At 41.0% G+C, this 60,948-nt stretch overlaps 2 protein-coding genes and 1 long non-coding RNA gene across 3 annotated transcripts; 2 read left to right on the top strand and 1 right to left on the bottom strand.

Annotated features, from left to right (window-relative positions):
• Window positions 1-10,663: 10,663 nt before the first annotated feature.
• Window positions 10,664-29,672, bottom strand: LOC103177687 (transmembrane serine protease 11E). Its single transcript, XM_007891979.2, has 11 exons — window positions 29,529-29,672; window positions 26,213-26,337; window positions 24,748-24,815; window positions 22,940-23,115; window positions 21,636-21,674; window positions 19,612-19,689; window positions 16,694-16,747; window positions 14,353-14,518; window positions 13,067-13,335; window positions 11,780-11,916; window positions 10,664-11,043 (listed from the first exon to the last, which is right to left on the bottom strand). Exons 1-11 carry the CDS (start codon window positions 29,626-29,628, stop codon window positions 10,882-10,884), a joined length of 1,374 nt encoding a protein of 457 aa, XP_007890170.1. The 5' UTR covers window positions 29,629-29,672; the 3' UTR covers window positions 10,664-10,881.
• Window positions 29,673-39,625: 9,953 nt separating this feature from the next.
• LOC103177738 lies at window positions 39,626-49,696 on the top strand. Its single transcript, XR_006085323.1, has 4 exons — window positions 39,626-39,654; window positions 40,227-40,359; window positions 42,844-42,992; window positions 49,637-49,696. It is a non-coding gene; the product is annotated as an uncharacterized LOC103177738 (long non-coding RNA).
• A 209-nt stretch (window positions 49,697-49,905) lies between these two features.
• Window positions 49,906-54,952, top strand: LOC121848042 (transmembrane protease serine 11C-like). Its single transcript, XM_042345179.1, has 4 exons — window positions 49,906-49,937; window positions 50,937-51,202; window positions 52,029-52,165; window positions 53,498-54,952. The coding sequence occupies exons 1-4, from the start codon at window positions 49,906-49,908 to the stop codon at window positions 53,657-53,659; spliced, it is 597 nt and encodes a 198-aa protein (XP_042201113.1). The 3' UTR covers window positions 53,660-54,952.
• Window positions 54,953-60,948: the final 5,996 nt, after the last annotated feature.

Raw genomic sequence — 60,948 nt, 5'->3', positions numbered from 1 at the left:
ATTAAATAGTAGTCAATCAAAATGGGTAACTGCAACAAATTATGAGAAGGTTTCAGTCACTGTAGGCAAAGAAGTGACGGATACAGAACAAAGCAAGAAGGCCAAACAGTGCAAACTTACAGAAGATTTGAGATCTGCAGATGAATCCATGGGAAGATTAGCAACAGGGTGACAAATTGAGACTAGATTATTGGCGCCTGAAACTGGTGCCGAGACCCTGGAAGCAATTGCATCGAGAGAATGAATTTGGTTAGCAATTGACATGGATCCAAGCGTAAAATTTGTGGTGGCATTTCTTGAATTCATAAAGAGGGTGTACAGCTGCAATTTCTTATACCCATGAGGGATCTGAACTCCAAGAGCTGTCAGTTCTGCCTTGAGCTTTGCAGTGGACCAGTTGCTCGGCTCAGATTCTCTATTGAAATGTGTTTGTTCAGAGGAACGAGAATATGGATGTACACGGTGTAGCATGGGATGGGACAATGTAACCTCCTGTCCCTCTTCTGATGGTGTCTCAGGAGGAGCATCTAAAGTGGAACGTGCAGCAGACACAAGAGCACGCTTGCGTCCTTTACGAGTCTTCATGGCTGCAGGCAGCTGGAGACTCTGTGAAGGAAGAGAGAAACTGAAAGAAATCCAACAAAAGAGCAGTGGATAAAAGCAAAAGCAAAAATAAAAAAGAAAGACTTTTGATGCTTAGCAAAATGAAGTAGAAAATCCAAACTAGAATTTTGCTAGAAGTAACAAGGTACGCACTGAAATGACTGGAAAGGTGAAGAGAATGATCTGGGGTTGAAATCAGGAAAACAAGGTCGACGTTTAAGTTCCCACTCTTGAGGAGATCTGGACAGAGCCCCTGTGACATCAGGAACCGACTGACATAATGCATTGCATTAATGACACCACAATGGCCTCTAACCTATGACTCTTCGATGTTCTTATTAATAATAATAATAATCCTTGCATTTGATATAGCGCCTCATTATGTTGCTGCAACATCTCAAAGTGCTTCACAGATTTTACTGAAAAGTGGAGTGATTGTGTATTTTGTGGGCGAAACTCGGCAGCCAATTGTGCATAGCAGTGTCCCACAAACAGTTGTGGATTGAGTGACCAAATTATTATTTTATTTGAAGGGATTATTACACCCAGAAAGTGATCCGCTTTTTCTTGCATTTTTTCTTAATGTGGTAAATGTTGGATCGCAAAGCGCAATGTTACACCTCACCATTCATAATGGTCCTATGTGCTTGGCATTTCAGTTCCACCAATACTACTTTTTCTTCATTTACTATGTCCCAAGAAGCTCAGTAGGAACTGGAATTGTCATCTCAGATTTTGCAGAGTCTGAAAGCTCGACTGCTGATGGAGGCACAGATAGGCAGCAAACCCAGGTTAGCTGAGCAGAATGGGTGAGCAGAGGAATGGGGTAGGAGGAGATCAGAGTGATATAAAGTTGCTAGAACTTAAAGGCACTTATAAGTGAAGTGAAGAGTCAAATTAAGTTGAATTTTTTTTGAGTGAATTGGATTTAGGGAGAAGCATTGGTCTGGATATATTTTAAGGAAATGTAAGGAAGTTTCAAAATACTGAGGAGGGAGGAAAAAAGATAATAAGGGGAAGATAAAGGAAAAAAAAGTTTAAAAAAACAGAGAAAAATAAAATGGCAAGCCAGAGAAGTGGGAGCTAGTTCTAGAGTGGCAGCCAACACACAGGGAGGGTTAGCGTCTGAGATCAGGCACATCCCACCATAGCTTCTGTTTCTCTCTCTGGTAAATGGGGTTAGTCCATGGGGTCAGATGAAGCCATGCTCACTTTTGAAGAGCTCTGTGTCCCCTAACTGTGGTATCACTTTCTCTGCAGCCTTCGCTGATCCTTGGACTGGGATGAAGCGATGCCCTGTCGCGATTAGGTACAGCCATGTTCAGTTTAATCTGAGTGCAGTACTCCACCTGTCTTGACATTTCAATGGCTTGATAACTTCATCTACAAGCATTTGCAGGCTTTTGTGCAATATTTATTCATGTCTTCCTATCCTTTCATATTGTAGTTCATCATTTTCACCTCTCCTGCCCTGCTTTACCTACTACATCTCTATTGGAACATTTTGCCTGCCAGTTTGCACTCTCTGAACTTAACATAGCAGCTACTGTGTGATCAGCAAGATACCACAAAGCTATAAGATGGAGGGGTGGTTGGGTCAATCATTGTATTATTGGAGGCAAATGGATGGTAAGTTGTGGTATCTTGCTGTGATTAACTAGCTGTTGTGTTTGCATACAAAACCAGTCAGCATACAGCATACTGTAGGGCCCTTTGAGATGTTTTGATATTATAAACATTCCATCAAAAGTGCTTATTAGTATAATTATAAGGATATTACACAAACCTGCAGGCAATTGCTTGACAACATTCTTTGAAGGTGCTTTTGAGTTAATGACATGTCATGTCTCCCCTCTTAGTTTGTAAAGTGACTCATTTGATTTGTTATGAAACAAATTGAACTGGAAGCCATCATTTTGAAAGATCACAGCTTCTGCTAAATCTCTGCATCTCTTTGTTCAAGATAAGGTTGTGTCTTGTTGAGTTTTCCATTAGATTCTTGTTTCTTGGAAAGACTCTAATTAAATAATAATGCTATTACTCTCATTGGGAGCAGAGTTAAGATATTAATTACTTATTTCACAATAAATATTAAATGTACTACATCTACTATTCAGCACCTTGGGACATCCTCCCAATGTGAAAGGTGCTATGCAAATGTAATTTTTGTTGTTATTTAACAGATGTACTAGGAAGAGCGGATACAAAGAAAGATCGAATAAGTTACACAAAGCATGGTGAAAATGTGGAACTCAATGCTGGAAGCTATGGTTGAAGCAGAAAACTTCAATGCATTTAAGAAGCATACTTGAGGGAGAAGGATATAGAGTGGGTATGGGTGGGGAATATGGGAAAGGGATTAGGTGGGTGGTGGCCCATGTGTATAAATACTGGCACGGATTAATTTGGCAAAATGGCCTGCTTAGGTGCTGTACAATTTATGTAATTTTATGATTGAAATTAAGTGCAACCCTGAAACACAGTGTAGTGCATGATAAACTTGTGAGTTGTTGATGACTTGAATTCATACTATAAAATATCCCTTATTTTGCCATTCAATTTACATTCTTACTCATGGGGCCACAAATCTGGTGTGGAAAATGCCATACTGGTGCAGTCAGGGATTAGTCTTCTGAGACTGAAGTTTGAAGATACATTATAGGCAGAGTAGATCCAACCACCTTGACTTGAGATGCTTTGAAGAGCACTGCAGTAAAATAAAGTAGAATGCAGTTCAATATTCTGTTTGCCTTATACCAAAGGCAAAATACTGCAGATGCCGGAAATCTGAAATAAAAAGAGAAGTGGCTGGGTCAACCAGTATCTACGGAGAGAGGAAAGTGAGTTAACGGTTCAGGTCGATGACCTTTCATCAGAACTCTGAGGGAGGGATTGAGAGAGAGAGTTCAAGAGTTTCGGGGCATTGTGGCTGAAGGCACAGCTACCGATGGTGAAACGGAGGGTACGAGGAATAAATTGAAGGCAGGACCCAGCCGAACGGAGGCAGTGTGTGGTGGAGTGGGGGGTAAGCAGGCCGGATAGGTTGGGAGGTGCGAGGAAATGAAGGGAAGTGTGAGGGAATCGAGTGATGGTTCCACCAGTTGGATGTGCAGAGCTTGAGCAGTATCTTCGTGCCTCTCTGCCAACGAATCAAGGTGGATTCCAAGCCCTGGATGTACAAATCCCTGACTGTCCAACACCTTAAAACATTCTTCCGATGTGAAAGACGCTATACAAATGTAATTTGTTGTTATTGTTGTTGATGTTGGATATATGAATGTATGTGCACGAACTTGGACTGCAAGTAACGCCTTCCAGCAACTGTTGGCCAAGCCTCAGAGTTTCCGCATCAGCTAACTGATGGATATCTGCCTTCATTACGATGAGAGGACCTTTACAGGATGTTGTAACATGTTAGTCACCTTGATGTTCTCGAGATCCAAGTCCACTGCATTGATATTAAAGAATGTGCTATAGCGCGTTATCAATTGAAATGCCTTGGCTTTATCTCTCCTTTTGACTTACTTTTTCACCACACCTATTATTGTACAGATTTAATTGAGTGACTGGATTCTTATGTAACATTAAAGCTATCACCAAATTCTGAAAATGGGTATTTCTTTCTGCATGACTTAGCTTATTTGTGATTTGATGATCAACTGCTGGGAAAGGAAGTATCGCAAAAATTTCTTCCTTTCTATTTTCAGTTTGGTTCTCCACCCTTTCTGGTAAATCTTTAGTCACCTTTCAAAACCTGACAATAGTGAAGAGTTTATTTATAGGTCTATTGTCAGCAAAATTTCCCGACAGTGTGTGTACTGCCACACCTTCCCCACTTGAAATCACTAGAAATGTTTTGAATGCCTCATAGATCATTTCCACATGCGAGTTTCTGCCCATTTTACATACAGTCAATTCAATTTAAAATATATTCTGTGAAGCATTGTGAGACATCTCAAAGAAGTGATAAGGTGCTACTTCAAATGCAACGATTATTATCACTGTATTATTATTGAATATAAGGAGATTGATAAAGCATGAAATGTGAAAAAAAGCCATTCAACCCACTTGTCATATCATAAACATATGCTTTCCTAATTCTGAGCCCAAAGATTAAGTCGTAAAACTTGCATTTCACCATTGGATCCTCTCAGGATTTCAAGTCATCCTTCAATGGACCCTATCTTTTACTGTTTAGAATTGCCCCAATAAATGTGTGTAATAAATTGTTTGAGTTGAGTTTAGAAATATTTTGCCCATTATTGGTACAATGTGACTGGAATACTTTAAAAAATAATAATAATAATAATTTTGTCACTCAATCCACGACTGTTTGGGATCTGCTGTGCACAATTTCACCCACAAAATATACAGTCAATTCACTTTACAATGTATTCTGGCTGCTGCATTCACCTACAAAATACAAAGTTATTACACTTCACAGTAAAATCCTGGGATATGAAACATCTTGACCATTCTACATCAAATGCAAGGATTATTATTTATTATAAAATGTATTTTATGTGATTCATTCTGAATCCATCATAACCTAATTTTAAGGAGCTGTTGGATTGCAAAATAACAAACAAATGTTATGACTCACCCTTTATGCCAGGAAATAGAACACCAGCTCCTCAGACCAGTCATTCTCTGCTCTAGACTGAGAGGTGCTCAGTACGTGTATGGAATGTATATGCTGAGGCATTTTCAGTTCAGATGAGTGAAAAATTAGTTTTCAAAGAAATGCCTAGGGAGAAATGCCTATGTCTACATTTAACGTAGCATTCTAGAGTAATACATTTTGTGTTCCATTAGGATGACATTTGTAACAATGAAAGAAGGGAGAGTTATGCAATTTCCCACAATCCCTGGAAGGTACAGTGTAATAGTATAGTCCAAGGTAATCACCAATTAAAATTATTTTTTTTCTGATTTAATTGGGCTTTTTCAACGTCACAAAACAGGAAACCACTAAAATTAGTTTGTTCTAGAATTTTGGTCGATTGTAACACATCTTGATGAAAGGAATTCAAAGTTGGCTGCCCTAGATCCTGGTGTGCCAGCAAACAATTCTGATTAACAGGTGATTTGACTCTGAGCAAAATAAAGGACCAGGAAAAAATTTGCAGAGTTTTAAAATGTGCTTTGCGTGATTGATTGTTATTGCAAAGAACACATTCTGAAATGTTACACGATTGTTTTCCTTATTCCAATTTGTAACAAATACCTTGAACAAAATATTCAAGTCTTAATGATCGTACCCCACAACCAACACAGCTGAAACCCTTATCCTTCAGTTCCTCCCAGAATGTTGGTTGCCGGTTCACACACTGGTACCCCCATGTGGCTCATGGTAGTCTGGTGTTCATCCTCCTGCTTCTGATTGTGGCATTTTTGACGTTAATCTTCTATCTGAAGAAAGGAGATTGCACCAGTGACAACACATCAAATTATTCCAAGGTCAGTAAAAATGATCCTCCTGTCAGTTTTTTTTACCCAGAGTTTTCAACTGCATTAACATCACACAGAGGATGGAGATGACAGCACAAGGCCCACCCCAGTCTTTGCCAGGCGCCACTTGCTTCCTGTTACAGAATGGATTGATTTCAAGATTCTCACATTCATGTATAAATTACATTATTCCCTGGCACCTCCCTTCCTTTCTGAGCTGCTTACTCCCCACTCCACTACCCACTGTATTTGCTCAGCTTGCTCCAGCCTCCTGCACATCCCTTGTCACCTCCGCTCCACTATCATTGGTCATGCTTTCAGCCACTATTCCCCAAAACTGTGGAACTCTTTTCCTCAATCCCTCCACCTTGCCTCCACCTTTCCCATTTTCAAATTGCACTTGAAGACCTTCCTCTTCAACTGTGCTTATGTTACAGCACTCGTCTTCCTGGCCTGGTGTAAAGCTTCACCACTGTTAAGCGGGCATGAATGAAAAAGTATTCAATCAAGAAAATTAAGGTTATTTTGTTGGCCAAAAAGGATGTCCGCTACTGCTCAAGAAGGAATGCAAAGGAGAGCAATGATGATTCTCCCTGTTTTTGAGGGAAGAGCTGTTAGGAATGATAAGACAAACTGGGGCTCTTCAACCTCAAAAAAGATGCCTTACTTAGCATATAAGATGCACACTTTTATTTTGTGTTCCTTTGCAGACCCAGTTGTCAGGAGTCAAGGCTTGGGAACCTCAGGTTGTGCATTGGAATTCTGCTAGAGTCTAACCATCTAAAACCACATAGCTTGTGATTGAGAACATTGCCTGGCAAGCTTTCTCGCTTATTGGTTTGAAATGCTGTACACTGTCCAGCGCATTGGGTTGTCCTCCCGACATGAAAGGTCCTATACAAATGTAATCTTGTTGTTGTTGTATTGTCAAGATGGGACCACCCTATTGTTAGGACTTTGGCTTGCAGGGTTAAAGGAGCTGAGTTTGAAGATTCCCTGCCTCCAGTTACTGGTCTGCCTTTCCAAGAACTGCCGATGACCCAGCCTGGCTGTGCTCTCATCAGCAGTGTTCTGGAATACTATGACTCGTCTTGCTCAGGAATTGGATTACCGAGACATCTGACAAGTGTGGGTTTGAGCACTCACTAGCTAAAACTATTTTTTGGGGTCAGCCAGGTGGATAATAGGTACCAGGAGCTCCTTGTGAGCTTAAGACTATAAAACTAATCTGCAAATCATCAGTTTTAATATTAAAAAAATGCTATTTATAAAAGGCAAGAATAACATCCCTTTTTATTTAGATTGAATGTCACGTGTTTGGATAAATTTGACACAGGAGTCAAAGCTACATTGGGAAATGCTGCTTCATTGAGGGGCATCACAGTTTGAAGCCATTCTTACTGCACTGATCATTGTTATCTCACTGAGCGGTGACACTGGTTAAAGCCAAGGCTGCACTAATTAATGTTATCTCATTGTGTGGTGAGACTCAAAGCTTAATACCAATAAATGGTTGAGAGCTTGCCCACCAATGGGCAAAGGACGTGAAGGAGGCCTGGGCTGACAGAGTAATGGGGATAATAAGGTGTGGAGTATTGCAAGAGAGCGCAGAGGGGCAAGGTAAGGGAGAAATTTGAAGTTGAAGAGGATGATATTAAACCTTCAAACCCTGAACTATCCAGGACTTTGGAGCATCCTCCTAAAATCGAAGGTGCTGTACAAATTTGTTATTTAAGTTTGTTCGCTGGGGGAGACGGATATTGTGGAACTGACAGAGTTGATGGGCCCATGGAGTCTGGTGCGGAAGAAATGTATGGCACAGTAGAAGCTTGTGGAAGCTAGAGCTGGGGAGACTTGAAGCAAGGTATGTGAGGGGTTGAGGACGAGAATTTGAGCTGCACTGTGAGCAAGGTAGTGAACGCAGGTGGCCGATGTTGCGGAAATAGAGGAAAGCAGATTTAGTCAGAGGCTGCATGACAGGTTCATAGGAAAGTTAAGAGTGAAACAAAATGCAGAGGTTCCAAACTAGTTCTATGAACTGGAGCGAGTAACCAGGAGGACGATACTGTGGGTATCTAAGGTGAAAAGGAACTGACGGGAACTGAAGCAACCAAGTGTTTCTGTATGTGTGTGTGTGTTTGTGTGAAATATGTTACCCTTTAAAACCTGTTCAATGTACTCGGACGTGAACTGAAAAAAAAGAGCTTTATGTGGACATGTTTATACTTGGTGCTGTGCTGGAGGGCAACTTAATAGCTTTTTCCTCGTCAAATGCTTATCAGGCAATTTCCCAATAATAAAAACACAGTGAACATTTTCCTGTTTTGCAATCAATGTACAATAGACCTGTTTGTCTCCCTGAGCCAGATGAGTAAGCTTTGTAAACATTCTTGCTTCACACAGGTATCGTCATGAACAATAGAAAATGTCAGTTCATATGCCTTCTCATACCAAAGTGAGTGTTTAGTTGGACTGATATTCCACTTAGTTTTATCCTGGAGAACTATTGTGTCTTAAAATGTAATACAGCACAAAATTCTGCAATTGAATTCTTAATTTCTGTCTTAAGTTGGATAATAATAAAATCCTTGCATTTGATATAGCATCTTTCACGTCTTTTAGACATCTCAAAACACTTCACAGAATATACTGTAAAGTAAATTGATTATATCTGTAGGCGAAACACGGCGGCCAATTGCGCACAGCAGTGTCCCACAAACAATCATGGATGTGATTGACCTAATCATTTTTTTTTTAGGGATTATTATCCCCGGAAAAGCCATCCAACAATCGACTAACAACCGGGTTCCTGCTTACTGCTAGGTAAACAGAGGCATGTGGAGTAAGGAAACTTGCCCAACATTTCACCCTGCCGGGAATAGAAACCAGGTCTCTTGCTTGCGAGGCGAGTGCTCTAATCCTGTAGCTCAGTGGTTAGAGCACTCGCTTTGCAAGTGAGAGACCTGAGTTCAATTCCAGACAGGGCGAAACCTTGGGCAAGTTTCCTTACTCCACACATCTAATAATAATCCCTCCAAAACCAAAAACAATAATAAATTGGTCATTTTCAATCTACGACTGTTTGTGGGACATTGCTATGCGCAATTGGCTGCCGCGTTCGCCCACAAATATACAGTCAATTCACTTTACAGTGTGTTCTGTGAAGCGCTTTGGGAGACGTCCTCCCGACGTGAAAAGCGCTATATCAAATGCAAGGATTATTATATTATAATCACTGAGCTACAGTGGAGGGTTAAACAAAATGCAGAGGTTCTCAGAAAGACCCGACTTCCAAATTAAAATTGAACACAAGATTTTCCACAATTTAGTTTGATTTTACAGGTTGAGACAAGGTGGAATTACCACATGAAGTGCAAAAATCACACCCTGATTGTGCATGTTCTGTACTGCAGTCTCTATAGACCTTGATGTGTTGAATGGAAGCAGTAATAAATATGATCAAATTGAAGTGTGTTTGACTTTTTTATTTGACCGTATGAAAAAAAATCAAGAACAAGATTTTGTTTTGTGGCATGATATCTCATACTGAGATCAGATATAAACAATCCCCCATAGGAGGAGATATCTCTTACAAACCAATGTCCAGCTTTCAATCTTTAACCACTTTACATGTCCAAGTTCATCCTTTACAGGTCTTGTTCCTCGTCTTCCTGAATTAGATTGATTTCTAAAGTTATCCAAAGCAAAGTCACTGATTTTAAAACTGAAGACCCAAACTTAAGTGGCTTTGCCAATTTTTTCTTACATTTTAAGAATGCATCGAATTATTGAAAATGTAGTTTTAATTTGGGGAAAAGTGGGGAAACTTCGCCACTCCCTCTCTTTTTCAAGAACTGCACAAAAATCAACTTGCACATTAAGACTATTAACAGAGCTTCGTGCTGGGATATTGCATGTCAGTGAATCATTGTTGGTAAATTTACAAGATAATACACGATTGATTCGGTACAATACAATTTACACTTATATAGAAACTTTTACATCAGCAGGATGTCCTGAATCATTCGACAGTTCTGCATTGGCACCGGAGCTGAGGTGGGAGGTAAAGATATAACCAATGATATAAGGAAGGAATTTGTGAATTGTGTTTAACACTCAAAGGTTATGAAGGCCATCCTTCAATTGTTTTACACTCTTTTATTTCAAACTGTAGCTGCTGCGATATCTTTCACCTTTATTTTTGTTTGATTCTTATTACAAATACAGTAAACCTCACATAATATGTATCAGTTGGGGCCATACATTTAATATGACTTATGTATGACATACATATGAGTTATGTCAACCTTGCAATAGCCATATATATATTATCATATATGACTACTGCAAAGTTATGTATAAGTCAGATTTGATATGACTAAAACATAACAATTACAGTTCACAAGGACTGTACTGGCTGTTGACATTGCCAGTGTGCCTATATATGTTTTCTGCACATGAGGGACAGTACTGTGCGGTACAGTCTTTCCCACATGGAAAGAATTTTGTGACCGAATTGAGGGTCCTCCCAACCGCCAGCTCCTGCCACTGCCCTGAGAGGGGTGGTTCATTGGGAAGAGAGGGAGTGAGCGGCCTGAAATCTTTCTCTTTCCTCTCTTGCTCTTTCCTCTGTCAGAATCCCCCACCACCCCCGACAACCCTCAATCAAACATGTAATGGTAGAAAACATTTGTGTGGGAAAACACTAAGCACAAGAGTTTTCCTGATGATGCAGAAATTGGAAAATCAGTGAGACCCTAATTTTTTGGCACAATCATGCCCTGATGTTTTTCAATTCTCCACATCCCAGTCACAGGTCATTGTTTTCTACACACCAGTCTCATTCAGCACCCAAATTCGGAGGGATGTGACACGAGAGTACACTCCAGTTACATTGGGTAAAGCACACTCTTTACCAAAGCTTACAATTCCAGCCTGAAGCCATGTCCCATCGGACTGCTGGCAGATAAGTGGACCTCCGGAATCACCCTGTGAAAAAAACAAAGCATAATCAACATTACATGGTGATTATTGATGTTACCCAGTCAGTACAATACCAGCAGGAACCTTCCTATGTTCATGACAATTTTTATCAAGTAGCCTCCTTTAAAGGTGAAGCATGGCATTGGATGCTGAATAAAGACTACAAATCTGTTAAACAGGTTTGAGTATAAATGTGGAGTATAAACACCAGCATGGAATGGTTGAGTTGAGTGGGTTGTTTCCATGCTGTGCATTCTTTGTAAACGAGAGGTGAGGGAATGAAACTCAGAACCCAGTAAATCCAGTAAGAGAAATTGTGCCATGTTATGTCATTTAAATACAGCCCTGCTACATTGAAGACCAGTGTACAGTGTGGGAATCTATCATTGTCATAATAATAAATATCTTTCTATTATCAATACAACGGTTGTCACTGCTCTGCTGACCTTTCCTCAGCTGTTCCTAATGTCCTCTAAATTAGCTACCATACACATTCTCTCAATGTCCTGTATCCTCACCGTCCTGAAACAAAAACCTATTGCACCTTCTTCTATTTAACAAAACAAGGAACACTCTAAAACTACTGGAAATATTATCTCAATATGTGCCACTTACTCCTAGCCTCCTTATATCAAGTTGCCACAGCACTATGGCTTGTCATCTTAGCTACATTTGGACTAATTGATGAAATTCACTTGCTGAACAAATGTGAAAATGCGAGTGATTTGGGATGAAAGTTTACCTGACAAGAATCAACTCCTCCTTCCAAGATGCCAGCACACATCATTCTGTTGGTAATAGAGTTTTTATACAAACGTCTGCACAAGGAGTTTCTGATGATTTTTATATTGGCTTTTTGAAGGATCGTTGGAAGATCACCTGTACAAAAAAGACTGAAATTGAAGTTTCCCTCTAGTTTTTAACAACAATCACACTCAGTGATGATCATCTTTTACATGTTTTACCTATAAGGAATTCTCCAGCCTCCAAACACCATTGCTGGTCTATGTTAATAATAATCCTTGCATTTGTTATATAGTGCCTTATCATGTCGTTCAGATAATAATAATAATAATAATAATAATAATAATAATAATAATAATAATAATAATAATCCTTGCATTTGATATAGAGCTTTTCACGTCGGGAGGACGTCCCAAAGCGCTTCACAGAACACACTGTAAAGTGAATTGACTGTATATTTGTGGGCGAACGCGGCAGCCAATTGCGCACAGCAGTGTCTCACAAACAGTGGTGGATTGAGTAACCACATTCGTTTTGAGATATTATTACCCCCAGAAAGCGATCTGCCAATCGAATAACAACTCAGTTCCTACTTACTGTTAGGTTAACAGAGAGTGTGGAGTAAGGAAACTTGTCTAAAATTGAACCTGGGTCTTCTCGCTTGCGAGGTGAGTGCTCTAACCACAATGTTAGTTGTGTTTGTTGTGTAACATCATTCATGTCGAGAGAAGGTCTCAAAATTTTGGGAGGTTTGGCCTATACCTACAGATCTGCAAATTTTAAGTTCAAATATTAAGCTCAGATCCCCTTCCGAGTCTATTACAGATTTAAACTCTGTAAAGGGAGTGCCATATTTGGCTACTGCTGTAGCATGTCTCCATACTCTTTTTCAGATGCACAGTGTTGAGAAGCGAGACCAATTGGTTTAGAAGTGCTGGATGCTGAGGGCAGCTGCACTGAATGAAAAGAAAGTGTTATTTTAACAATAGAAGAAGACTGCTCAACAATATAAAGTAATATGCACAAATTGGCTGTTGCGTTCATATACAAAACACGCAGTCACTACACTTTACAGTAAATCTTGTGCTTTGAGATGCCCTCCCGGTGTGAAAGATATAAATCCTTGCAAAATTATGAATGATTATTGTTATTACTATGGTTATTCACTGTCCCTGGATCAAGAACCAGATGCAAACCTGTCGCCTCCCACTTGTGTACCATAGCTCAAACTACTCACAATAGATCCCAGTTACTTTATCTTAAGCCTAACAATTCACACACTAACCTAGATATGAAAGAGTTCCCCATCCTGTGACGGTGCAGGTCTGACCATCAGAGAAGATGTGGGTCGTTGATGGAAGACACACTGGCCGTATGAAGTTAGTGAACGAGAGAGGAGAGGAAAGCTCCAGCACTGCAACGTCATAATCAAATTGCTGTAATGTCTTGCCGAAATTGGGATGAGTAACAATCCTTTTGATGGCTCTTGATGTACCTTTTCCTATAATAGTTGACCCCATGTAAGCTGTCCACTGCGATTGATTGGCCCAGACACTTTAAAAACAGATGTGAATTGTTAATCACTTCAAACTGGATAATTCTAGCAAGTATGTGTTCAAACTAACAAAATTGAAATGATGTTAACAATTCAAAAGAATTTTCTTTATTTTCCATGCTATTGCTAATAGTTTTCATAGAGTACAAGAACCTTAACAAAGGCACAACTCAATCTCAAATTGTGGGGTGAAAACATCACTATAGAAATATTAGACTCTAATTTGCTGCAATTAAACAAGTTCCTGACTCTATTCCTACAGAAGCTGGGTTCTTTTGACCGAGTGTCATTTAATGGGTTAGTTAATAATAATAATCCTTGCACTTGCTAAAGCGCCTTATCACGTCTTCGAGAAGTCTCAAAATGCTTCATAGAATATACTGTAAAGTGAATTAACTGTATATTTTGTGGGCATGTGCAAGATTGACAGGCAACAAGCATTTCATTATTTCTCCCCCAAACTGTACGATGTGCCTCTGGACAGGCAATGCAAAATGCTCAACATTATGCCTTTGATGGCTTGTCTATCCTGGTCAATGCTGAGCTGGTTTTCCTTGTGTTTTATACCGAGTGTAACCTTACCAGCATAAGAGGAAGCAAAAACTTGAAGATGAGTAGGTAGGACTCATGACAGCAATTATTCATAACAGACACATAAGATATTGGCCCAGCACTTAAAGAATCTAGGTTGACCTGTTTGTTAAGTGTAATTTTCTGGATTGGGGCATAACAGCTCAACACACACGGACAGTATTTCCTCCCCGTCCCCATCCTCCCACCCCCACCCAGTGCCATCCAGAGGAACATCATTGCAAAACAGTTCTTTTTGACTCAGTACTTTGAGCCTTCCCCCTGTTGGACCATCATCCAAAAATGATCCTAATTTTGTTCCCTATAAGACAGTAAATTGAGGTTGTATCAGTAACACATGCCATGAGGATCTCATATCTCTGTGACAAGAGGTATTTGTTTTTATGAAGTTTAAGGAATACACAAAAGGAAAGTGGAATATTTACCCCTGGAAACAGTGAGCTGCAGAGAGGAGCCACCTGTCAGAGATGATAGAAGCCCCACACACGTGTGACCTCCTGACCTGAAGGCTCACTTGCCAGGGCCATTCACCCTGCACCGAGTCTGTTCCGCCAACAATCCTACTGATTATTTCAGGCTGAGTGCCACAAGCTGTGGATAAAGCACAAATGTGTTTAGTGCCAGATATCCTATGTTAATTGAAAGGAACATAAAATACGAAAAGATCTTTTGGTCCAAGTTGGCTCCTTCATCAAACTAAACTGAAGACCTTTCTTTTCGACCGCGCCTTTGGTCACCTTCCTCCCCCTCCCTCTGGCTCGGTCCCGGGATCCATTACTGTAAAGTGCTCTAAGACTCCGTCCGGCGTGGAGGGTGCTATATAAACCCAAGTTGTTGTTGTTGTAATCTTAGCTCATTGTATCCTATCAACAAGAATTCAAAGGGCACATGTGACATGAAGTGATACCCACAGGGGCTTTGTGTTTGTACAAGGTATTATGGGCCCAAAGTTCCATTCTAATTAAATTTCTGTCAGTGTAAGTATTCTAAATTATCAAAGTAAAAACCTTGGAGTGGAGTCAGAACAACATTATATTTTTATCTAAATTCCATCGTTGCTGTTTTAACATCAATGCTAATTTACTGCCCATGTCCTGGTGTAAACATGTTCGAAGGTACTGTCAAAGGGCCTATCATGGCAGACTGGATGGCCATGGAGGAGGGAGATGCATTATTTTAAGTAAAGGAATTAGATAACTACCGTGCATTCCTCTGGGAAGAGTGTACACACTTTATACCAGTGAATGGAAATTTCGATAAATATGCGAAATGCTCAGTGCTATGGTTTGAAGACTTTTAACCTTACTGATATTTGTCAGACACAAGCTAACCAAAAATAGAACTAAAATTAGTTTTATATAAAGAACCATTGAATTCAACAGTAAGGAAATAATGAGGAATCTTTATCAAATGTTAGGCGTGCAGTTTTGAATGGATATTGGAGCTATCAAGATGAAAGTAAATTCATAAGAACAATGCCAGAAATGACGGGATATATCTATAAAGAGAAGCTGAAGATCAGGACTGTTCTCATTGGAATAGTGAAGGTTGAGGAATGATATACTAGAGGTGTTTAAATTAATGACAGGTATTGCGAGGATAAATGGTGAGGAACTATTTCTACTTATTGGTGATTCAAGGACAAGGGAGCATGGATTCAACATTAATAATAAGAATCCTTGCATTTCCTACAGTTCCTTATCACATCTTAGAGACATCTCAAAATGCTTCACAGAAAGTAAATTGAATGTATATTTTGTGGGTGAATCACGGCAGTTAATTGTGCACAGCAGTGTCCCACAAACAGTTGCAGATTGAGTGCCAAAACTATTTTTTTTTTGGAGGGCTTATTACCCCTGGAAAAGCGATCTGCCGATCAACTGAGAACTGGATTTACTTACTGCTAAGTAAACAGAGGTATGTAGAGTAAGGAAACTTGCCTGAGGTTTTGCCACCCCAGGAATCGAACCCAGGTCCTCTCGCTTGTGAGGCAAGTGCTCTAATCAATACACTACAGGATTTCACATATGCTATAGAACTCCATTATAATTAGAGTATGAAATAGGGAAAAAATTCTCTCAGACAATTATCAGAATTAGGAATGAATTGCCAGGGGTGGCATTTTAGCAGAGTTATATGAGGCCATTAAGGACGGAATTTAATAAGCACATGGAGGAGAAGTATTACATGGAACGGACAAAGAGCAGGGAATTTTAAATTGAATTGATAGATTAATTGGAGGAGCGAAGACCAACACTAATAAAATAGATCGTAAGATCTCCTGATCTATTATATTGTTTAACAGAAATCTGGCAGTCAGTGTTCTTAAACTACCCATCCACATATCAGGACATTGATAGCACAAGCTCTTTTCAGTTTTACATTTCTCGAAGATTGGACTTTGAATATGAAGCTAAAATTCAAAATATAGATCAACCGAGTTTTCATCCCCATATTTTTCAACATGTGCTTTTCCAATATTGTGGCAGGATAATTGAGATTGGTGTGTAATTTCACAATTGATCCCAAAACAAAACCAGATGGATTATGTTTTGGACCATGTTAGTTCTGACCTGTTTAGTTGTGATGCTTAATCTGGCACAAAGGTTGGATTTTAGGATGGTGGTGGGGGGTAATGGGGGAGGGTGGGGTTAACACAGAATAGTGTTGATGTTTCATAAATTATTCAATTTGTAATTCAGATTCTGTATGAACAGTTCTGAATTGCCAAGGAGAGTGGAGGTATAGGTTATAGGTTTAACTTACACTTGCTTGATGTAATTATGTTTCTGGGAGTTGTGGTGTTTATCACAGGAACATCTGGAAGAAAGAGATATGGAGGGAATTTGTTACAAGTGGAATGAAAACACAGAGCAGAAAGAAACAAGAAATTGTTGTATCTCTTGGTAATATCAACAACTTTTAAAATGATATGAACTGATTATTTGTTGAATGTAACAGTCGTTTTGAGACTTGAACAACTTGAACCTAAATTGGGTCTACAGTAGGACAGCAGCTATCAGAACAACCACTATCTATATGCCCAAAATGTATTACCAGGAAAATGTATTGTTGTGTGCATGCACGAAGGTCCCCAGACCTACAATTTAGCCACATGACATGCAGTAAGTGATTCATTCAGAAATTTGTTACAGGCACCTTGTGAAGTTAAAGGCAGAGACAGAATAATAATCCCTCCAAAAAACAAAACAATAATAAATTGGTCATTTTCAATCCATGACTGTTTGTGGGACATTGCTGTGCGCAATTGGCTGCCGCGTTCGCCCACAAATATACAGTCAATTCACTTTACAGTATATTCTGTGAAGCGCTTTGGGACGTCTAGAAGACGTGAAAAGCGCTATATCAAATGCAAGGATTATTATCATTATTATAGAATCTGAAGTCAGAGAAAATCAAAAAAAGAAAATCAAAGAGGGAAGAAAAGAAAGTGAGAGAATAACTCAAAGAAAGAAAGTTAGAGAATAAGTCAGAGAAAAGGAGCAAAAAAAAAGACAAGTAAAGAGAGAGAGCCAAAGAAACAGAAAGAGAGAAAAATTACCAATACAAGTTAGTACTATTTTGACAGTATACCTCCCGGTGGAAGAAATGTTAGTTAGTTGGTGCCAATTTGTAATTTCTGTGATGACATGTTATCCACAATGGGGTACAATACTGCACTTGATTTTGATTTTATATTAAACTGGCAATTGTGCAGCAGTGTGCAGCAAAGAACCATAGAATTTTACACAACAGAAAGAAGATAATGAACAGTGATGTCCCACAAACAACCGTGAAGTGAATGACCAACTGACCAATTTTATCTGAGGGATTGTTTATAAAAAATACTCCTTGCATTTGATATAGCACCTTTCTTATTGTTAAAATGTTTCAAACAATAACAAAATTATAATAATAATTCTTACATTTGATAAAACATCGTTCACATCAGGAGGACGTTTACATTCCATTCACTTTACAGTATTTTCTGTAAAGTGTAGTCACTGTGCAGTTGTAAGTGAAAACAGCAGCCAATTTATACACAGCAATATCTCAAAAATGATTCATTTTATCTGGTCAATTGTTGGCTAGGAAACCAGGATAAACTCTCTTTTTTTTAATTTCTGCATTGGATCTTTAATGCCCACCTGAACAGGCAGAAGGACCTTGGTTTAACATCTGAAGAAATACACCTCTGACAATGCAGTGCTACCCTGCAATGCTTCGGAGTGTCAGCCTGGACTATGAGCTCAAAGTCCCAACTTAAACCCACAACCTCTGACTCAGAAGCGAGAGTGTTACCAAGTAAACCTGGCTGGTACCTGTCATTTCAGACACAAGCAGCTCTCATAATGCAATATGTGGGGGTTAAAGGAGAGATAGACAGTGAGTATTCTTCTGAAGGCATGCAATTGGGAGGAACAACCCAAGGGGTGAACATGCTTTCTGAAGTTATCCAGTTTCCACTAAATTCCACTAGTTTATTGGTCAGCTGAATGAATCAGTTTCCAGTTTTGGATTGCTTCTCCCTACTGCGGGGTTTCCAGGTTGCCATTTATATAGTCTGGATGCCAAGATGCCATCTCCTCTTATAGCTCTGCACCAAATGCCTGCGCATAATGGGTAACACTCCCTAACCTCGCTTTCCACATAAACTCCTGACCAACAATTGTGGCCACCCCATAAACCTCGTTTTGACTGATAGCCTTGACATCTCCAATCAGGCGCTGCCATTGTTATGTGCTCTGAGACACTATCCCATGTGATGGGCTCAATATAAATGTAAGTTGTTGTTGTGGTTTCCCAATTCTGTGAAACTCAAAAACAGAACAAAACAAAAAAGGCAAACAAAGGGTCATCAGTCCTTAACATAATCACCAGTTTAAATAAAAATAAATCGAAATCTTAAAATCTCAAAAACATTTTCTCTTACTTGCAGAGTTATTTTGTACAGTTGAGTTAACCATGACATCAGCTGTACGACGTGGGCTTGACGTGGTTGGCTTTGTAATTATTAACACTGAACAAAGTACAATTGATACAATAGTTAACAAGCATCTCTCCTGAATGGACAATGCCTTGTATAGATTTTTTTTTTAATTTTTGGGTAAAAAAAAAGCACTGTGTTCTGAAACAATGCTGAAATAAACTCACAACCCAGAAGGAAGAGTACTTCCAACTGAGCCCAGGTCACCACCTAAATAGGTTTTACAGTTTCACAATGAATCGAGAATGATTGGAGCATCAATCTTTAAAAGACCAGAATATTGTACACAAGTGTCATATTTTTGCTTCTTCTAAACAAATCAAACCAATAGTTGTCAAGGCCCACAATATAAAATAGGAAATGTAGCCACAGATAAGAGGAGGTTGCTTAGCAAGCTTTCCTGTTGCTTGTCCAGCTAGGACCACCCTATCTGTTAGGACTTTCGTTTGCAGAGTTAACAGGAGCTGAATGGGAAGAATCCCTGTCCCCATTGACTGGTCTGCCCTTTCAAGTCCTATTGATGAGACAGGCTGTCTGTCTGCCATCAGCAGTGGGCTGGAGTACTACAGATCTGCCTGGCTCAGAACCCGGACTACCAAGACTGCCATAGAGGATTGACCTGTTTCTGGTGTTCATTAAAGCCTGGCACTGTTTAATTCATTGAAATCTCAAGACTTCAAAAAACAAATTCTCATACTTGCAGAGTTATTTTGCATAGTTGAGTTAACCATGATGTCAAATGTAGGGTGTGGACTTGACGTTGTTGTCTTTGTAGCTATTAAATGTACAAAAGAAACAGCAGTTAGCAAGAGTATATTGAATATCAAGAGAGAAGCAATTGGAATGATGCCTTGTGTATGATCAGCAAATAAGCCTTTTTCCATTCTTTTAAATTAAAGGTTGCTGGGATGAAATTTGCCACATGTGATGTGAACATTGTGGGCATTCCACAGATATGGATAATTATAACAACTTGCACCTATATAGCGGCCTTCACGCAGGGTAGTGTCTCAGAGAGCTTGTCAACTCTCTGTATGTTGTTCCCTCCTTCCCTCCCAACACAAAAATAATGTAATGGTTAAGGCTGAATCGTCTGAGATTACAATTGCCAGACACAAAGTTAAGTTGTGGCAGCTTGTAGCAAGAGGAGAAAGAGGCCATTCAGCCAAACAAGCCTGTTCTGCCATTTTATTTAATCGTGACATTTCTTTTACATTTGACATTTGAAAAACAGTTTGATACTGTAATAAGAAGATAGTAGACTGGTTATTCCGGAAAGATGAGATCAAATGGCCTGATCTAATCTTGTGATCTTGTGAACTGTTAAAAATAATGGATTAAAGAGCAGGAAAAGATCAGAGGATGAAAGCACTTCTATTTTAAGCCTTTGCCTGAATTTGAAAAATAGAATATTACCAACACCTGGAACCAGGTTCCTGTAAAATAAACATCAGAGACTTTGCATTTTGTCTACACTATCGCAGAGCTTAGTGGAGGATAACAGGAAAACACAAGAATAAAAACATGACGCCAAAGTACACAAACTGAACATGACCATTCAACTCCTACAGGGGAATGGAAAACCAGTTGAACAAGGAAGTTATATTTGTTGATTCATTGTACACCACACAATACTCGACCATGAGGAGACTGCAATAAATAAAGCATGCAGAATACTAGACTGCATAGCCATATCAGTGCAGTTCAGATGGCAAGTTATGATCTGATCAGTATGCTCCTGGAGTACTGTGTACACAGCATAGTAGGCTGTCTTGGTCTGTAGGCAGTATGGAGGGGAGCAAAGAGGCTGATCCCCAATATTAGAGAGATTAGCCATTAGGACTGAACGAATAAGATAGGGCTGCTCAGACTCATATTGAGAAAACTCAGATCTTAATGAACCATATGAACTACTTCATGGGATAGAAAAAGCCACAAGAAACAATACTTTTGCGTACAGATAACACAGATAACGCAGGTAACACAGCAGATAACACAGCAGTAAAAATCTGTTCAACATTTCACGTGATGTCTTTGGCGACGTGTGATTATAATGAGAAATCTTATTAATGGTTGACATTGCCAAAAGCGATGTGTGTAATACTAAACAGAATGTTTAACCCACAGTAGGATAAGAGAGCATATTTCAGGGTTGTAAGTTAAAAAATTATGACATGTACCCTGAATTATCGAGGAATGAAAAGTTGGAAATGATTATAAGCCCCAACGAATCATAGTATCCTGGCCAACAATCCTCCAAATAACACTCGTCATTCACTTCATGGCTATTTGTGGTACTGGTAAATTGGCTGCCACATTCGTTCACAGTCACATCACTTTACAGTACATACAACAATTGCAACAACTTGCACTTACATAGCACTCTCCTCGCAGGGTAATGTCTCAGAGCGTTTAAAAGAGCTATGAATTGCTCTAGAATGTCATCTAGACCTGAAAGGCGCTGTACCAATTATTACTAAATGTGTTTTATGTAAGATGTTATACAAAGTATTATGGGCACAGGTAAGTTCACAAAGGTTTAACTCCCATCAGAAACTGAGAATCACAGACTAACTATTTTATCAGTCATTGAATGACAGTCTATTAATAGTAGAATTTTATGGAGAATGGAATGAAACCTGGATATTCTATGTTTTCCACATTTCAGTTTGTAAACAAGATTAAAAACATGTACGAGAAGGTAGTGAAACAGGTTATTACCTTGGGGGAAAAGATCCAGCACATCTGCCTCAGTGAGTTCTGAAAGAGTGAAGAGCAAGAAAATCATTGGCATTATCTGATGTTAAAGTGAAGCTTCACCACTGAAGAGCATTGGCAAAGCTATGTTTACAGACATGCAGAGTGAGCAGTGTTATTAGCAGTGTGGATGACATTCACATGAGCATTGTGGCTGGGTGAAAATTCAAATGATTGACGCTGGTCTTCGAGATGTCTCAAAGGGTTTCACAGATATACTGTAAAGTGAGCAGACTGTATATTTTATGGGTGAAAAGCGGCAGCCAATTGCGCGTGTCCATAATTTTGAGGGAAATAGAATAATATTCACAGCCTCATCTATTTACTCTCTCCATGATGTTTCCCATTTTATCCTGGTTCACCATATATATTTAATATATATATATTACTTATATATAAATATATATGTATATATAGTCCTCAGGCTGCCGAAACCCTCACCCACGCATTCGTCACATCAAGGCTCGATTATGGAAACTCTTCTCATCGGCCTTCCCAACTCTTCCCTTCACAAGCTGCAGATCATCCAAAATTCTGCAGCTCGTGTGCTCTTGTGCACCAGGCTCCGCAACCCCATCACTCCCACCCTCGACAACTTCACTGGCTTCCCATCCCCCAGAGAATCGAATTCAAGATCCTCATCCTCACTTTTATCCTTGCCCCCTCCTACCTATCTGACCTTCTGACTCCCTACCAATCTGCCCGCTCCCTCCATTCAGCGGGCTCCGGCCTGCTCCATGTCTCCCACCTGACCTGCACTACTATCGGTGGCTGGGCTTTCAGCCACTCTGACCTCGCACTCTGGAACTCCATACCACGGTCCCTTTGCCTCGCTTCCTCCCTTCCCTCTTTCAAGGCCTGTCTCAAGACTCTTCTCTTCGATCATGCCTTTGGTCGCTCTCCCACCTCTCTGCCTTACATTGCCCCTACCTCACCTCTCCCCCATGCTCGGGCCCCGACACCTGACTGTTCAGCGCTTTGGGACATCCTCCGGATGTGAAAGGCACTCTATAAATGTAATTTTCTTCTTCTTCTTGTTAATTGTCCGATATGCACCAATGATCCTGGCCAACAATCCCCACAAATATAATTGGTCACTCATGTCATTGGTATTAGATTTGTGAAGACAAATGTAAAGAAGTCACTTGACCCATCTGCTATTGACCATCACCTACATTGTTACCATATCTTTTACACTAATTTTATATTTCAGCACATGATTTAATGGGGTCTTGAAGTACTCATAAAATGTCATTTGTTTGACGTACCAGTGAACTGAATTGAATTCAGGTCTATTTTAAAACGACCAAGGAAAGCGATTTCGTTGTCGATACTGCTTTTCTGCAGGCTTTGATGGAATGTGTTGTCCACTGAAGCTTTTGTTATAGAGGAGCTTCCTTTGGTGTTGAACTCTACTACGTTTCTCACTATAATACTACCTGGCCTGTTGAAAAACAAGTTAGAGAAGTATTAATTTCAGTGCAGTAATTGTCAAGCCACTGTCAAGCGCTCTAGGACACTAACTTGAGTGAGGGGCACTATGTAAATATAAGTTATTGTTGTTGTAATTCTAATGACTGCAGTAATTGGAGTTTTCACCAGATTTGAAGCATAAGGGGATAATTAAAAATGGTTTACACCATATAAATATTGGATATGTATATCAGATATTTCTCATATTAGCTATTCCATATTTACTACTACTAATAATATAATAATATTAGATAATCACATGCATTATTCCAACTCTTTAAAATTGATGATCCCTGTATAACACAATACTTAAGCAGGCAGGATCTCCATATCCATTATGGCTGATGGGGTTAAAGATTTGTGTATAACTAGAAGCATACGATGATGCCGTACCTCTACCGTCAATTGCAGGATCACTGCTGTTCTGACTGATTGCCTTTTCCCAATATTAAGGGCACTTTCTCCTCTCCTCATTCGCTCCCCTCTCCCCCACTCCAAGTCATACGAAGCATGTAAAAAGCTTTATATAAATATAAATTGTTGTTTTGGATTAGTGTGGATCTGCTTGGCTTTAACATGTGCTTCTTCTGCTCAAACCTAGTGAAATGCAATTTCATCTGTTTTATGGTCAAACAAATGACACATGCAAAAATCTATCACCATGGAAGACTAAACTGAGATTCCCATGCAGCCCACCTGCACATGGAAATTGGATACACCCTTCTTACCAAATTCTGAAGAGTATTAGGTGCAGGTGCGCAAGAGCCAAGGCTTGAGGAACCCAGAGTAAGTGTTCGGGGTACTCTGAAATTTAATTAGTTAAAACCGCATGGCTTGCTATTTCATCGTTTGCTATGCCAGATCTGGGATACTAACTGCATGTGTCATTTTTCTTCTATTGGCAATAAATTGGGGATCTATAAGAAATTTTAAAAGAATTTCTTCAAGTAGAGAATAATGAATGGTGGAACCCAATACCCAAAGCAGTGGTTGAAACAGATATATGATAACAATAACGATAATAATAATCCTTGCATTTGATATAGCAGCTGATATCACTTCACTGCTGTTTTGTGGGACATTAGTGTATGTAAATTGGATGCTGTGTTTGACCACAAAATGCATTCCACTTTACAGTATGTCCTGTGAAGTGCCTTGGAGCATTTTTCTGATGTGATTGGCGTTATACCAAATGTAAGGTTATTATTTTTATAATAATATTATACAGGTGTAGTCCTGTAACTCAGTGGTTAGAACACTCGCCTCACAAGCGAGAGATGTGGGTTCGATTCCAGGCCAGGGAGAAACCTTGAGCAAGTTTCCTTACTCCATACGCCTGATAATCATCCCTCAAGAAAAAAACAGTAATAAATTGGTCACTTCAATCCACGAGTGTTTGTGAGACATTGCTTTGCGCAATTGGCTGCTGCGTTTTGCGTATAAATATGTGGTCAACTCACTTTACAGTATGTTCTGTGAAGCGCTTTGAGACATCTAGAAGACGTGAAGAGCGCTATATCAAATGCAAGGATTATTATTATTATAAAATCATGTACATCATAAAACATATTATTTCTTAAACATCATAATGTCAAATACATACTTGAATTCTACAACTTTTGCACTTATGAAATTTGAAGACAAGTTGGAGTTCGTGTACACTGTGTTCAACTGTAAATCACAAAAAGAATGATTATTTCCTCAAGAGAATACAAAATATATTTTTTGGTTGATTTTCTACCCAAAAAATTTCTTCCCCATTAACCTGAAGGTCCTGATAAAATTCCACAGCCCAAAGCTATACCCTTTAATACCTCACATCTTTGTGAGTGACAGCAGGCTATTTGACATTGGACAAACCACCATAACCCATCATGCTTGCCCAACATCCAAACCTTCAAGGGTGACACATTAAACCAAGGTCCCGTCTCCCTGTAGATGTTAAAAATCCCAAGGCACAATTTAAAAAGAGAATAGTACCTTAGGATCCCAGTGTCCAACAACCCCCCAAACAAAATTTATTTTAAACCCCCTAACGGCCGTTTGTGGTACATTGAAGTCCTGTAGCTCAGTGGTTAGAGCACTCTCCTCACAAGCGAGAGACTTGGGTTTGATTCCCGGCAGGGCGAAACCTTGGGCAAGTTTCCTTACTCCGCATGCCTGATAATAAACCCTCAAGAAAAAAAATAATAAATTGGTTACTTCAATCCACGACTGTTTGTGGGACACTGCTGTGCGTAATTGGCTGCCATGTTTTGCCCACAAATATACAGTTAATTCAGAGAGATGTTAGAAGACATGAAAAGCGCAATATCTAATGCAAGGATTATTATTATTATTGCTGTGTGCAAATTGACTACTGCGTTCGCCCATAAATCACAGAATCGCTGCACTTTACAGTATACTAGTGTTTAAGCCCAGATAGGCATTGGAGCAGCTCAACCTCAAGCCATCTTGGGCCGTGCATGTTTTTCTTTGGTCAGCCAGGTGTCTGACACTGGTGGAAACCCATCGTCATGCTTAAGAGTATCCAAACCAGACTGAGAGTTCTACATATGAATGCCATCTATACATGGAAATGTCTCTGCATTTAGAATAGAATACAAATTACATTTATATAGCACCTTTAGTGTCACGAGGATGTCACATGATGTCAAATACTTGATAATGCTGGCCAGCACCTGAGCTTGGGTGGGACCTGAGGGGAGCGGGGAGGGGAAAGCTGAGTGAAAGTGCAGTCAAAGAAGTATGGGCCTTGAACAGGAGAGGGATGGATTGAGTTGGAATGACTCTGGGATGGAGTTCCAGAGAGCAGGGCAAAATGACTGAAAATGGTAGAATGGGGTGTGAACTCTCTCCCTGCTTACAGTGCAGAGTGAATGAGGGAGGAAGAGGATAAAGTAAACAGCCAAGGCTCACATTTCAAAATTAGTAAAGGTAATGGGTATCTGTGACTCCAATGTTCTGTCAATGTAAGGAAAGAGGAGTATGAACTGAAGAATTTGGTGAGAAAATAATTGGTAAACGTAGTGTCTAACCGAGCTACAGGGCAAGAAATCCAATCTTACCAATTTTATGGTTTCTTGCGATAATTGAGAAAACTCTTTTGATTTATGTGAGGCTAAGTTTTGGTTGTAGGAATCGTCTAGTATTCGGAATGTTGCACCGTAGTAAACATTCTCAGAATTGGAAGCTGTAGTTTTGAAGGAAGAGAAACAGACGTGAATACAACAAAAACAACACAACTTGCATTTATATAGCGCCCTTTGCGTAGGATAAAGTCTTTGGAGCACTTCACAGTTGGCGGTGTTGGGAGATGACCACAGGAGCAGTCGAAATGGTAAGTTTTAAGGTGGGGTTCGAAGAGAGATAGAGAGGGGATGAGGCGGAGAAATAGAGGCAAGTGCTAGAATACAGGTACAACGCATTTAGAATCCCATCCGATTATGTCAATGAAGCATCAAGGCTATTGAACAGTACTGATGGCAGCTCTGTTTAAGTGGTTGATGAGAGACTGCACCTCAAGCCAGACAGAAGAATCTGTATTGCTGTATATAGCTCTTCAAATACCAAATATCTAAATCTCAAATGTTAGGAGACAGGGTTAGCCCATGGTGTTTCATACATGTGACCTGTATTGGAATTCAGTGCTTACAAATGGGATAAAAATCTTCTTTATCTGTTGGTTATTGTTTCAACCACAAAATATAGTCAATTCACTTTACGGTATATTCTGTGAAGTGCTTTAGGATGACTCAAAGATGTGATTATGTACTATGTCATATGCAAGGATTATTATTTTTATTATTGGATTCCATGTGGTAGTACTTGGCACTGTCTCACACAGTTTCCAATCGCTACAAGGTCATAGATGAAACCATCCCTTCGCTTGGCAATAAACTAACAATTCAGTCCACAAGGTGGTTGATATGTGAATGGAAAATTAATGACATTTATCCCATTAGTGTTTGCTGGATTCCAACACTTATCATGGGTTGAAGGGCCAGTGTTGACCTAGACCCTCTACATTTGAGATTTTAAGCATTAAATTCATCTGGTGGATTTCTCTGTCTGATCTTCGGTATAATTGCCTGCCTCAGTTAGTAGCGCTTGCATCTGAGTGAGACGTTTGTGAGTTCAAGGCCAAATGGTCAATACTTTGAACAGTGTAGTACTGGCAGCATGCTGCACTATTGGAGGTGTTGTCCTTCAGATGAGCTATTAAACCAATGTTTGTCTGCCTGTTCTGTTGGACGTTAAAAGTCCCATGGCCAACAATTCACTACATACAATACAATACAAAATTACATTTGTAAAGCACCTTTCACATTGAGAGGACGACCAAGGTGTTGAACAGTCAGGGAACAGGACCCAAGCAATGGTGGGGGGGTGGAATTGGGATTAGGGAGAGTGGAGGGCGGCGATGACAGGGGTAGGAGGGTGGCTGGAGAATCGGCCCAAGACAAGGATCTTGAGGCGTTCCTTGAAGGAGGCAAAGGAGGGAGCGAGGCGAAAACAATTTGGGATGAAGTTTCAGAGAGTGGGGGCAGAGAGTCTGAAGGCCCGACCACTGATGGTGTCAGAGAGTTAGGAGGGGGCAGGGCCATGGAAGGCTTTGAAGGTGAGGACAAGAATTTTGAACTCGATCCTCTGATGGATGGGGAGCCAGTGGAGCCGAGCGAGAATAGGTGTGATGAGGTCACGGAGCCTCGTGCGAGAGAGGATATGAGCTGCAAAGTTCTGGATCATCTGCAGTTTGTGAAGGGAAGGGTTAGGAAGGCCGACAAGCAGGGTGTTGGCATTGTCGAGTCTAGATGTCATGAAGGCATGTATGAGGGCTTCGGTGGCCTGAGTGGTGAGGCAGTGGTGGAGATGGGCAATGTTGCACAGGTGGGGGAAGGCAGAGCAGGTTATGGCATGGATATGGGGTAGAAAGGACAGCTGAAGGTCAAACAAGATGCGTAGGTTCATGACTGGCTTGGTGAGGTGGAGTGTGCATCTGTGAATGCTGATGATGCCAGTGTCTGAGGTGTGGAGGCGCTGGTGCGAGCCAATCAGGAGGGCCTTGGTCTTGCTGATGTTCAACTGGAGAAAGTTAGCTCTCATCCAAGTCTTGATGTATGGCAGACAGTCTGTCAGGACGTCAGTGGTCTTGGGATCGAGGATAGAGGTAGAAAGATAGAGTTGGGTGTAATCTGCGTACATGTAGAGGTTGACCCCATGTCTGCGGATGACGTCACCAACAGGGTGCACGTACAGGTTGAAAAAGAGAGAACTAAGGAACACCACACTAGACTTTGTGGAGGCTGGAGGAGAAGTGATTTGTGGAGACAAAGTGGAGCGGCGTGAGAGATAGGATCTGAACCATTCAAGGACAGAACCTTGAAGGTTAAGGAGAGGAGAGGCGGTGGAGGAGGATAGAGTAGTCCACAGTGTCAAAGGCAGCAGAGAGTCTGAGGAGGACAAGGAGACAGAGGGAGCTCTGTACACACATGGACAGAATGTCATTTGTCACCTTGAACAAGACTGTTTCCATGCTTCGGGCAACACGGAAACCTGAATGGAGGGGTTCATAAAGGGAGTGGCAGGTGAGGAAGAGTGAAGCTGGGAAGCAACAACTCTTTCAAGGACCTTGGAAAGGAAAGGGAAAGATGGGGTTGTTGTTGGTGAGCAGGGATGGGTCCAGGGAAGGATATTTTAGGATAGGGGTGATGACAGCTGTTTTTAAGGGGTGGAAACATTGCCAGCTGATCGGGAGAGGTTGATGAGGACTGAGAGTAATGGGGCGAGGAGGTGGAGCTGGGAGGTAAGACGAGGGGTAGGGATAGGGTTAACGGAGCAGGTGATGGGATTCATGCGGGTTATAATGGTGGTGAGAGAGGAAGGGGAGACAGGTTTGAAGATGTAGAGGGAGGGATGGGTAGAGGGCCGGAGTTTGAGGGAGTGATGGGGTGGATGTGGTGGCTGGGAGGGTGGAAGCGGCTGAACGGATCCCCTCGATTTTAGTCTCAAGGAAATCCAGCATCTCCTCGCAGTTGGAGGAGAGGATGGGCGAGGCGTGAGAGGGTGGACGGAGTTGCCAGTTGGTAATAGAGAAGCCTGGGGTTGTCCTTGGTCTCCCAGATTAACTTGGAACAGAAGGACGATTTAGCGAAGGCGAGGGGAAATAGTAAGTTTTTATGTGGTCTCGCCAAATCTACCGGTGGACCATGAAATCAGATTTGAGCCAGGTGCGTTCAGCGGCACGCACCTGACATGCGGACATTGCAGAGTGCAAACTGGCTGCCCTGTTCACCCACAAAATACACAGTAATTACACTTTACAAGTATTCACCACAGTGTAATTCCAGCCCCATAGTATTGCAATGTGAAATTTCCTCTTACCTTTTACCAGAAATACAGCCAGAATTATAATTGCTGCAGCTAGAAATAAAAAGCAAGTGACACCAGCAGCAATTACCAAAAATACTTTTGTAGATTTCATTTTCAATAGCTGGAGTTGTCAAATGATACAAGGTTCAGTTTCCCTTTGAGAAAGAAAAAGAAATGTTCATTTGTTTTACTTTAAGTTAAGACTTACAAAAGTGTACCAAACAGGTTAGATCACATTTTTGCCCACAAAATACACAATCAATTCACTTTACAATATATTCTGTGAAGGACTTTGAGACGTCTCAATGACATGTTAAGGCAGTATATCAAATACGAACATTATTATTATCATTAGACAATGGACAACTCTTTACTCCGAAAAATTGGAAGTGAAGTGGTGTTCTGTGCGAAGACTAATACCTAGAACTGATATGCTGTTGCTGCTGTATTACTAAGAAAGGCTGCAAGCATTTCAAGATCATGAGAGCCATGAATATAACTATGTGAATGGCGCACACTTTAACATGAGTGAAGTCTTGAAAGAGATTTCAAACTGAGTTAGTTGATTTCAGTTAGGATTACACTGGGGAAGAGAGAAAATGCTGAGGGAAAACAAAGCAGATTTAAAAGAAAATCCTCTGAAACTCTTTCAGTGAGTTCTAATTTGTAGTATTTTAATGATATAGGGAGACATATCACAGGTTCTTTTACAAGCAATTTTCTGAATGTAATTTTGTCTTCCTCAGGGGATGAGGGAGTCATTTCATAATAAAACAATTTGTTTGGAAGTAGATTTATTGGGATGACGACACTTGTGGGTTATCTTATGTTCATTTTGATGTAATTTGCTTTTGGCACTTTGTCAAAAATCTGATGTTACAAGAATCTGAATTGCTGCTTGGTCTCTGTGTATTTAATTCTTTCAAAGATTAACTCCTGATTGTGACCTTTAAATGTTGCACAAAAGTACTCTGTCAAGCTACTCCAAGCCAAAAACAACAAATTTCATTTGTAAAGCTCCTTTCACGTCAGGAGGATGAGGGTGATAGGGCTGCAGAGTCTGGTGCGGGAGAGGGCACAGGTTGCAGAGTTCCTGATGACAGACCAGCCAGCACTGGTTCATTGATAAGGACTTGGAGGTACAGACTGGAGATCATGATTCTTCCCACTCAGCTATTGCTAATACTGCAAACCATAGCCCTATTGGGTGAGGTGGTCCTAAATGGACAAAAAGTGAAATAATTCCATGACATTGCTTTCAATGGCAAACTATGTCATTTTGACTAGTTAATCTCAATGTGTACTTTAATGTACACAATGGGATCTTCAAGTTGTGGGTCTTGCCAAGCTGCATCTAATACTCTCCTGAATTAGGTTAGCAGGATGTGTGAAATTTCCAATTGGTAGATGATGCCGGTCTTGAATAGACGTTGTTGAGATATCTCAAAGAGCTTCAAGGGATTTACTTAAAGTGTAGTGTGTAGGCGAATAAGGCAACCAATTTGCACACAGCAATGTCTTACAGACAGCCATGAAGTGAATGAATAATTTTATCTGGGGAATTATTGGACTGGATACTGGGAGAAATTCCCTTCACTTTTCGAATAGTGCCATGGGATCTTTAATGTCGACCTGAACAGGCAGACGGGACCTTGGCTTAATATCTTTTTTGAAGGATGGCACCTCTGACAATGCAGGACTGCAAAGATTATTATTACTACAAACAACAATGAGATGACAAACCATTACATTAAAATTTCTGGGGTGAATTTTTAAAGAGGAGGCAATATATCCTTGATAATAATAGGAAAGACCTTACAGAAATCTTGATTGTACATTGCCTTGATAATGAAAAATCTGCAACTTGCCACATAAGTCACCAAACAATTTCTCCCATTTATTTTTGTCTCAGGTCAGAACCAGAATCAAATTTCACAAGTCATTTGTTCCCAATACAATACAATTCCCTCTGCCACATTCTGAACACAATCATTTGGCTTCTGATTGTAACTTCAAACAGTTTGCACCATAAAATCCAGCTAAAACCTTTAAAAAATTGATTTATAACATAATACTAATTTTTGGGGCAAAATTTCGATGCAACTTTGATTCATACCATATTTCAAAATATATAGTGATGATTCTCCGAATGAGTTTTAATAAAACAAATTGATCAACTATGGTGCTTAGTTAGTGGCTGTAGGAGCATTCTGCAAATTGCATGTTTTAAAAATATATTCTTCTTCTTCTATATTGTTCAAAAGCCAATATTAAACAGTCATGTATTTCCCTTGTTAGAAATTTCAAACAAAGGAAAGTTCAGAGCATGAGTCTGTAGCACTTTTAGCAGAAAGAAAATGAAACAGCCAGAGGAGTCCTGTGAAAACATTCAGCTAACACTGCATTTCATGTTCATCTTGTTATTAAGCATTATTAAAATGCAAGACCATTATTTTAACTATGGCCCCATCTGAGCAATACAATTGCAGTTTAATTTATATCCTTTGCAAAAAAGAGATAAGAATGTGCAACAAGAATTAAGTATAACCTTACCTATAAGCAGTGATCTTCGCATTGATGACTGTCAGCGCAATGCGAGTGCAATATAAAGCATTAAAACCCATCAAACCTGTTCTACAAGAGTTCTACAAAATTGTACCAGGGATTACATCATGTCATACAAACTACATTGTTGATGGCATACGTTGTAAGTGTAGCATATAAAATCTATGCTTTTGAAGATGAACAATTTTACTCAGGTCCAACCCTACCTCTGGTCAGCACTCTAAGGCGCTACCCCTTGTGAAGAGTGCTATATAAAGGCAAGTTGTAGTTATACTAGACCACATGTGTACCATAACTACAATTTACTTCTTTATTTCTGCAATTTATTTGGCATTATCTCTTTCTGAGTTCTCCCCCTCTTTCACACCTTTCTTTGTTGAGAGGACAAACAGCCGTCAATATCCATCAAGAGACAACAATAACAATTTGCATTCATATAATACCCTTCATGCTAGATAGCATCTTGCACCACTTAACAGTGGCAGAGCCTGATGCTGAGCAGGGGAAGGAGAAAGGTGATCATAGGCACGGTTGAAGAGGAAGGTCTTCAAGCGCGACCTAAAAATGGGGAGAGAGGGGACAAGGTAAAGGGATTGAGGGAGAGAGTTTCACAGCTTTGGGTGTAGTGGCTGATCCAGGGGACAAGGAGGAGGCCAGAGCCAGTCGACCAGAGGCAGCAGGTAGCAGTGTAGGGAGACAGTAGGTTGTAGAGATAGGGGGTTCCAGGGCATAAAGGGATTTAAATACAAGATCGAGGATCATGAAATCGATCCACTCTTTAACAGAAATCCGATGGAGTTTGTCAAGGATTGGGATAATGGAGGTAAGGAGTTTAGAGTAGTCAAGGCGGGAGGTGATGAAGGCATAGACGAGGATTTCGGCAGCTTTTGGAATGAGGTACAGATGGGCAGGTAATGTGGTGGAGGTGGAGGAAAGCAGTACTGGCCAAGGACTGGATGTGGGGTACGAAGGATAGCTGGGGGACGAACCTGACGCCTAAATTGCGCATGGGTTCGGTGAGTCTTAGGGAGTAATCGAGTAGAGTGAGGAGGTCAGAATCGCAGAAGACATTGACAGGAGCCAAAAAGTATGGCTTCCATCCTGTCAAGGTTCAGCTTACCCAGGCCTTGATGCCTGTTAGACAATCTGACAGAACATCAGTGGACTGCGAGTCACAGCTATAGGAGGATTTGTCCGAAGTAGATTTGTGTGTCATCTGCATACATGTGAATGTATATCCCACGTCTGTGGATGATATTGCCGAGAGGGAACATACAGATGAGGAAAAAAAGGGGCCAAGGATGGAGCCCTGGGGTACCGCGTAGGTGACAGGCCTGGGCTGGAGGAGAGCCCATTGGCTGAGATGAGGTCCTGGTGGTTGGTTAAGTAGGACTTGAGCCATGCAAGTCCGGTCCCACTAAGATGGATGAGGGAAGAGAGGCATTGGAGGAGGATGGCGTGATTGACTGTGTCGAACGCAGCAGAGAGGTCCAGGAGGATGAGAAGGCAGAGATAGGACTGGTCACAGAGACAAGGGCCTAAAGGTGCATGAGTGGCAGATGATGGATAGCCACGTATTTTCTCCTCCATGTTAGGTAAATCCTGGACCGACTCGTCAGGGGAATGTTTGTAGTGGCTAACCCACTACGGGCTAGGAATTCCAACTGTTAAAACCATGTTGTTTCAAACTTCAACAGCGTGCATAATTGTGGAAAATTATTAAATTCACTCTTAATATTAAAGTCAGTTTTCCACTAGTGTAACTCTTTCCTTCTCTCTATCTCTCACTTGCTATTTCTGACTTTCTAATTCTCAATGACTTTCTCTTTGTCTATCTCTGATTTTGTGTGCTTTTCTCAGAGAAAGAGACAGAGATAACAAACAGGAAGAAATATTTGCACAAGTCATGAACTATGCAGGATGAACATGAATAGAATGATTAATGAGCCTGTCTCATAATTAGGTATCGTTCACGTGACAGACAGGTGCAATGTTATTTTGTTCAGTGTTGTACAATCTGTTGTTTTGTGAAATAAATGCAAACATAATTATGTTCTGGGACAAAAATCCAGTAAGGAAACCATACCTTTCATGCTAGACTTTCCTGTCGGGGTTCACCAAGTTAACATTTTCAAATTCAGTTATACTGAGGAGTCAGTCGTGCCAGTTTTAATTACTTTATCTGCCACCTCTTCTGATCTGTCCAAACTTCTCATTGATCTAACTTTCTGCAGAAGTGGGATCCACATCTACCAGCTCTTGAGCCTCAGCGATTCATCATACCAAGACACTTCCCTACGTGAAAGACACAATATAAATGCAAATTGTTGTGGTTGTTGTTGCAAAGTATTGGTTTCCCGGACAATAACAACCCCAAGAATTTCTGCCTTCTCTTAACCTTTTCGCTGATGGGTTTGCGCTGCTGAGATGAAAGAAAGATAAGTACTAAATGTAGGCTAGAAAGCTGTATTATCATCTTATTATGGCCTTACCACACTCCGAGAGAAAGGTGACAACACAGCACAGTATTCATTTATTCGGCCTTAGGGTGGAGGACATATTTACATCTGCAAGACTCATTGATAAGACAGACAAGAAAGTCAATCATGAAATAAAATCCCTTTTTTCTCATACTTTCCACACTCACATTAGTAATATAATGCACTTAAACTTAACTCAAGGCAACAGGACAGAGGACATAATTAATGGTTGTGAATAGAGGTTAAGACAGACACCAGGAATAATTCTGTATACAGCAAATAATCAACAGTAGTAGAAATAATTCTGAGGGAGATAATAATCCTTGCATTTGATATAGCGCTTTTCATTTCTTCTAGATGTCTCAATCACAATCTTCAATGTTTAAATTTCTTTACACCTGAGCTTGGCCACATTATTGTTTGGTCCTCATATTGCGATGTCATCAGATGTGTTGAGGACATCCTGCCCCTTTTACACTTCATACTGATTGTTGTACTTTGCTTGGACACTACACTGGATTGCACTGAGAAGGGACGAAAACACACGAGTCGTTCTCATTTCTCTTCAGACATTTTGCCCACAAAATATACAGTCAATTCACTATACAGTATATCCTGTGAAGCTCTTTGAGATGTTTCAAAGATGTGATAAGGTGCTATATCAAATGCAAGGATTATTATCCTTCTTAATGAGAGAAAGGTCCCAATGTGTAAGCTTGTCGTGTGTAAGATGTGTGTCCAAATAGTTTTCCTTCTTAATATCAAGCTGTTGGATATGCAGTGGAAGGGTTTCTGTCAACCCCTTTGTGGAGTCCAGGAATAAAACAATCAGGTTGATTTGTAGCAAACAGGGAAGTGGCTGCAGGTAGGGAGCAGCATCATGGTGAGCACAGCTATTTGCCAAGGTCCCTCTTTCATAATATGAGCCATCCAACTATTAATCTCACAAATCACTGTCGCACTCTGTGTCAGCTACTCCACATGAGGACCTGGATTAAGCTTTTGATGTAAACTGGTACGTGCATTGGACATAGATCTTTTCGAACATGAAGGCAGCTGGGTGACATAAACTGTCCTGTAAAGATCCTCCTACCTTCTGAAGGCAGTTGTCCATCAAATAGCTTATGAGGAAACGGAGGCTAGTGATGATAGCTGTTGGAAGGCATTACTTGGAGTCTGGGTTCATGAGCAAATGCCTGTATATCCAGGGCTCGGTATCCACCATGATTGGTTGAAAAATAAGTAAGCAACTGATGCTCAAGCTCTAGATCTTCAACTGGCAGAACCATCGCTCAGTGAGTAGTAATGTGTGTCTGGGCAGGAAGATGGTGGTAATGCTCTCTGTCACACATTTCACATTGAACTGTGTTGCCCACCAAAAGGCTCACAGGGAGTTGCTGTCAGTTGCCTAGCAATGGTTCAAACCTGCACTTGTTGGGTATCAAATGACCAACTAGTGCCTATCCTCCTACCAGTGGCAGGTAAGTGTGATCTCCTTGGAGCTGAACTGGCTCCCAGATAATGTTTGTAATGGAATCTTGGAATTGAGTTAATCCTATCTAGTAGTCTCAGTCCGAATTTTGAGCCAGGTGGGTACACAGTATTCCAGGGCACTGCTGATGGCAGCGCAACATGGCTCATCAGCAGGACATGGAAGGGCAGGGCAGTCACTAGGGGCAGAGATTCTTCTTACTCAGCTCTGGTTAGTCCTAAAGCCCTAATGGGTGGAGTGATCTTAGCTGAACAAGCAATGGGAAAGCTTGCCAGACAGTCCTTTCAATGGCAAGCTATGGGGTTAGACTCCAGGCTATACTCCAGGAGTACCCCAACTCAAAACTCTGGGGTCTCCAAATTTGATTCTTCCCAACCTGCGCCTAATACTCTATAGAGTTATGTATGTAGGATGTGTCCTTTCAGGGAGCAAATGCACATTCCATCCCAACCACAGGAACTTTCATTCTAGGTGGGATGCAATCTTAGACTGGTTTGGATGCTCTTAAGCATGGTGATGGATTTCTGCATGTATCGATACCTGGTTGACCAAAATTGTTTAATCTTTTCATCAGATCAGATTTTAAATGATTCATTTGTGGCAGTATTTGTGACAGACTCTTCCACTTATAGAATGATTAAATGTCATCCTCATTTTTCCTATAGGACCACATTTGTAACATTTACATGAAGAAAAGTTAATACATTTTAATTATCACTGTAATTATTATTTAACGTAATTATACATTTTAATACATTTCCCATGATAAAGATTAATAATTTCTATTGATCCCATGCAATGTTTTAAAATGGACGCTAAATTGTCTGTTTCTGGGAATTTCAAAGTTCAGGACTATTTTATCTCCGAGAGGATTGGGAAAATCTAGGACAAAGCCTGATGGTTGAGCAGCGTACACTGCAGTTCTGTAGCTAATAATAATAATATATCCTTGCATTTGATATAGCTCTTTTCACGTCTTCTAGACGTCTCAAAGCACTTCACAGAATATACTGTAAAGTGAATTGACTATATTTGTGGGCGAAATGCGGCAGCCAATTGCGCACAGCAGTGTCCCACAAACAGTCGTGGATTGAAGTGACCAATTTATTATTGTTTCTTTTTCTTGAGGGATTATCATCAGTATTATTAGCTCAGTGGTTAGAGCATTCACCTCACAAGCGAGACCTGGGTTCGATTCCCGGTAGGGTGAAACCTTGGGCAAGTTTCCTTACTCCACACGCCTGATAATAATCCCTCAAGAAAAAAACAATAATTATTTGGTCACTCAATCCACGACTGTTTGTGGGACACTGCTGTGCGCAATTGGCTACTGCGTTTTGCCCACAAATATACAGTCAATTCACTTTACAGTATATTCTGTGAAGCGCTTTGAGATGTTTAGAAGATGTGAAAAGCGCTATATCAAATGCAAGGATTATTATTATTAGTACACTGTGGAAGGTCTGGTAAGAGGAGGCTATCACCCACCTGAGTCCCATTCAGTTTCCTATCAAAACCACTTAGATCTCTTTGCACTACAAATATTAATCATCTCCTAACTCATAACGCCGCTCCCCTTTCCATGACTCCTGCATTCACCAGCTATATTGAATTGCGGGGAATGATGTGCTGAAACCTTCCACACATGCACACTCACCGACTGACCACATTGAATCATGGGAAACGTAGTCTCGATCGGTCAACCATGCACAGTAGAACTTCATTTCCCACAATTCAATGCAATTCCAATGCTTGCGCATGCGGCCACGGGTCAAGATGCATTGAATCTTGACCCACACACTTACCAGCTGCTATAACTGACTAACACATGCACACTTACCAGCTGCATTGAGTTACGCACGATTATTGATTACAGTTTGCCTGAAATTTGGACTTTGTATAAGTCATATTAAATGTTACGGTCATGACTGACATGACCTATGTGTTTTTACTGTACTGTCAGACATGAGGGACTGAAGAAGCACTTGTTGGAAAATTGGCAATAGAAATAGCAACTTGCACCAGAAAAAGTTGAATTGAACTGGTATCTCAATGATAATAATAATAATCCTTGCTTTTGTGACAACTCCTTATCATGTCATCGAGGCATTTCAAAGCACTTCACAGAACATGCTGTAAACTGGTGTGACTGCATATTTTGTGGCCAAACACACATTCACTGAATATGAGGTATCACCACTGTTTAGTTTTTGATTGCAACATCTCCAAAAGCAGAATGCCCCAGGATGTGATCATTCTCATGACATACGGCATTTTTCACCTCAATGTTGCAATTGCTCCAACTTCTTCTGTGGTGGTAGCTTTGCTTTAAAACAAGCTGGAACAGGCTTAACCTTGAGTCCCGGACAATGCACCAATGGTCTAGAAATGCAGCCGGCAATTAGGTCAGTGACCTTCGGTGCCTTCAGAGCTTTCTGTACAAATGTAATGAACTCTGCAGCTCTTGTCCTTTCCTGCATTAAACTCCTCCATCTTGGCCCAGCTCCAATGACTCCCCATCCTCCAGCTGATCGAGTTCAAGATCCTTGTCCTAAACTTTAAAACCCTCCATGGTCTTGCCCCACCCTACCTCCCTGACCTCCTTAAACCCTACCAAGCCATCCACTGGCCTACTTCACCCACTCCACCCCCCACCTCACCACCAACGTTTAGCCTATCAGCTCCCACTCTCTGGAACTCCATTCTGGACTCGCCCCTTCCCTTGCCTCCTTCAAGGTCTGCCTCAAGACCTTCCTCTTGGACCAAAGTTTCAGCTAGTTTCCACCCCTCTCCCCCCAGCCTGGACCCTGGATTGTCTAGTGGCTCAGGGCATCCTCCCAACATGAAAGGTGCTACAGAAACGCAATTTGTATTTGTTGTATTGTATTAGATTTTTCTTGATGTCACTATTGTCCATGAAAACAGTATTTTCCTTATCTGAAGGGTAAATGATGATTGACTGAAATTGGGAGCAGCAAAAGACAGTTTGCGGCTGTGAGTGGAGAAACAGTTCGTCGTCTACACCACTGAAAAAGATAACAATCCACAGCTCTGTTGCAGAACATCTGGGACAAAACACCTCTTCTCTGTTGGAACCTGAAGCTATCTTCCTTTGCAAACATTCACTTCCTTGGGAATTAGACAAAAATGAGGGAGGTATTAAATGGGTTGAAAATATATTAATGACCGGAATCCAATGCAAATAAATAAATTAGCATTTGACACCAAGTTCCAAGCATCAAACATATTAAGTATTATTATCATATTAAACATATTAAATTAAGTGTTGTTCAATTTTCACAATCACAGCCTGTGCCCAGCAATGGAATCTTACAGCTATGCATTCATAGCCTCCAGAGCAAGCAGCCGCTTGGCCTTGTGTTTTGTACAGCATTCCAGATACTGATCAGTGTACTGAGTCAATTTCCCGAAACTTCTTCCCTCCTTGTCACAATCCAGGTTACTTCCTCCTCATTAGGCAACCTCACACATGCAAATAATCATTGGATTCACTGAGTGATAATTGGTTTGTTTTCATCAGGTGTTTTCTTAAGGCAACGTGTGTGCAATTCACACTTCATTATTCGTGCAGTTGGTAAAGGTGAGTCTTTTTTGTTCTGTGTGTCTCATGTTTCTTTCTGATTTCCTCTCTCATTGATCACTTCAGTGAAATTAATATGTTATGTTTGGTAAAGATGTCAAGTTTTAGTGAGTTTCATTCCTATCTCTGTCAGTAATCTAGAAACTCGCTGAAGGTCTTTCACTAAATAAAATGTGTTGAGTAAAATGTGTGACTTTAAACATTTGAGATGGGAGAATTTTAAAAATCAAATTACTTAGTGCCTGGGCATCTTAAATAATTAAACCTGTATTGTTTCTAAACTGTGCTAGTCTAATTTCAAAACAGTGTTTTCAAAAAGACTGAAATGTATGAACCTGTGGAATTCAAATCATGGTAAAGTGTTTTTTGTAAGATATTTCTGTCCTTACATTTGACTTATTCTGGTTCTATTTTTGTTTTTATTTTACTTATCATCCTATCCACTTCAGTCATAATAACAGTATTTATCTAGATGTTTTAAATTGGACCTTTAGGGGAATCTCTAAGCAAAAATGAGTTGCATGTATTATGCTTTTTCAGTTGAGCAAATTATTGATGTTTTACATTTGCAGATAGCTACCTGTCCAGTCAAGACTGCTCCTGTTAGGGTGTTGGCTTGTGGTATCATCTCTTGCTTGGCTGTAGACCTGATTAGCTGTATCAGCTGTCCCTCCTTAGTTCCTGTTCAACCAAAGTAACGCAGAGGTGAGCATTGCTGAGGCTGGAGAGTGGAAACAACCCATAGGTATTTATCAAACTGACAGAAAGTGGTGGGTGAATTGACTGTATATTTTGTGGGTGAACACGGCATCCAATTGCGCACAGCAGTCCCACAAATATCTATGAAGGAATTGACCAATTTTATTATGTGCTGGGCAAGCGTTGCATTGTCAGAGTTGCCGCCCTTCGGATGAGAATTGAAACTGAGATCCCATCTGCCTGTTCAGATAATATCACAAAACAGTTTTACAGGATATACTGTAAAGTGACCAGTGACTGTTGTGTGTAATCCGTGTGCATACAGCAGTGTCTCACAAACATCTATGAATGAAATGACCAATTTTATTTGGGAGATTGTTGGCCAGGACATCATGAGATGTCCTCTTTTCAAATAGATTCACAGAATATTCAACGTCCACCTAAACAGGCAGATGGGGCCTCAATTTTCATCTTGCCCAATGAATGGCACCTCTGACAATATATTGTATTTAACACAATGCGATACAAATTCACATTTTATGTAACACCTTTAACATCACGAGGGTGTCCCAAGACACTTAATAATAATGGCTTGAGCTTGAGATGAGGAGAGAAAGATGACTGAAAGCAGAGTAAAAGATGTAGGTCTTGAGACAGACCTTGAACGAGGTGAGGAAGGGAGCAAGTCAGAGGGATTTTAGTACCAGAGTGAGCGAAACTATGACTAAGCCCAAATATGTTCATCTTTCTACCAAAGGTGGAAAATGTGGATGACGTAAGTTACCTGAAATAGCAAAAATCCTGCAAATGGTTAACTACACCAAAGAGAAGCAGCAATGCATCAGCTGTGTTCTTGTTCAAACATTACCTACCGGTCACAGATGAGTTTCAACAGGCGCAGTTTCGCCCAGCGTCTGTTTGTAGAAGAATAGTTGCATTTGCTTCTATTGTACATGAATGATTCTGTATGTAACTATGAAAATCGCCTTTTTTTGCAACCAACACATCTGCCCACAGCACGGAAACATCCCTGGTCAAAGTCACTAATGACATTCTGAACATCTGTGATCAGGGCTCCCTCTGCCGCCTTGTCCTCCTCGACCTCTCTGCCACCTTCGACACTGTCGACCACTCCATCCTCATACACTGCCTCTCCGCTTTACTCAATCTTCGCGGACCTGCCCTTGTCTGGTTCGATTCCTATCTCTCTCACCGTCTCCACTTTGTTGGCTCTAACGGCTTCTCCTCCAGCCCCCGCACTGTCATGTCTGGCATCCCCTAGGGCTCTGTCCTTGGCCCTCTCCTCTTTAATACCTACATGCTCCCCCTTGGTGACATCATCCGCAGACATGGGGTCAACTTCCACATGTATGCGGATGACACTCAACTCTATCTTTCTGCCTCCACCCTCAACTCCAGGACCACTGCTGTCCTGACAGACTGTCTGTCGGACATCAAGTCCTGGATGAGGGCAAATTTCCTACAGTTGAATGTGAACAAGACTGAGGCCCTCCTGATTGGCTCACACCAGCGCCTCGCCCCACCCTACCTCTGCGACCTCCTAACCCCCTACCAACCCGCCTGTTCCCTCCACTCAGCCGGCTCTGGCCTGCCCCATATCCCCCGACCCACCTGCCCCACCATTGGCAGGAAAGGCGCTTTATAAATGGAATCTTGTTGTTGTTGTTGTTGAGAGCCATCAGCCACTCTGCCCCCAACCTCTGGAATTCCAACCCCCAGTCACTCTGCCTCGCCCCCTCCTTGGCCTCCTTCAAGTCCCACCTCTTTAACCATGCCGTTGGCCCACCCCCTTCCCCTCCCTTCTCTTACCCCCCCCAACCCCAGCTCGGGTCTGAAATGCTGTACTCCGTACAGCGCCTTGGGATGTCCTCCCGATGTGAAAGGCGCTATACAAATGTAATCTTGTTTTTCCTGTTTGTACTGGAATAAAAGGGGGGACTTGTTCCTGAATTTCAATTGTATGTTTCTTGAGATATGTCACTGTGTTTATCTATAGTGGCCAGATTCAAGATTAGAATGGACAGCATGCTATGTTTTGTATTGGCAATGAATTGCATGTGACGTTCATGTGATATCAATGTTTTGGAAACATTCAAGTTCCTATTTATTAAACTGTTTGTAAGTTGACAGGTGTCATGGATTTTGGGAGTGCCTCTGAAAACAAGTTGTTGGTCTTCAAAATAAATTAACTTTCTAAGAGCCATTGTCAGTAGATTTACCTTATCTAGAGGTTAAAAAGGAAAACTCTGAAAACTGGAAATACTTGACATTTCAAATCTGAAAGATTGATGATGATCTAGGTATATTTCTTTATCTGTGTTTTCTCAACTTTCCACTGCTCTTCAAAGGTAGCTGATGTCTATCTATTCGAAAGAAATAGAATACACAATGTGCAGCATTATTTATCTATGAAAACCAAGTTCCTAATTTTACTCTTAAAGTCATCAAGCTTTCTTTCTTTTTTCACAGAGGAGCTAAAGATTTGAAGATTACCAAGATCATATAGAAACGGATAAGAATGAAGTCTTCAAAAGGATGTGTGGTTGTTGCTGTGACCATCCCTTTATTGATTCTTTTATCAATAATCGCTATTCTTCTAGCAATATTTTTGGTGAAAGGTAAAGAGAAAATTTTAATGCAGGTTTCAGAACTTTAACAATCCAGACATTTGAAATATAATATGAACTTGAGCATACATTTGTTCCAGCGATTGGTTTATTTGGACTGTCCTGTTTTCAATTTTGAAGTGGTGATAGCAAGTCTGAGAATATAAATAATCTTTAAGATATTGTATCAAATGGAAGGAATATTATTATTTTTCAGTGAATGCCCAATTTTATTGGCCACAATTTTCAAATAGTGTCATAGGATCTTTCATGTACACATGAACAGGGCCTCAGCTTAACATTTCATCTGAAGGACAGCATCTTTAACAATGCATTGAAGTGCCAGCCTAGACAATATTCCACGTGTTGGTGTGGGGCTCGAACCTACAGCCTTCTAACTCAGAGATGAGTTAGAACTAGTTGCTGAATGTCAACAAGACCGAGGCTCTCCTGATTGGCTCCCGTCAGTGCCTCCTCACCTCAGGCACTGACAGCATCACCATCCATGGTTGCACACTTCACCTCACTAAGCCAGTCCGGAACCTTGGGGTCTTGTTTGATCCTCAACTATCCTTTCTACCCCACATCCCTACCATGACCTGCTCTGCCTTCCCTCACCTCCACAGCATCGCCCGGCTTTGCCACTGTCTCATACCACAGGCCACCGAAACCCTCATACATGGTTTCATCACCTGCAGGTTCGATCATGCAAATGCCCTGCTTGTCGGCCTTCCCAACTCCTCCCTCCACAGGCTGCAGATCATCCAGAACTCTGCAGCCCATGTCCTCTCCTGCACTAGGCTCCATGATCCTATCATCCACATCCTCGCCCGACTCCACTGCCTTCCCATCACACAGAGGATACAGTTCAAGATCCTGGACTTCACCCTCAAAGCCCTCCACAGTCTTGCTTAGGAAAGTGAGAAAACACAGAGAGCTCCTAACCCCATACCATCCTGTTCACTCCCTCCGCTCAGCAGGCTCCGGCCTGCTTCACATCCCCCGTCTTCCTTGCCCCACTTTTGGCGGAAGGGCCTTCTGCCACTCTGCCCCCATCGTCTGGAACTCCATCCCGCATTCCCTCCTCCTAACCCCTCCCTTGCCTCCTTCAAGACTTATCTCAAGACCCTCCTCTTCGACCATGCTTTCAATCTCCCTGCTTCTCCCCCCCCAACCCGCCCTACACCCTCCCAATCCCCAACTCGGATCCAAAACTCTGCTTGTCCAGCGCCTTGGGACGTCCTCCCAACGTGAAAGGCGCTATACAAATGCAATTTTGTTGTTGTTGTTAGTTACCAACTGACCAGACTGAGAACATTGGAGAAAGAAGGGCATAATCCAATGCTTTACTATTAGTATCTTTTACCATTAACGAGACGAGAAGCAAGTTAACTTTGTGCATCCCTCATGCCCTTTCTTACATACTCTGAACATATCCTCTCTATCCTCCAGTGAGTGCTGCTGTGTTGTGCATTGGCTGAAAATATTTTCCTATTGATAATGTACATCAAAAGAAATGTATTTAAATTCAGATCAGATTTAGAGTTAGTCAGATTAAGTACAATCTATGTGCCTATGTAGTTTGGAAATACCTGAGGAGTCTGACTTTCCAGTTTGGCTGTGACCAAGCTCTGGCACTTCCCATTTCCCCCACCATACAACCATAGATATTTTACAGCGTGGAATGTAGGCCATTCGGCCTATCATGTCTGTGCCAGCTCCCTCGAGCAATCCTTTCAGTCTCATTTACCTGCCTTTCCACCATATCTGAGTAGCTGACTCTTTTTAAGGTATTTATCTAATTCCCTCTTAAAGGCCAATATGGATTCTGCCTCAACCACCTGTCCTGGAAGGCATTCCATATAATAATATATATAATAATAATCCTCGCATTTGATATAGCATTTGTCGTAGAGATGTCTCAAAGCGCTTCACAGGATACACTACAAAGTGGACTTATTGTGTGTTTTGTGGGTGAGATGCGGCAGCCAATTGTGCACAGCAGTGTCCCACAAACAGTCTTGGATTATCTTAAAGTGATTATTACCCCGGAAAGCAATCCACCAATCGACTAACAAGCAGGTTCCTACTTACTGCTAGGTACACAGAGGTGCGTGGAGTAAGGAAACTTACTATGTGTAAGGAGAATGTGTAAAGTGGGACACAGAGGGAAGGGGTTGGGGAGGAAAATAAGCTAAGTAAAGACATCAAAGCAGCAAGCTGCCTTAGATCATGACTCCCCAAAAGCCCGTGGCAAAACAGCTACACAGCTTGCTGCTCGCCAAGTAGCTCAGAGCTTTGCAGACAGACCTGGTTAAGTTGACTTAGACACATGCAGTCAGTCATGTCGATTCTTCTCCCTCGCACGCACGCAGCAATATTTAGCTACCTACCTACAAATCCTAACTACTCTGCATGAAAATCATTCTCTTAACTGCCCATTTGCTCGTTTACCAGTATCTTAAATTGATGCACCGACTCATTGATGAGTGGAAATAATTTTTCCCTATTGAAAGTATCAAATCCACTCAATTTTAAATTGCTTGTTCAAGTTGCCCCTCCACCTTATTTGTTCCAGTGGAAAAACACAGTCTCTACTCATAGGCCAAACCACTCGAGGCTTATTGCCTTGATAAAGTGGGTCCCCTCTCGACTCTCTTCCCCCTCCTCGCTCCCTCCCTTCCCTCCCCTCACCATTTCCCCCCTCCTTGCTCCCTCCCTTCCCTCCCCTCACCCTGACCATTTCCCCCCTGCTCAGGACATGACCCAACTGTGCAGCGCCTTGGGACGTCCTCCTGACGTGAAAGGCGCTTTATAAATGGAATCTTGTTGTTGTTGTTGACTAATCCTATACACAATATTCTAACTACGGTCTAACTATTTATACAAGTTTAACATTATCCCTTTGTTCTTTTATTCTATAGTTTATTTATAAAACATAAGATTCCATTAGCTTTTTTGACAGCTTATCCATCTGCCTTCCCACCTTTTAAGGATATATGTACATTAACCCCAAGTCCCTCTACTCTTCCACTCCTTTTAATATTTTCCTACCCAACACATGCTTATTCTCCTTTTTCTACCTCCTAAAATGTATAACCGCACATTTTTCTGCATTAAGCTTTGTTTGCTATTTCTCTGCACAATCAACTAATTTCTTTCCCCCTGAGGTGGCTTAAAATCTTCTTCAATGTTAGCTGCACTCTCCATTTTTGTGTCATCTGCAAAACTGGAAATGGTGCCTCTTTATACCAGAATCCACATAATTTATATAAATATGGAGAAAAGCAGGTGGTCTGATCATTGACCCCCGAGGGACACAACTAGTTACATTACTCCATTTCAAATAACAACCTTGCACTTCCATGCACCCTGGGCTTTAACCAACTTTTTATCAATGCTGCTATCTTTCCATTATTACCATGTACCCTAATTTTTTCACATGTTTCCTACAGGTTATTGAAAGCTTTCTAAAAATCCATATATACCATTCACAGCATTATCTTCATCTATTTTCTCAGTTATTTTGTTAAACTCTATTAGATTGGGCAACCAAGTCTGCCTTTAACAAATCCATATTGGTTTGTCGTATATCAACCCACGTCTTTTCTAAGTAGTTATTCCTATTATCCTGCATTATAGCTTATTTTCATTTTCATTTGTTTACTCAACCAAGGAACCCTTGTTTTGGCACTAGCTCATTTATTAATTATAGCTATATGCCTATTTTGTGCCCTGTTTATCTTTGAAAGATTTAGTTCCATGGCACGTCCTCCTGATGTGAAAGGCGCTATATAAATGTAACTTATAATATAATAATCCTTGCATTTGATATAGCGCTTTTCACGTCTTCTAGACATCTCAAAGCGCTTCACAGAGTAGACTGTAAAGTGAATTGACTGTATTTGTGGGTGAAATGCAGCAGCCAATTGCACACAGCAGTGTCCCACAAACAGTCGTAGATTGCAATGACCAATTTTTTTGTTATTATTAACTTGTTGTTTCTCTCTGCTCATCTACGATCTTATCCGCCAGTCTTTCTATCTAATTTATCCATGCTGGTTCCATTCACATCTGGTTAGTTAGTTATTCCCAGCCTCCCCAGCTGAATGTTCTTACATTTGCTCTTACCCTCTGGTTACTGACTTATCAGCTGGTGGAAATAATTTATTCCTGTTTACATTCCAGTTCCTCCAGTCTTTCCTAATAAGTAAAAACTTCTCATCCCATGGTATCACATCTCACAATTAACCTCTGTGTCCTCTCTAGGACCTTGACATGGGGGGGCTTAAAACTAGACATAATACTTCAGCTGCAGTCTGACTAAGGATTTATGCAGACTCAGCAATACCGTCTGTCTCTGCCTTTTCAAGGATCCCAATTAATTCTGCCTGTATGATGTTTGGGAGTAGCGTAATTTTCCAAACACTCTGTGTGAAGAAACAAGTTAAAATGAACTCTTTAATGACCTGTTTGTATAGAAATATTCATGGTTGCAAACTAGTTGAAAAAACAGCTTTTGTAGGAAACAGCACGAACAGTATTTTTTTGTTTTATTAAAAAAACTTTATTTTGGTGAAGTTATTGTAAATTTAAAGAATGACATAATTGCACAATGTATTAAAATGGACTATGATTTTATTAACTCATGTAGTTTGTGATGGTGCCCCATTTCCTTTTGGTAGATCAAATGACTGATGCAGCAAAAGCTGATGCTAAATTGAGCGTTTACACATGCATTGAAATTTCCCTGCATCAGGAAAGGAATGTGAGCTCTCTACCCAGAGGCATGCACTCTCTTCACTTAATTCACCGTTGAGTTCTATAGCTCAATGGTTAAAGCACTCGCCTCGCAAGCGAGAGACCTGGGTTCAATTCCCGGTAGGGCCAAACCTTGGGGAAGTTTTCTTATTCCACACGCCTGATAATAATCACTCAAGAAAAAAAATAATATATTGGTCACTTCAATCCACGACTGTTTGTGGTACACTGCTGTGCGCAATTGGCTGCCACGTTTCGGCCACAAATATACAGTCGATTCACTTTATAGTATATACTGTGAAACGCTTTGAGACATCTAGAAGACGTGAAAAGCTCTATACCAAATGCAAGGATTATTATTAATTGTGAAGAGTATTAATTGCAGGTTGGTAAGAGGCAAGGTGTGTATTGGGGTAATACTGGAGTTTAACCAGTTAAAACTTCATAGCTTACTATTGAGAGCACTGTCTGGTGAGCTTTCTGCTGCCCACCAGCAAAACATTAAAATGCCCAGTCAGGACCACCCTACCTATTGAAGCTTTAGCTTGAGGGTTTAAGGGGAGCTGAATAGGAAGAATCACTTCTCCCAGTAAATGGGTTGCTTCTCCAAGTCCTGACAATGTTTCAGGCTTGCTGATTATCAACCTTACCTTGAAGTATTGGGTACCTGCATGGTTCAGAGTTGATTCAATCTCTATATTCTGTTGCTATGCACATTATCTTAGATCCACTATAGAGTGTAGATACTTGATGAAAACAAATGCTTTTGAATAATGCCCCATTACATTGAAAAGCCTTAAAGTGCTTTTACAGCAATAGCTATGAAATATGGAGACTGATTATAAACACATTGTGTGTGCACCCAGCAAGATGAGGTGAAACATCATCCTAGCTCAGTTGGAAATACTCTTGCCTCTGAGTTAGAAGGTTGTAGGTTCAAAGCCCAAATCAGGACTTTGAATTTGTAGTCGAAGATAACATTCAGTGCAGTGCTGGGGGTGCTGCTTTGTTGGAGGCGGAGTCCTCTGGATGAGATGTTAAGTCAAGGTCCTGTGAACAACAAAGATCCCATGGCACTATTTGAAAAGAGAACGGAGGTTTCCCCTGGTTTGCTGATCAACGTTTCCCCAAATGAAATTGATCATTCACTTCATGACTGTTTGTGGGACATTGTGTGCAAACTGATTGTTGCCATTGCCTACAACACAGTCACTACACTTTATAGGAAATCCGTTGTAGCACTTTGAGACGACGGTCCTGGGAAAGGCACTACACCAAATGTTGTTTATTATTATTTATTCAATCTGGAAGATTATCGACTAGGTCATCTGGAGAAGCTCCCTTCTCTTTTCAAATAGTATCATGGAATCTTTAACTCTCACCTAGAATGCAGGCAGACAGAATATCATCTGAAGCATGGCACCAAGCAATGCTGCAAATATTGCAACTTGGACTATGAAACTTGAGGGTTTAAATGGGGCGAGAGTGTGCAGCCATTAGTTCCGCAGGTCATCATGAACCCAGGTGAAATCTTGTACAATATTCTGTACTTTGACCTTTGTCATCTGTGTTTGTGAACATCTCATTTGGAAGAGTTTATCCTACTCTGTGCTCCCCAGTTTGAAGGCACAGTTGAATGCATAGGTTAGCCTAAAAATTTGTTTCGCTGACTAATCCTTGTACTATATCAGTGCCGCAGATCTCTGGTGCTGTGTGCAGAGGTTGTAAGCAATTGAATCTAGTCACTTGTGCAGGTTTTGAGTGACTAAACTGAACTGCCGCAGACCTGAGTATCAACCAGCTATCAGTGAAGGCTATCATAATAAATCTTCACAACAAAGTCCTTTTTGTTTCTACGCTGTTTCTACTCCAGTGACAAAGCTGTTTCTTTTAAGTTCCAGATAATTTGAGAACTCAACAGTCTTCACAATTCATGTCAAATGCAAGTAATCTATGTAAGTTTTCAACATTTTCGTTCTGAACTGTTTTTGGACTGGGTAGAATATAATATGTGAGTACGATGTTTAATTAAGGGGCGTTCTCTTTTTGGTTTTATTGAGTGGAAAAAATATTTCTATAACTATTGACCTATTTGATAAACTTCAGAACTACAGAGCAACTCTGTTCTAAGGCACCATGGTTTAGCAATGTTTCTGCTCGTAGCATGCAGGAAGTGTTCTCAGTGGCGGTCAGATGGTGGGGTTGATCGTTTTTGTGTGCTCACTGTTGAAAAATAGAGCCTGAGATGTAAGATGCAGATGTAAAAGAGTTGCTCAGGTATCTGGCAATATCCTATTGAAAACTTAGTGACAAACTCATTTAAACCTAGGCTTTCCAGAATTGTGTCACATGTGAAATTAGTCCTGCTGTACTTTCTGGGGAACCGGGTTTGCCTTGAGTACCTTTTCAACTAACTTTTTTTAATATAAAACTTACTTGGATGAATTCTTCCATTTATATGGAGACAACAAATAAATTGCCCCTCACAGTTCCTTGAGATGTCGCCCAATTTGAATGGTGCTATTAAAATTTGTATTGTATTAGAAATCTGAGTTCTTGTTGAATGTGTCTGATAACTACCAACATGTTCTTACTTTATCCACAGCTTGTGGCACTCAGTCTGAAATAACCAGTAGGATTGTTGGTGGAACAGACTCCATCCAGGGTGAATGGCCCTGGCAAGTGAGCCTTCAAATCAGGTCACACCTGTGCGGGGCTTCTATCATCTCCGACAGGTGGCTCCTGTCTGCAGCTCACTGTTTTCAGGAGTAAATATTCCTCTTTTTACAACTTTTAAAGTGCATTAGCTTTTCAAAAACATTTAAAAAAAAAAGAAATGGCTTTAATGTGAAATTTACCTCATCTGTTTATGGAACTGCATGTTTCCATCTTTTCCTTCATGGTTATTTGTGGGATGTTGCTGTGTCTAAATTGGCTGCTGCTCAGAAGTCGCTAACCTCTGGTAAATCCTGTGAAGCACCTCGGGATGTTTCAATTATACGATTAAGTGCTATATCCAATGTAAAGATTATTAAAATGAAACATTGTTTAATTTAAAATATGCACAATTCACTGATGTGTTCTTTTCCCAATATTTCTGTTGTATTTAAGATCTTTTTATAAAAATATATTCTTTAATGCTACTCCATGTATCTAAGTCTGTGTGATTAACATTTTACATCCTTCTTTGTTTAGTAACAATGCCAATCCATCGCTATGGACAGCTTTTTTTGGGTCAGTTATTGTAGGAGAAGGTACATCAAGAACCATTGAACGAATTATCACTCATCCCAATTTCAGCATTCCAGGTCTATTTAATAATGACATTGCAGTGCTGGAGCTTTCCTCTCCTCTTACGTTCACTGACTTCATACGGCCAATTTGTCTTCCATCGAGTTCCCACGTCTTTCGTGATGGTCAGACCTGTACAGTTACAGGATGGGGGACCCTTTCATATCAAGGTTTGTGTGCCTTATTCTGAGGTCAATAATCAACCCAGTTATCCAAGCTATTTTGATGGTACCAATGTAACCATTTCAAACAGTAATAGACGAACTTTCGAGACAATCCATCCAACTTCACAAAAGATTTCTTTGTTGTGTCCTTTTTTAATAGCCCTGAATCCTTTGGTACCTATTTGAAATCCATTTATAGTTTCTTGTTCCACCCATGCTGGCAGTTTGTTCCATGTGCTTAGCATCATTTTACTAAGTAAACACTTATTCTACTGTATTCTTTTAAATTTGAAGCTCTGAACCTTTTTTTTAATTTGACATCACAGAAATATGTATCTGCTTCCAAATATTTCAAACTTTCATAAGTTTAAGTGCCTCCCTTGAGGCTTTTCTCAACTCTCATTTGCAGGAAGAAAAGTCTAGGTGGCCAACCTTTCCTCATAGTTCTTCCTAAGTTCAAATCATTTAATAGCCCTTCATTAAATGTCCACGCTTTATCTATTTTACAATGAGACTAAAACTGCACACAAAACTCCAGATGTGGCCTGACCAAGGAACAGAATGGTGAAAATTGCTGGTATAATGTTAGGTTGTCAAATTGCAATCAAGCCAGTTTTATATTGGCTGCCCATAGGTATGACCCCCTTTCCCTGTCCCACATACACACATACTGACTTTGGCACATCCCTAAGGCACCATTGCAATTACAGAGTTCTGAAATTGAATGCCAGGTCATGGGGTGTCAATGTCACTCATCCAAAACAAAGGAGGAATGTCTGTCTGTGCACATTAATGTAAGGTGAAAGGTCTCAATATCAAGTTCTTTTCTCAGGTGATTTTCCAACAATTCTTCAGAAAGCTGATGTAAATATTGTCAGCAATGATGCATGCATACGTGCCTATGGAAATTTAATTTCCAACAAAATGCTGTGCGCTGGAATCTTGGCAGGAGGAATTGATGCTTGCCAGGTAGGTACCTAAGAATTATTGTACGATTTTGTGAACGTCTGGTTTAGGATATTAGTTTTATCTGTTTGAGCTCCATTTACTTTGATTTGTGTTTGTATAGACCACAAATGCTTTTTTTGGTATTCTCCAAATCAGGTTCTTGTGTAAGTTACCACGTTTAGATCGTGTATCATCAAATAAGCCTCCATATCTCTTTGGAATATCTTTGGAATCTTTCTCTCTCTCTTGTTTTTCTCTTTTTCTCTCTCTTGCTTGGACAAAATTTGGGAGAAATTGGCAGGTAAACAGAAAGCAGAGGCTAGTGGTGAATGCCTGTTTGTCAGACTAACCTGAGGGTTCACATACACAAAGTTTTGAAGGTGACAGGACAAGTTGATAAAGCTGTTAATAAAAGCATATGGGATCCTTTTCCTTATAAATAGTGGATAGAGTACAAAAGCAAGGAAGTTATGCTAAACGTTTACAAAGCACTGGTTTGGCCTCAGCTGGTGTATTGTATCAAATTCTGGGAAACACACTTTAAGAAGGATGGCAGGGCCTTGGAGAGGGTGCAGAGGAGATTTACCAGAATTATACCAGGGATGAGGGTCTTCAGGTATGTGGAGAGACAAGTGAGGCTGTGATTGTTCTTAGAGCAGGAAGATTTAGCAAAGGTGTTAAAAATTATGAGGGTTTTTTATAGCGTAAATAAGGAGAAACCGTTTCCACTGTTGAGTAGGTTGGTAACCAGAGGACAGATTTAAGATTATTGGCAAAAGAACTAGAGAAAAGATGAGAATTTGTTTTACCCAAAGAGGTTTTGCAAACTGAAATGCATTGCTGAAAGGGTGGTGGAAGCAGATTCGATAGCGGCTTTCAAAAGGGAATTGGATATGTACTCAAAGGTAAAATTTACAAGGCTATGGAGTAAAAGCAGGGGAGTGGGACTAGTTGGATAGCTTTTCAGCTGGCACAGGCATGATGGGCCGAATGGCCTCCTTCTGTGCTGAAAGATTTTATGGTTCTTTTTTTTTCTCTCTCTTCGTTTTCTCTCTCTTTATTTTTTTTCTTTTATTCATTTGCTAAAGAGTTGATAATGTTTATCTAAATTCTGATGTAATTTTGTTTTTGAAAGCTTAGTATTTATAGAATTCATTACTGTATTTGTTGGTAAACTTGTATTGATGAATGCACTACGTTACTCTTAAATTTAAATTAATTCTTAAGTGAACAAGCTATAGCAACAACAAAATTACATTTGTATAGCGTCTTTCACGTCCACATATATATATATATATATATATATATATAGCACCATCACTGTGTAACGTAATTGCTTTGTATTAATCACAGGGTGACTCGGGAGGTCCACTGGTCTGTGAGGAATCCAGTGGGACATGGCTTCTTGCTGGAATTGTAAGCTTTGGGGATGGATGTGCTCAACCTGATACACCTGGAGTTTACTCTCATGTTACAGCTCTTAGAGACTGGGTACTGCAGGAGACCGGTATATAAACAACAATAACCTACAGCTGGGATGTTTTCGAAAATTGCGCCAAGAGTTTTTCAAGAACTCCTTCTCAAAGTGCACTATAGCTTCTAACAGTATTTCACATTGACTGCTTGGATCTGAATTCACCTTTCTAAATGTCCAGACTTGAAATGGGATCCAACTTTGTTGATATTTCCAGTATGCGTTCATGAATGTGAATGACTTAATTTATAAGTAAAGTTTAAAGAGCATTTTCACTTGGGGAAGAGGAAGAAGCATTGAACCCACAACAGTCCTCGTTGTATCAAGTTCATGTTGAAATTCAGAATGCACTGTGTGACTTGCATCATTCAATTAATTTTGTGTACAGTGTTTTAATCTTTTGTGTTCATCAGTCCAAGTGAGGTTGTTGTTAATCTGTGACAATGATCTGCAACTTCAAGGACCAGCATTTGAATCCAGCTGAACCTTATAGGCTGGAAGAAAGTCCCTCAGCCTGCTGCCTTGTGAGAACTGTGTGAAATATTTGGGACGTTTCATTCTGCCTCATAGTGGATGTGAACCCACATCACAAAACCATCCTAAAAGCTACAGCACAAAACAAACCCTAAATCTGCACAAAATTAGCAATTTCAAGGGCTACAGGATGCCTGGTGTTGGTAATGGAAATAGAAAATGTCTTCAGTTCTTTCTGGGTGTAATTCCACAGCACTAAACTGAGCACAATTCAGCACAAATTGCTACTGTAAATAAGCAATAGTTCAAATGCAGGTTTGAGCCACTCGCCTATGGATTAACAGGATTTAAAACCTTACAGGTGCCCTCAATGTAATTTAACAATTGAAAGCCCTTGCAGTGATTGTATAGTTAACCAAGTAAATACACAATTAGGGGTAGCTGTATATGAATCCGATTAGCTCATGGGCTATTAGCCAAACCCACATTTTAGATCCCCTTATAATGGAAGCCATGAGGGTGGCTGATATGCGAAGTAGAAAGTTTCATATGTTGTGCAGTAATGGCTGGGATTGGGGTATGCTGTCAAGATGGGGGATAGACTAATACGTGGCATACATTCACTGATGGTATTTAACATTGACACTGGGTATGCAAATTGGAAAAGTACTCCATTTCTCACTCCTGACATTCTTCACCTAACAAATGCAGAAAACTCGCCAAATAAAATTTATCATAAAATTATACTGAACTTCAGTATCAGGAATACAAAAAGAATTGAAGCTTTAACATTTCTTTCAATGTATTGTAGATATTTTAACTTGAATTTTATTGAAGTTTCATGTTTAATAGAAATAAATGCCAAAATATAATGTGTACACTAATTTGTCATCATTAAGAATTTTACTGTGCCTTCACAGCCCATGTGGTGGATTTTGTGCAATGAATTGAGTACTATTCAGCTTTGTATATAAAGTTCAAAAATTTCTCCCCATGGACATAACTGAAATGTCATTATTTTAATGCATATCTTTAAGTAAACAGTCATGATTTTGGAAACTTGACAAAAAAAGACTTTAAATTCCAGTAATAAAATTGCACCATGGAATAGAATAACCCTTTTTTAATGAATAACTTTAAAACCTATTTTTAGTTGTCAGTATGGCTCAGTTAGTAGCACTGTCGCCTCCTGAGTCACAAGGTATGAGACTATAAACTCAAGTAGCCTGGGCTGACAATGTAGTCTCCTTCTGAGACTTTTCTAACTTTTAAACTGAGGTCCCGTCTGCCTGTTCACTTGGATGTTAAAGATCCCACAGTAGAGTCCTGTAGCTCAGTAGTTAGAGCGCTCACCTCGCAAGCGAGAGACCTGGGTTTGATTCCCGGCAGGGCAAAATGTTGGGCAAGTTTCCTTTCTCCACTCCACATGCTTCTGTTTACCTAGCAGCAAGTAGATACCCGGTTGTTATTCGATTGGCGGATTGCTTTTCCAGGTATTTTTTTCCTTCAAAACAATAATAATAAATTGAATCCATGACTGTTTGTGGGACACTGCTGTGCGCAATTGGCTCTCATCAATTCACTTTGCAGTATATTCTGTGAATCACTTTGAGACGTCTCAAAGACGTGATAAGGCACTATATCAAATGCAAGTATTATTTTATTACTTAAATTGACGAAAAGGGCAATCTAACGTATACTTTGAGGATGGGAGTAAGGATTGCAATTGCTTTTCTGGATCCCTGAATATCGAGGTACCTCAGGATAACGCCAGGGAACTCACGCAAAAGTGCCGGTGCTGCACAGAAACCTTTCCCCAAGTCAGTCACTCACTCGCCTCCCTTTGCACCTACCTTAGCAACACAGTGGCCTGGCAATAAGGGACTAACCGAGGCAGCCAGCAGGGCGGGGGTTAGTGATTGTGATGATTTCCACTCGAGAAGTGCAGGTCCACAATTGCAGTGTGATGTACATTACTCTGACTAGATTAATTTTCTTGTTTTTCAGCTACCTATTATCTAAAAGATTTATAAGACATTGTAATGCTATCACAACTTTTTGGTAACCCTCTATTAATACCATCCCCAAATCCTGGGATTTCAGGAGTGCCATTATTATGCGGGATCCAGGGATCAGGGTTCCTGGGATTGCAACCCCTAGATGGGAGATGAAATGAAAAGTAATTTCTAAACTGCATTTTGTAAAATTAATATTTACATTCCTTTATGAATTTTGTTTCTATTGGCGATTTTACTATTTAGGTATGTGTGTAACCTGATCATGAAATATTTTGCTAGATTTTTAGTGTTGCATTCAGGCTGAATTCTGTTTTCGTAAGGAGTATGTGGGGTAGGTTGTGCCTTTGTTTCTGTGTGTGAGATCGCAGATCATCATAAAACCCAGGGGCAAACTACCTTAGTTTTAATTTGTTTCTGTAAGGATTTTGATCTTGTGCCTTGTGAAACTCTCAAAGAAACTGTGAAAATACATGGCAACATCAATGTATGGCCAAGAGTTTAAACTGAAGTGATGTTGAATTTGTACAAAAGTTTGGTTCAACTACATTTGGAGTAATGTGTCCAATTTTGGTCACCACACTATATGAAGGATATAGCAGCGATTGGAAAAAAATACAAGTATAGGTTTACAAGGATGATACCAGCACTGCATCAGATTGGATAGGTTAGGTCCTTTTTGCTAGTTGGGCTGAGTAGCCTTTTTCCATGCTGTACATTCTTTGTAAATCTTGTATTTTATCAAAAATATGTGTATTCCAGCTCCAAAGATCCATTTTTAGGGTTGATAGGATATTCACTGAGACGATACCTCTACAAAAAAAGACTGATAAGGCTTGTCCACTGTCACCCACCCTATTCAATATATTCATCATTGATGTATTGGATAGCATTCAAAGTGACTAATTTGCCAAGGTAGGCTTGTAGCACCATGATCTGTATAGCAGACTGGTAAATAATAAATAATCCTTGCATTTGATATAGCACTTTTCATGTCTTCTAGCCATCTCAAAGCACTTCACAGAAATATGCTGTAAAGTGTATTGACTGTATATTTGTGGGCAAAATGCGGCAGTCAATTGTGCACAGCAGTGTCCCACAAACAGTCGTGGATTGAAAATGACCAATTTATTATTGTTTTGTTTTGGAGGGATTATTATCAGGCGTGTAAAGTAAGGAAACTTGCCCAAGTTTCATTTGCTCTGGGTACCCGTGTGGATCTAGAACTTGGTTTTGCCCTGCCTGGAATTGAACTCAGGTGTCTCTCTTGCAAGGCGAGCACTCTAACCCTGAGCTACAGGACTCTACAGGACTGGTCTGTCAGTGTGACTCCGTTGGAAGGTTATGGGTGCAACCCAATGTCAGGACTTGCAAAACATATAGTCTAAACTGACATTGCAGTATTGGGGTATTCTACACTATTTGAGGTGCTATTCTTTGGATGAGATGTAAAACCGAGGTCCCTTCGGCCTATTCCCCAGGCACTACTCGAAAAGAAAGGAGTTTCTTAATGTGTCATGGCCAACAATCCCCTCCAAATAAAATTGGTCATTCACTGCATGAATGACCAATATGAGAACCCATATGAGACCTGTGTTTTGACTCTCCAGCCCAGAGAATGTTGCTTTCCTATCTATTTAGGTATGACTATCCTCCAGGGGGGAGGGGGGAAATGGGGTCTATTGGAGCTGAACTGGCTCCAAGATGACATGCCTGCTAATGGAATGTTGTAATTGAGCCAGCCCTCGTGTATTCTCGCGCACCAGGCTCCATGACGCCATCACTCCCACCCTCGCCTGACTCCACTGACTCCCCATCCCCCGGAGGATCGAATTCAAGATCCTCATCCTCACTTTCAAGGCCATCCATGGCTTTGCCGCCTCCTAGCTCTCTGACCTGCTGACTCCCTACCAACCTGCCTGCTTCCTCCGTTCAGCAGGTTCCGGCCTACTCCATCTCTCCCGCCCGACCCATCCTACCATCGGTGGCCGGGCTTTCAGCTTCTCTGCCCCCACACTCACTCTGGAACTCCATCCCACAGATCCTTTGCCTCACTTCCTCCCTTGCAGCCTTCAAGGCCAGTCTCAAGATCCCACTCTTCAATCGTGCCTTCAGTCTCCCTCCCAACTCTTTGCCTTCCCTCACCCCTGTCCAGCACCTTGGGACGTCCTCCTGACGTGAAAGATGCTCTATAAATGTAATTTTGTTGTTGTTGCTGTTGGTCTCAGTAGTCTGGTTCTTGAGCCAGATGTTTCTGCAGTATTCTAGGACACTGTTGAAGACAGAACAGCCAGCCTGGCTCATCAGCAGGCCTGGAAGGGCAGACCAGTCACTGGGTGTCATCCCACTCAGCTCCTGTTAACCCTACAAGCGAAAGCCCTAACACGTAGGGTGGTCCAAGCTGGACAAGCAGCAGGAAAGCTTACCAGGCAACAATATCATCAGCAAGCTATATGGTTTTAGCTGGTTAGACTCCAGCAGTATCACAATGCACACTTTGGGATCTCCAAGCCTTGGCTCTTGCCAACCTGCACCTCGTACTTTCTGGAATTACGGAAGAGGGATGTGTCCCTTCAGGGAGAGAGTGCGCATTCTATTCCAACCATCTATCTCTGGAATTTCCAGGTGTAGATGGGATGCATGGAAATCTCAGCTTGGTTTGGGTACTCTTAACCATGATGATGGATTTCCACATGTCAGATACTGGACTGACCAAAATAAATCTAGGCTGTGTGTGGTAGGGAGGTTGATAGGGAGTCAGCAGATCAGAGAGTTAGGAGGGGCAAGGCCATCCAAACAACATCCTCTCTATCAGTGACCAGGGCTCCCTCTGCCTCCTTGTCCTCCTGGACCTCTCTGCGGCATTCGACACAGTCGATCCCACCGTCCTCCTCCATCGCCTTTCCTCTGTCATCCACCTCAGTGGGACTGCACTCGCCTAGTTCGAGTCCTACTTCACAAACCGCCAGCAATACATCTGCACAAACGGCTTCTTCTCCCGCTCTCACACAGTTACCTGTGGGGAACCCCAAGGATCCATCCTTGGCCCCCTCCTCTTTCTGATTTACATGCTCCCTCTCGGGGATGTCATCCGCAGACATGGGGTACATTTCCACTTGTACGTGGACGACACCCAACTCTATTTTTCCACCTCTCTTTGCGACCCCCAGTCCCCTGATGTTCTGTCAGCCTGCCTGTCAGACCTCAGGGGCTGGATGAACGCAAATTTCCTTCAGCTGAACATTGACAAGACAGAAGCCATACTCTTTAGCTCTCGTCAACGTCTAAAATCTCACGGCTCTCACCTCCTCCACCTACCCGACCTCCCCCTAAAACTCTCTGAATCCATAGACAACCTAGGTTCAGGTTCAACCCCCAATTATCCTTCCATCCCCACATCCAGTCCCTCACCAGCACCGCTTTTCCACCTCCGACGCATCGGCCGTCTCCGCCAATAGCTCTCTCCGAAAGCTGCTGAAACCCTGATCCGTGCCTTTGTCACCTCTCGGCTGGACTACTCTAACGCCCTCCTCACCGGTCTCCCCTCCACTACCATCCACAAAATCCAGATTATTCAAAACTCCGCCGCCCGTATTCTTACCCGCACCAAACTCTGCTCCCCGATCACCCCAGTCCTTGCCAGACTGCACTGGCTGCCTGTCCCAGAGAGGATCAACTTCAAGATCCTCACCCTTGTATTCAAATCCCTCCACTCCTCTGCAACCCCTATCTCTCTGACCTCCTCTCTCCTCAAAACGGTATCCGTTGCCTTCGTTCCTCTGGGTCTGACCTCCTCCTTGTCCCCCGAGTCCTCCGCTCGACCGTCGGCAACCGTGCCTTCAGCCACTTTGCCCCGAGGCTCTGGAAGTCCCTTCCTCACTCCCTTTGTCTCGCCCCCTCTCTTCCAATTTTCAGGTCTCTGCTGAAGACCTTTCTTTTCGACCGAGCCTTTGGTCACCTTCCTCCCCCTCCCCCTGGCCCGGCCCCGGGATCCATTACTGTGAAGCCCTCTGAGAAGTCGTCCGGCATAGAGGGCGCTATATAAATCCAAGTTGTAGTTGTTGTGTTACGAAATAGGATGTATAATATAAGTTGCTAAGGTTAACAGACATTGTTTAGAATGTAATTGTTTTGATTAATTGGGTGTGATTGTATACAGTATTCAGAGGTAAGTTGTCCGCTTGTAATTCAATAATTTATGTAAATTCAGCTGACCTACACAGCTTGTCTGACTGCACCAGGGGAAGGGGAAGGCTGAATCCATGGCGTGGATGATACTCTGGAGGACGTGATAACCTGGCGTGATAGGACGCGCTAACCTGGCGTGATATGCGCATCAATTTTGGCAGCACACAGAAAATTCTGGCAGTAAAGCTTGCAGCAGCCTGGGAGCATGGCCTTATTCCTGTAAGGCCGAGATTTCATTTATTTGCAGCCAGTTTTGTCTGATCCAGGACTCCACAATAGGATATACATCAGTATTTTCACCCGAAGATCGGTGAATGGGTGCATGGGCATTCAGCTACAAATTAAGGCTGCACTATATAAGTTGTCTTACAGCTTTTCCACACCACTACAACAAAATATTGTTGTTTTATTATACTCTGTCAAGTCAAAATAATTTCTATTTTATGTTATAATCTTGTGTTAGAATTTATGTGTTGCAGACAATTTACTTGGATCTAACAGGCAGAAATGTATTTTACATATTAACATGCCAGAGGCAAGGGAATGAAAGATCACTTCACTCTTTGTGGGAGCAACCATTTTCGGAGGCTGTGCTTACAGAAAGCTGAAGTTGTACAAATTAAATGTTGTCAGGTCTAAACTGATGTATTTAA

This window comes from Callorhinchus milii, unplaced genomic scaffold (genome assembly GCF_018977255.1).
Source record: "Callorhinchus milii isolate IMCB2004 unplaced genomic scaffold, IMCB_Cmil_1.0 Scaffold1, whole genome shotgun sequence".
In the NCBI taxonomy this organism is placed as follows: Eukaryota; Metazoa; Chordata; class Chondrichthyes; order Chimaeriformes; family Callorhinchidae; genus Callorhinchus; species Callorhinchus milii.
The sequence above is the reverse complement of the archived record's forward strand: the minus strand, read 5'-3'. Positions and strand labels throughout refer to the sequence as shown.

Bases quoted from the DNA above. Each gene is read 5' to 3' on its own strand.
- LOC103177687 (XM_007891979.2), bottom strand. From the start codon at position 29,628: ATGAAATCTACAAAAGTATTTTTGGTAATTGCTGCTGGTGTCACTTGC. The intron at 11,917-13,066 runs GTTAGTGTGTGA...TTTTTTGTACAG, and splicing joins GGGAACTCTTTCATATCTAG to GTGATCTTCCAACGATCCTT. The intron at 11,044-11,779 runs GTAAACTTTCAT...TTTTTTTCACAG, and splicing joins GAGGAGTTGATTCTTGTCAG to GGTGATTCCGGAGGTCCACT.
- LOC121848042 (XM_042345179.1), top strand. From the start codon at position 49,906: ATGCAGGAAGTGTTCTCAGTGGCGGTCAGATG. The intron at 51,203-52,028 runs GTTTGTGTGCCT...TTCTTTTCTCAG, and splicing joins GGGGACCCTTTCATATCAAG to GTGATTTTCCAACAATTCTT. The intron at 52,166-53,497 runs GTAGGTACCTAA...TATTAATCACAG, and splicing joins GAGGAATTGATGCTTGCCAG to GGTGACTCGGGAGGTCCACT.